Genomic DNA, 72,089 nt, shown 5'->3' with positions numbered 1-72,089 from the left:
CGGCAAATGGGGTTGCTTCATCACATTCCGATCTTCCCCTTTTTTATAGTACTTTCTAGAATAGCACACACCGAATAATACAATCCAACACGATTACATGCTCCAAAGAGCTCAGGAAGAATTCACGCTATGTAACCAGAAGATAATAACCACTTGTAAAAGTGAGACTTTAGATTCACGATAGTTTTTTTTTTTCTTACTGTACAAGGGGTTAAATTCAAGAACGGCTGTCTCAAAACAGTTTGGCTTAGCGAGAACTAAGCAATTTAAGAAAAATGTGCCGGAAGAGTGAGGTCGAAAAGAAAGTCCGTCACGGAAACTCAGCACCACGGAATTTGGGAACTTCAGTCAGTGTTGACAAGAAACTTATAATTCAAGCATTCATTTAGCTATTACAAACCTGCGAACAACAGGAGATACACAAAGTGGTCAGTTTTTAATATGACCCGAGATCGTTAGCCTGTGTACAGATCGCGTGCACAATCCATGTCATTATACCGATCTCTCGCTTTTTTGGGGCAATTTGGACTTTAAAACCAACGTTTTTGGTTCTCAGCACTTTATGTGACGAAGTAAATGCCCCCATATATGTGACTAATCACTCCTAATCTCTACACCATGCATTTTAAAGTAAGTCTGCCTTTTAAAATTTGAGATTTTACACATTCCTCGCCACTTACTTTTGTTCTAATAACGGCTTGGAAACTAAAATTTCGAGGACGTTTTTGGACTTTTTACATTTAGGGCATGAATTTTTCGTCATTTTAGGCCATGGAACCTAAAAATGAGCCTAGCTAGCTGTAAAAAGGGGCAATACGGAGGCAATACGTCCTAGCCGGCATGATCACATGCTGTTTACGGAAAATTCCCTCATTCATGTCAGGAAATTCTGTATTTTAAAGCCTCCCCTAGGGCATGACTCAGCAATTGAGGACATTTCTGCTACGTTTTCAATGTTGGTTAGCATGCAAGGATTTTTCCCATGCCTATCGTCAATGATTTGCTCACTGATAATAGAGGGGGTGGCCCCAGAGTGGTTTTGCATTGAAATTGGCATGCAACAGAATTTTGCATGCCCTGAAAGCATGATTTGAGGTTCCGTGACCTTCTCACCCAGGCCGCGAGAAGCCTAGGTTCTAGTAATAAGTAATTCATACCCAGCAAAATCTCTGGCATGCCGGGCATGCCAAATTTTCTGGCATGCCCGGCATGCCAAATTCTCTGGAATGCCCGGCGTGCCATAATCTGGGTCATGCCGGGCATGACAAAATCGGTCTCTGGCATGCTATCAACGCACAGGTTATAATTCCTTGAATCTACAGATATTTTAAGCCTGGCTAAAAAAAAAAAAAAAAACTAAACAGATCACAGTGCTTATCTTTTGATGTACGGTTACACGATGACGTCATTGCTATTCCTTTCATTTTCATAGATTTGGTTGTCCCAGCGACGTTTAAATAACAAAAGCTCTAATTTTCACAAGCAAGTAAAACCCTGAGGGATTCTGCCGTAGTAATAAAACAGCGTAATCGTGGAGATGACCTGTTGGGGGATTGTAAAAACTCCTAACCCCTTTTAATGAGTCTTTAATAGGATTCCCATTTCACATTGCCAATAAAATGGAATTGACTGAAATCAGTAAAAATAGAGACAGAGACTATTTTCATTGTATAATACAATGCATCTATGTTCCATGAAAGCTTTTAAAAATACAAGATTATAGAATATCTTTCAAAGTTCATTACAAACTGAGCTAAGCCCCAAAATCACTGTTCATTATTCAGTATTAAAATTATGATGTTTGACAATGCAATGTGCTTGAATATAACGTTGCAATTAAAATCTCTCTAACGCAATTTTCCCTACGTTAGAAAAGCTGTTTTTATCTTGTTTCACATTTTGATAAGGAGTCTGAGTTCCTCTTTCTTGTTTTGTAGGCTTGCCAGGGATTAATATTTTTTTGTCATTACCAGTGTCTGTGTTCTTTGTTTTTAACTCAAAGTAAGTCAGTAATAACTGACAGTATCAAAGAATTGCTCTCTAGAAAAGTAATTATCTCCTCTTCATGTCTGGAAGTTACCTGTAACAAAAAAGAAATGGAATGTTAACACATGCAAGGGCAATATGAAAAAAAAAAAAAAGAAATAGAACATGTAGAGCTCAGCTTCTCTTAACATATTTTCATATTGGCTTGTTGAGTCTGTTCAAGGTCGCAACTAAGGGCCTGTTTACATGGAGTGGGGGACCCCGGTCTAGTGGGGTTGGTTTCTTTTGTTTTCACGCTCTGGAGGAAACAAAACAAAAGAAACTTACCCCACTAGACCGGGGTCCCCCACTCCATGTAAACAGGGTCTAATTGTCTGAGGCTAATTTTACAAGAGTGTGCAATTGAGATAAATGCATGCTAAATAAATTGAAAGAAACGTGGTTTCACATTAGCCAATTTACATTGCGTTGTTCGACGGATGTTTACACGCTCTTCTACTGCGAAATAAACCTTTGCATTTGGATTTGCAAGTCAAGATTATACCGAGTTTGACTGACACTTAATTGAACAACAGTTTCATTTTTAAGCAGGTAAGGTGTACACCCATATAAAGCCGGAATATGTAAAGGAAACTCAGCGAAAACTTTTTCGCATCTTTTTGTGGCGATTTTCTCTCACGGCCGTCAACTGATTAGGGGTTGCGAAGAAAAAATAAATTAGGACCAGAGGTTAAAGCCTGTCCGGTTACATCATTTCGTATGTTACCTAGAGTTCTAATAAATAGGTCATAAAATAGGATTTAACGAGAGCGAATTTGTTTCTCAATCGGTGTATAAAAAAGTGAAGCTATCAAATGAGAAGTTTATAGAGTATCAAAATTATCAAATTAAAAGCTCATATAATTAGGAAAATTCCTATACGAAAACAATGCTAGTGACATTAAATTGATCAGATAAAATTCTCAGAAAATATGTCGAATAAAAGCCTCATTGTTTGTTTTTGTTTTCGCGTAATGGTAAATTTTTCGGCCCACAAAGCAAAGTTGAAAAAGCGACTAAATCTTAGTTTTTTACATTGAACATGTTTATTAGCTTAGTTTTCGTCCGTTTTAAAAGCGTTATAACCCAATCATAATTTTCGGGTTAAAATAGTACAAAATCTTTTAAAAAACCATGTTCATTTAAAGTAGAGCCGGCAAACGTGAACATTTTGTAATTCAAAAGTCGGACCCAGCCAGGTTGTTTAAGCTTAGAATTATTTGCATTTTAGCGTCCTATAAATTTACCAGAATCGCCTCTCAGAGGCTTACTGTAGCAAAGCTTTTTGTAGTACACTCGTAGACAAGCAATGTAAGCCTTAAGTCTTTGCTTGGATGAGATGTCCAAAAGAAAAATTAGTTTTGTGGACCTAAACGCACATTCACAGACTGCTTGTATTGAGTTGTTTACAACTTTGCATTGACACCTGCAGCATGTTCATTTTTTTAAAACGAAATCCAAATCTGATTTTGGCATTTGATTTACGGGTATTTTATTTTGTCTCCAAAAGTGACTGTAATATCCGTTTGATTGTCTTTCAAACAACAGTCAAACTATGCAGCAAAAATAAGTAACTTTACCAGTACAGTGAAAAAATATGACCGTAGGTGCCAAAAATAATTATACTCGAGCTATAAAATTAGATCTGACTTTTTTTAGCTTTGGTTTCGAAGTGAACGAGTTGACAACCACTTATGCCGGAGTTCTTAGGCATGCTCAACAGCAAGATAAACTGAATGCCAAAAGGCGAATTCACGGGATTTGTTCGATATTCAGGCTTTTTCTTTACCAAATTAATACTAAATTTGTACTTACAGTCTCTCGCAGAATCCATTTCTTGTCCAGCATTCACCAACATCTCAACTATACACCGCAGAAAAAAAAGACAAACAAGTGCGAAGAGACATGACGACATCGTGACGCCACAACTGCCACGCTACAACAAACTAGATTCATCGTCATCCGAAAACACTTCTGCGGAAATTCGGCCGATTTCGTGCGTGCTCGGGGTATCTTCGGATGACGCAGATGACGTTGCTCAAAGGACTATCGTCAGCAAGGAGTAAAACAGTTTGCGAGATTCGCATAGCCGACAAGAAGCGCACTGAAAAACTAAGTAAAATCTCTCTGAGAGGGCAGTCCAAATTCACCAAATCAGAACGTCTTTGCAGTATTAACGTCGTACTCTCATACTGACTTGAACGACCTGGTAAGCTTAATTTTCACCAGTCTTTTAATGCTGTTGACCGGGAAACATTCCGACGCGATAAAACTTAAGCATGGATAAGTTTATACTGAGAAGATTTGTTATCTTATTGTTTAAGACGCTTTTCCGCGATCAAATTTAAATCTGGACCCAGAAATTTCACTATCGGTTTCAAATAAAAGGATTAATCTTTGATTGCAACTTAAATATTCTATTTTATGCATGAAGAGTGTTGTTTTGTTGTGCTTTTTATTTATAAATCCAGGCTCCTGTCTTCAGTTTTGCCAGTCGATCCCGTGACACACATTGTGACAAACATGACTTTTTTTGGAATAATCTGCATTTATTGCCAGGCATGAAACCTGTAACTTCAAGCTCCCTAAGATATATTTGGCTATTATATGTGATTCTCAGAATATGATGCTGAAGCGAACATCAAAATCAGTCTCGCTGGGCATGCCAATTTCTTGCCTGGCATGCCGGGCATGCCAAACCAACTGGCTTCACCATCGGCATGCCCGGCATGCAAAAAACTGGGAATGAATTATCAACCCGGCGAGAGATCTGGGACCTAAGTTTAGCTGGGTCAATTTTGGGCTGCGAGGGCATTAACCCATTTTTTCCATGCCTATGAAATGTTATTTCTAAGTACCAATGTTCCCTTGAATTTTGTCATGCCTAAATATATAAAATTTTCCCTCTCCCATTAATCCTCAGACTGGATGCGATTTTTACGCTCGCTAGGCATGTTCAACTGAAAATCATGCCCATACCCTTATTCAAAACAAAATGCTATCAAATTTTAGTTTCCAAGCCGTTTAATGGTAGTCAGGGTGGTTATACGAATCTGAATTCCGCTATAATTGATGAAATATCGATTCTACCAGCCATTTACGTTGTCAATATTTTGTAGCGAAGTGCTTCGTACGGTCGTGTTGTCACGTGATTCAATGGCAAGCGGCCCCAGCCAGCAAAGCATTTCTAGCGGAGCCCAATCTCGTACCCAGAGTCTTCTGACGTTTTAGTCGGCACGAGATTGGCCGGAGTCCGTCTCAGCGGGGGAGGGTAAGGGGTCTCGTTTCCACGTCACGAACCAAAATTTTACGTTTCACGAACAACGAAGCAAAAATTTAGGCTGTCACGCTTCTCAAAAATAGAAGTCCTGCAAAAAGTTACAAAAATTACGAAACGGTCACGGGTTCCATTTTGTAACCAAAGCACTTCGCTTAATAGTTGATTAATTATATGAGCACTCACCTCCCACGCAGGCGGCCCGGGTTCAATTCCCCGGCGTCATTGTCATATATGGCCTGGACTGAGTTTGTTCAATGTTGGTGTTTTTCTCCCTTTTAGTTAACTAGTGATGTGCTGACCTTATAAAAACATTTGACCTTAAACAGCTGTGCCACTGCGAGTTGTACTGCCCTCATGCAAATAACTACAATTACAAAATAATCGGCCCCTGCCGAAGGTACGCTCAGTTTTCCACGACCCTCCTTCTCCCGCCTACCCACCTCAAAATGCCAAATCCTTAGTAGATATCTAAATGTGAGGTTTGTTGTAAGCGACAAAGCGTTTTTACTGTATTATGAAATGACATAAGTTATAGAATTCTTTGTCTTCTTACTTGGTTGCACGTCAACCGCTTATTATCATAATAAGCTAGTAGTACGTATATCCATGGATGATAGAAAGACTGAATAGGAAACTTATGTCACATGTCAGACGGGCTAATTTCTTATCGCTGATTGGTTGTTTCGTGCTCCGAGATGGTGCTGGATGGTTCCATCATAGTGGAAGTTTGTGACGAAACGATGTGGCGCAAACCGTCGAAATATAGGGTTTGCTTGCTTGCTACTGTAGTTTGTGGTGTATTTTTTTCCCTTTGTTTGTTCTTTTTACGGAGATGGCGACCCCTTCAAAGCCACACTTGAACCTTCGAGGAAAGCACTACTTGTTGTTGTTTTGTGTTATTTGTCCTTGTCTTTGAGAAAATTGCGTCCCAAAACTTAAGCTTACCGGATCCATAATAATAATAGTAATATACACTTATATAACGTGTTTCTCTCAGTGATCCAAAGCGCTTTACAATCAGTAAATACTTAGAAAACGAATAATTCAAATACAACATAACAGGATTTAAAACAACCAGTTGGCTATTTACAAGCGTGGCCGAGGATTTGAACTCGGGACAACCGAGGACAACTCCAGCAAGTGGTCAGAGTGGGACTCGAACCCGGGACCACCGGATTGTAAGTCCGACGCGCTGACCACTCGGCCATGCTGCCTGTCCCTGGATCCACATTTAGTAGACTTGGCGACTGTTTTGGGACGTCTTCATTAAGGAGTTTTGGATGGAATTGTAGCATAGGCATAGTACAGAGTGAATGCTGTAATTTTTCAGCCATACATTTCGATTGAAAATGGCTGAAATATAAGTACATTTGGAGCTGGTACTGAGCAATTGTACGCACATGCATGGTGTGCAATATGTCAATCGGCAGACTTGTTGTTTGATAAGTGTTCGGTGGATTGCAAAATGGATTGTTTCAAACGGAATATGTCATGGAAGTTAGGTAGAGCTGGGTTACAGGCCCGGTGGGGGGGGGGGGGGGGCACTTGGGTATTTTTTGGCTGGGTATGTGCCGCTCGGGACTCCAAATTGGCACCCCGTTCTAAAAAAAATTTCCCCTAAAATTGATACCCCGTTCTAGAATTCGCCCTAAAACTGATACCCCGTTCTAGAGATGGGCCAATTTTTTATACTCCGTTCTAAGGTGCAAAGAGTACAACAGTTTGCTTGTTAACGCATTGAACCGTATTTTAAAAGCAATCTGTCCTTGAATAATTTCAAATGGCTGCTTACAAAACTGGAGCTTTCGTGCGTTCGAAATATTATACCCCGTTCTAGAAAACGCCTCTGAAATGGATACTCCGTTCTAAATCAGGAGCTTAAAAATCACGACCCCGTTGGGCGGCACATCCCCGTATAGGTAATGTAAGGGAGTACCCCTACCCCGGGGTTATAGGTAACTGTGGAAGGGATTCGGTCAGTTGTATGTTTGGTGGCTGGTTAATTCTCTTTTAAGGCTTCATTTCGAGGTACCTGTTTTGCTCTGTCTTTTGTAGCCTCGTTTTGTAAGATAACTTCCTAATTCAGATGATCCGGTTTCGAAGAAATTATCCACGGAGCAATTGCGCCTTAAGCGAAGAGCTAGGCTGTAGGGAATAGACTTTTTAGTGTGATATGGGTGTCTTGAGGAGCGTAGAGTAAGTATTGGTGTTTATCTGTAGGTTTGCACTAAAGATCAGTTTCTATTTTACCGTCGCGGAGTTGAACGTTTACATCTACGAAAGGGATATAAGACATTGTTGAGCGTTGACTAGTGAATTTAATAGTAGTGTGTATGTTGTTGAGGTACCCTATAAACTCGTCCAGCTTTTCTTCACCATGTGTCCAAACCATTAACATGTCATCACTACCTGAGCAACATATGTTTTATATATAGTGCAGAAGCGGAGGTCGGAAAATTGTAGTTTCGTTCAACACCCCATTCATTACTATTCATTATTCACCCCACTGATACCGGATTTTGGTAGAACAAGACCTTTTTATCAATGCCTAATAATTTACAAGGTCACTGCGGTAGAGGCTTGGGTAAACGGGGCGTTTTTTTTACGCACCCTACAGTCCAGTACGAAAATGAGGCTGCAGTGTAATAAATGAGTTTGTTATCTTCCTAGACTTTCACTCAACTAAACACGGACTGCCATAGAGGTTGATTATTGGCCACATGGCCTTGAATAAAATCAAATGTATCCCGATCGTGATACAATTGAGCATACATTTAATACAGCTCGTGATCAAAGCATGGTGGAAAGTGGTGTGGGCATGACAGAAGGCGGGAAAAACACTTCCAGTTTTCTTTTTTACTGTGTGAACACAACGACACAACTGAATCCTCAAGCTAAAAAACAACGATTTCCAAAGTTATCTCAGAAAAGAAACAGCCGCTAGTGGAGGAAAACGATGCAGATAATGTAAGGAAAGTAATCACAAAAGATCGCTATCAGTCAAAATAGATTTTAAAAAGATTATGCAAATTTTTTGTCAAAAAGACAACTGCATAACTGATATTAAAGAACACATCAACAACGTGAAAGGACTGTTGTTACAAGCGATTTCGGCTAACTAACATCAGTCTCCATCAGGTTTTTAGAGTCTTTTGCACCCTTAAGTTAACTTTCCGAAGCATATGCCCACTTTTACACTACCTCGCTGTAAGAAATTCTGTAAGATATAGAGCTCCCCTGGCTTAGAATAGTCTTAAAGTAAGACTTAAACAACGCACAAGGCAGACAATTCAATGCAAGCAAGTTTTTAGATTTCAAATAATATCGATCTAATACCTACCGAAAATTGAAAGAAGGAAAATAACACCAAAAGTGACGGGTAAATAGGTATGACTAAATGCATGAATGAGTATTACTGTCGTCGATCAGTTTATACAACGTTCCCATACTACATGGTTATTCATGTAAGTAGATTAAGTGTGAAGCCATACCAATCAACGCCTCCGCTAATTCAACCTACTCGTTATTAAGTTACGAGACTCAAGTTGTACACGCTATAGTATCACTGTTAGTAGTATTAAAAATGATTTGCAGTTATCTATCTCCATCCTTTGTTACACATAACAGTACTAAACTAGTAAACACCCGCTAATAACACCTCAGCGGACCGGTTTTCAGTCTAGAGATGTTTCATGCACCAAGACACTATGTCACTTTATCCGGGCTCCGGGGTGCCACCAGCCTTGTCAGTGCTTTTAATGGAAAGCGACTATGCGACTCTGGATAAAGATGCAGGAGATGCCTAATCCTGCCTTTTAAAGACTGTGGTTTACAGTTTAAGGTCTCACCGAAAAATTTGCTTACGTTTAATCATACAGCATTGTAATTAGAACATCTTATTGTGACGGAAGTCTCTTTTGAAGGATTAAAGGAGGAATGGAAAGGCAAACTTGTTGTAAAATTTAACCAGGCCACACCTTAAAGAGAAGAGTCAAAGATTTCTTATAAAAGAAGCTAAAGTTGCGACATTTGTCATCGAGTCATCGAAGGCTTTTCTTTCAGCTAACTTGTTCTTGTTTTCCCTGTTTCCATGTTCCTCCCAATAACAAAGCTTCAACTTCGGGTATATGTTGTGCTTCAATTTTATCCTTGGTTTAAATTTTATTTTCCTTTCTTTCAAACTCATTATCATACATTACCATACCCAAAAACAAAGGAAAATAAAATTTAAGCAAAGGATAAAATTGAACCACAACATATATAAACCACAAACCACCCACTATCCCCTCCTGTATCGCTCTGACGAACAGGGTAAGCGATCGAAGCTTCTCCCTTCAAATGGCCATCTACCTCATCAACTTAGTTGGCAAAACTACATCTTGGTATTTCACTCCCCCAGCGACGTAACACCAAAGTACTAAAACTGACCCCTCAATCGCGTGTTTTATTTGGCCAAACTGAAAGTGGACAGATTGGATTGAGCGGTTTTCCAGAACAGTGGCTAACATCCGTTTTTAAAAACTGTTCCTTATTCCCCAATCACGCAACTAAATATGTTTAATTAAACTAGATTTCAAGAAAAAAATAAAATCGGTAACGGTAAAGTTAGAAAACAGGCTTTTACACACAATTCAAATAAACTTTTCTCAAGAGAGGATAGCTAGCCATTTTATCCTCTTTTGAATTACACTAAATTGGCCACCAATAAAAGTACATAGAGTAAGTAGCTTTTATAAAGATAACAAATTTAATCCGTGTTTAACTAAACAGTTTTTCAACATGTTGAAGCTTCGATGTGAATAGGGTTGAAAGGTGCCATGGTAGTATCACACATATTCAAAACCTCATTAATAATTCATAAAGAAAATAAAAACAAAATAAATTAATGTTTAATAAGTGTCTTTATATCCGAAAAAGACACGGCTAGACTTCACGTCCAAGTTTTTAGACCAAAATAACCCCAAATCTAAATAATAGTGCAAGAACGAGTTGACCTATGTCACAGAGATTTTGAAACGTTCAGCCGTTCGTGTATTAACAGGTTTTTAAAAGAGTTTTACGCTACCAATGCACTCCTGCTCGTTTTTTAAAAAGTACTTAAGGAGTGGAGCAGGAAATCCTAAGACCCTCCATTGCCGTCTAAACGAAAGATAAAACATCAATACAGTTTACATTTCAAGGAATTTTTCTTATTTTATGTAGAAGACATACCTTTGTACACGTCCTAGCCTAAAAAACAATTTCAACATCAAAATGTTATAATTATCGGCATTATAATTATCGGAAACTCTAAACTACGAAACCGACAAGTACAGAAGGGAAACGATTAGCCGGTGATGTGAAGTAGGCTACTAAAACTAGGCCAGTGTACATGTTCAGCACTATGTACCTTGTCTATCTTACTATTTTACAAAAAAGTATTAGAAAAGAATTAAGATTATAGTGTATATCGGCCTGTCTTGCATCACAGTGGGTTTCTTACTCAAACCTAAATTATTATAAAACTGTACGTTACCTTAAAAAATTTAAACCTAAGTACATTGAAACTACTTCATTATCGGAGCAATGGTAGCCTGCGTCGCAGACACACTAAACCTTTTGATAGAGCGTCTGCGAAGAGAGACCAGCTTAGCATCAGGTTTTTTTATGGAAAACCGCAAACCGCAAAATAGCAAGTGCCTACGGTCTTGCGGTCGCGTTTGCAGTTTGCAGTTCACGTTTGAACGGCAGGAAGGGCTTCCAGCGGTAAGTGATTTACGACAAGGTTTTTTGCCATTAAAAATTGCACAGCCTTGCGTTTAATGGCACGAACTAGCTTTTTATATCTGTTTGCGATGTGTTTGTTGAATTTTTGAACACGAATTAATGATTTATTCCTTTCTTTTGGGCTATAAAAGTGATGCACAGTTCACTTGGTAATAAACAACATGGCGGCACTAAGCAATGATTGCCTTGCTAAAGTTTGAAATCTCGGCAACGTGAAACTGCAAACGCGTAACTGCAAACTACAGTTTGCGGTTTCCCATGAAAAACCTGATGCTAAAGGTTTCTAATATCGTGTTCGAATCCTGCAGAGTCGCAAAGGGGCCCAAGAGCATATGCCGGCGTTTTTGATTGGCTAGTTTCTTACGCGGTTTGTGATAAGACCGATTTGAAATAAGGTGTTGACAGGCCAAACATGACTCACAGCTCTTGACGAGAAACGTGAACTTAGAGTCGTCTTAAACAACAGAGATCAGTTTCTTGCTTTAGATTATGCAATGCATGGAGCCGGAGTATTCTAAACTTTGAGTGAGCAAATCATATTTTTGCTGCCTTGAGTCCCACGTTTATTTTAGAGGTTATGAAGCTGGTTGCTTTCCTTGGTTTTCTCTGAAATGCCTGGACCTGAATAGCCACTTGTGTATACTGTGTATAGTTTTTTCTGATAACGATCGATTTCGTGTTTCCTTTTTATCGTTGGTTTTAGTTTTTTTTTGTCTGTAAATCATGATTTCCTGTGCTAAAACGGTCGGCTAGATTGCAGAATACGCGGCAGTGCGTCTGCAACGATAGTAAGACGCTGGAAAATCAGTTGGCAAAGAAGAATGCTTTCAAGTTCGAACTGCTCTTTCATTATTTACCGTAAAAGCTCCTTCCAATTTCTGTGAATTTTGACATGTCACTGCGCCCAACCGTCACGCACACGTAAGAATTGGACCAATCGTGAGGCGCGTAAGAAACCGGCCTATCAGAAACGCTCACATATATAATTGCGACCCTGCTGTATATCAGAACCAGTTTTTGTGCACTATTTTACAGACGGTCTATACAAATGGTTTGGACGATGTGTGGGGCGGCTGCAACGTAGGCTAAACAATGAGGGCATAAAACACAGGTTAATTTAAATTCCCAACCCTAATAAATGCCTCTCTATAAATATCGACTCGCTGATCAAATGCACTGAAGAATGTTTCGAAGCAAAATGTTAACAAAACATAATTTATCATAATCTACAGTAAGTCAGCTGATCCTAGAAGTCCGCTCTTTACCAGTGTGTCGTAAAGTTCTCCGACGCTCAAATAGCGGTGATTTGCTATAAGATCAAGGACAAAGTCACAAGGATTGAAGGTTCGCTTGTCCAGCATGCGGATCTCGATTTGAGACATACCAAAGGTCTCCGCAAGCTGTTTCCATTCATCGCCAGCTTGTAAACAAAAGCAAGTTAAAAGTATGAGATTCTGTTTTATCGGAAAGTAAAAAACAATTTGAAGTGAGCCCTCTCGGTGAGTTTTTTTATTTGTTTTTCACTCTTAGGGCAAACTTCGTCAATACAATAAGTTACAATAAAAACAACAAAAGAAGAAACAGTTGCGCTTATAATTTAAATTTTCCACGTTTTCAGTTTTGATAAACCATTGATGCTGAAGCTTACAAAAAGATTAAAACCATTTGATTTGCCATGTTTGAATACATGCACTGTATTAAAAGATCTTACTTTTGCGCATCTACTGTTTACGGCTTCATGTTCAAACATGAATTCACCCGTCAATCAAACTAATCGTATTTTTTTAAAAAATAGTTTCTTTTCTCAGTTCATATTGTTTAATAATACACGGAGAAACATTTTGCAATCCAGAATGGGGAGCTTAAGCAACCACGAAGACGATGGCAGTGTCGAAATGTCACCAAAAATGACTTGTGTTCTTTCGAACTCCATTGCGTTTATTTAGCCTTCTTTTAATTTGTCTACTTTAAACAAAGTTTTCTGGACTTGAATTCATCAGGTCTCTATAACAGTTCAAAACGATCAAGGGAAGTCGGTTGTCGTTGTTTATTGTCTTCCTCCGAAAAATGTCGCATTAGAAGTTTCAATTGATAGTCGCATTTCATTCAGTAGCTTTAATAGATTGTTCACATATCCATTGTTGCTTTTGTGTTTGAATATTTGACATGTATATCAAGCACAAATATGTAACTATCACACATCGGCAAGTTTTTACTTAACACTTTTTCTCACATTTAGTAATTGTTCTTTCTAAAAAAACTAATTGATTTCTCGCGCGCTGATTGGCGAGAGCTTTGATCCCCATCGATAATTATAGACCATGGAATTGATTCTCTTTCTTACACAAGCGATTTTCCTATAAATTTTAACAAAATTTTGTAGTGTTCCACTAGAGTTTGAAAACTTCGAAGTCATTTCTAAGAGTACGCTAGAGATCGAAGGTAAATGTTGTCGCGGATTTGTTAGATATCTTCTTTGTCTTGAATTTTACTTTGACAATGCCATGTATATAGATGAACATACCCAAATTAAGTTGGTTAATTTTGGCGAAATACGTGAAATCTTTGCTGGAAACAATAAAATAACACTTACCAGAAAGTTGAAATGTTAGGTCCTTTCTCACTTTAAAGGGAATACAACGCACATCAAGGTTCTCTTTCAACAAGGGACCTGTTTACCAAACAACATAGTGTAAATAAATATATCTTGTTGGACAGTGTAGTCTGTAGTAGTATCGTGGGATATTTTTTTGAGACGAGTAAAGATATCCCACGACCATACACACTAAACCGTCCAATAAGATATATTTATTATTCAACTTCACTCAGTAGAGTACAAATAACGCCCAAAACGAGTACAAATATCTCACTGTATTTGAAAGTGAAGTCGGTTAAGTTCAACATGAACATATTTTGAAGATCTAAAGGCGGCAAATTGAAAATGAGGTGGTTACTGTCAAAAACAGAAAAAAAACGTACCGCGTCTTGCTTGAAAGATGACGCAAAAACCTCTCATCTACTACTTGCGGGAAGTGTCTCTCTAGACAGTGGTGGTAATAACACATTATACTAAATGTAAGAGACTACTTGTGTAATAAAGATTGAGGAAGGTGAGTCGCAGAACTTTCGAGTAAGCTTTACTACTTATTAAAGATAGTACTATAGGTACAGGTAAATCATTCAAAACATCTTCGAACACCTGTTTAAATTAATGTGGAATCTCAGTGAGCAGCACTGAATCCGGGCGAATAGTCACGAACAAAATCATTGCCATAGTCATCAATGTAGGCACACAACATGCACTTGAATGCCTTGAACAAGAGAGGAGGAAGCTTCTTTATCGTCTTCATCATCCTTTAATTTTCAACGTGGGTTTTAAAATAAGACACAAGTCCTGACAAAACAACTAATTAATCTTCGCCGTCCGTCTTCACAAGCTTGGTCTACGCGACCAGTAGGTAGCAGGCCAAAACTTTCAAATAGAGCGAAACTTTCCTTTCTCTTTAACATAGTGTGTTATTGTTATGGACGTACCTGTAGTACCGGCAGGTGCTATCGTCCTTAGATACTCAATTACGTCGATTCTGTTTTGAGATTTAGCTTTATTAGCGAGACACCGAATCCTTCTTTTCGTCTCAGGCACTGGATTTTCCAGATCTGCTGGATTTAACTTCAGACATTCTTGAAAGCGAGCTACAATTTCCTTGGGGTCGCTCTGCTGAGACTGAATGCACTGAAGAACATCACGGGGAAGAGCAAGAGAGTTCTCTAGAAATTAAAGAAACATGTTACATTAGAAAACTCCGAGTGTCTGCTATTAAAAATTGATTTCAAAAAAATAAAATATACAAGACAACGAACAGAATTGGAAATTTACAACTGACTTGTGTAAAATGATTTAACCGTGTTCTCACCTTCTTGGTAAGTTTCAGAAATTCTTTCTCCCACATCACTGCATCCAGATGCACTTTTCTGATAAAAAATGATACACAATAAAATAATTCTGAATAAGCATTTTGAAAACCCTAACTTTTGCTTTTGCTGTTGCTGTTGTTTTCCGCTATGGTAAACTCAGGTCATGGAGACAAGATATATGCCTTCTACTCAGCCTGAAATACCTTATGCTTTCATTGCGTATATCCAAGATTTTAAAGAGATTGTTTCAGTAGTTGTAGTGGTATTCTAGGACTATAAACTAACTGTGCACAGATATACAAAGTGTTTGGCGAAAGACAGAAATTCACCTGATTAACTAGAGTCCTGCTCTCGTTAGGGTCTGAAAATGTAAACCAAGGTGCAAACATTTTGATGCGAATTCTGCAATCTCCACGAAGACCAGGTCGAGTGCAATACTTGCATTTTAGCAGCTCTGATTCTGACAACAAGTGAAGACACTCACAGCCGCGCACGTCATGAGAACGACATTTTACAGAACCTTTCTGCGAACACACTGGACAGCAGATGCACATTTCGTATCTCATGTACTTCAGCCAGCTAAACTCTCTGCGCATGCGCTCGAGAATCAGTCTCAGTTGAAAATGCATTTTACGACTTGTTGTCAGACCAGGATTACAACCAGCATTTGCTTCCGAAATATCGCTTCCATCGTGAACAACGATTTCGATAGAGGACGAATGGGCCATGATAATGACAGACGTTCCTTCATCGGGAAGGATGTGGAACCGAGCAAAATTCCTGAACAGCTGGGGTTGTATCTGGCTCTTCCACTCTTCGTGACAACATTGGTAAAACTGTAGTACTAGTCGCGTGAACAGGCCTGGAGGCACTCGACCTACTTCAAACCTCACAAAAAGTGAAGGCGTTCTCACAGAAGCAAGGAGCTCCAGGAGGTCATTTGTAGGGGGTGACATCAACATGGATGGCACAAGGTATTGTATGTTTTCTCCGTCAGATGGCCAGGGACAGAGCAAGCTGAATCTTTCCATTATCGCGATGAGGCTCTTAACTGTTTCTTTACTGTATTTATCAATCAACTGTTTCCACTCGTGATCAAGGAGTCTTTCATCCAAGATTCCAGTCTCCTGCAGCTTGCGCCAAAACCGTTCAACGTTGTCTTCTGTATGCTTGTAACGCCTAATAGTGATTACTTTCTTGAACATATCAATGAGCCACTGGGGGTCCAAAATTACCAAGTTGTTAAGTTCTTTTGTTTCCGTAAAATGAATTATAACCTTCTGATCATGCAAAAAGTCAAGCATAGTCCTGAATTGTTGATCGTCGTCAATCCCGCATTTATCAGTGGCAATCTGCCTTGCTTCACTAATGGCCATCAATTTGTAGTGATCGTCGCGTAAAAGCCGGAGAATATGTTCAAACCTTAACCACTTTAATGGAACGGCCTCCTTCATCTGAGGAAGACCTTGGGCAACAGAAAGTAATTCTTCTCTAAGGCGCACTACCTCTTGGCACTCGTTTATGTTCCCTGACTTCGTGTTGTCGACAACAAAGACGTCCTTGAACAAATGGTGTTCATAAGGCTTGGTTCGGAGAAATCCATAGATATCGAGCGCCAAATCGCTAGGATCGGTGGTTTTACTGTAAGGTTCATCTGCATGAGTACACACCAAAAAAACTGGAGGCAATCTTGCAGATGAGGTGTGGGACTCAGAGGAGTCCTGACCAAGAGCTTCTGGACTGACCAAAGAATAAACTGATGACAGCCAAAAGTCAAGATAGTCTATGTTTGTGTTGTTGCAGCAAGTGTCTTCTTTGTTCCTATAGAGTCCTTTTCTGACTAGAGTGTCTGCTTTATCGTAGGGATTACGACTTAGGTCGCAAGCTAAAATATAGATGGCTTTCTCTGTTAGAAAGATTGGATGGGTGGCATAGTAAACGGACTGTCCACCAAAATCCCATAGAATGGAAAATATTTCTTCCTCTTCTTCAACATTTTCATTATTTTGTAGAAGTCTTTCCACCCTTGTTGCTATACTTTCTGGTATTTCTTCTTTAACGTGTCTCTGGCTCGATTTTGAGTCCGTAATTGATGTCTCAGAGCTATCATTGCTTGGTTCCTTTAAGGGGGGACTCTGAGCCATTTTGACATTTTTTAATGCACCAAATATCGACTGTGCGATACTGTGCTCGAAAAAATCCTCTGACCCAGGATCAGTTTTATTGTTGTTATTCTCGCCTGCTCTCCAAATTTCCGTCGAAACTTTGAAGTATGAAGGATCAGTCTCTATTCCTTCTGTGCTTTGTTCCTTTGGATCGAACTTTTCTCCCTTTAGAGATTTCTTTAGACTAGTTTTCCCGGTTCGACCCTTCCCGATTATCATGATTGGTACTCTTTTAATATATGCTTTCCCGTCCATGAGAGCGTTGTTGTAGGCTTCAGTTGCCTCAGAACCTCGCGCCTGAATATCCGAGGGAACTATAAACACAAAATAAAATATCAGTATAATATTAATAATTATAAATGTTACTGATGATAATAATAGCAACAACAATGTGAATGCATTTTTTACATATTAGACAAACTGTCTTTGTGACCTTTTTATTTAGTAATGAAAAGAATTTAGTCCAGAGTGTTAGTATAGGGCGTAGTCCGAATTAACCACTTTTGAGGGGCAATCCCATTAATTTCTGGTGGAAGACATTAACGTCGAAGATGTCATAACCTTTTGTCTTTATCTCATTAATGAATGCAGAGAAATATTATTACTTGCTGAGGAATACAGCAAGGCCAATGAAGTCGTAGGGTTTTGTCTTCATCTTTTGAATAAAGTGCAGTGGAATCTCAGTTAGATACGATGATGTGCTATTTTTAGTTGGTTTTAACTCGTTGGACAAGCTTTTTTAGTTGTTTCTAGGTCAAGAAATGTCTTGCTTTTTCATTGGTTGACTAAAAAATAAAAAAAAGATTCATTGGTTGATTCATTTTGTCAAAGAAACAAGCGCTAACTCGCCTGTGACTTAAAATCATATAGTCAAAACGCAATTATAAAAGTTTTATTTCCCGGAGCTGTGCATATCAATGAGGGTGCAGGTAGAAAAGCTCTTTCTAACACAAAAGTCCAATATTTGCTTACCCCACTACCGACTCCTGCTCACCCACAATTAAGTTATTTCCCTCCAAAAATTTTTTATTCTCCATCCACCAGGAAATTTAAATCGTTTACCCTCTTCCTCCTACACATTATCTACCTCACATCGACCCTGCTTCTGTAAGACGTTGAAGTCCAGGGCTGACACCAAAGAGCATGATGGGTTATGGAAAATCCCGGTGTTGTGTAGAGAAGTAAATAGTTACTGTACGGATTCTATTCGATCGGCAAATAAAGTTAAAGAAAAGTAACGACAGCGTAACACATCGACCTTATATCGACCCCACATCGACCCTACACCAATCCCACGCATTGATTAAAAGACAAAAAGAAAGGTATGACGTCATTGGCGTTAATGTATTCCTCCGTAGGTTAATGAATTCCTCTGTGTTTTATACATGAGACAAAGAGAAAAGGCTATAACTTTATCAGCGTTCATTTATTCCCCAGAATTAATGAAATTCCCCCTCAAAAAAGTTAATTCGCTAAGCCCTATACTACTAGTTTCGCCGGTGAAAGGCGAAGTCCTTTTAAGGATGAACTAGCTAGTGCTCGTGAAGAAGACGTTAAAAATGAATAGTTTGTACTTTATATTTTTTTTGGAACAATAAAGACAATAGAATACCACTCTTTTGTTTTTGGAAGCATTCCTATGATAACGGACAGTTTTTTGGTTTAGAATCCTCTTGATTAATAATAAATAGAGGAATTGGTAGGAAATTTCTTGACAAATTGATTTGCTATCTATCTTTCCAAAAAGAGAGTGTATCTTTTAAACATTATAAGGCACCATGGACCTTATGTAAAAATATTTATAAAACAACTTACTACCCTTTGAGAGACAAGCTATAAATAATGCCCCATAGAGTTTTAGTAACAAATAACAAACTTAGGACTCTAAGAAATTACAAAATTTATGTTACAAATAACAAAGCCCCGACTAGCTGGAGCATTAATCCTCTTTCAAGTTACACGACTGCTATCTGTCGGTGCAATATGATTGCGGTGGTTAGAGATAATCAGGTTGATCCAGGGAGGGTGGATTGGGTGGCCAGCCATTTAGAAGTATTTGAACTTACTTGGGAGGAAAAAGGGCTAAGTGGCAAAACAATGAAATACCTGCATCAAGAGCTTGATGATGATATAGACTTTCAGGGTCAAATCTTGTGCTGTCTAGAAAGAAAAGAGTATCTATCACAATCCCAGTAAAGAACTGGATAAATTTTGACCGCTTTCAGTCTGTAAAAAAGAAAATACTGCTCTTATAACACATCAACACCAATTATCAGACAAGGAAATAATGAACTTACGATACTTTGGACAAATTAAATTAAGAAAAGGCAAGCTAACATACGATTAATTACCTATATAAGTCGACATGGGGCGAAACTGACGTTTAGAAGGAGCTCTTCTTTTACCTGCAAGGTGACAAATATTACAATCTCTCTCAAAACAAATCATTTTATGCGTAATGTTTCCCTCAAACGAATTAGGGTGTCCGTTAGAGACAGGAACAGAAAACGAATGCGTTTTTGACAACACTTAAGATCGAAATTCACAAACTATGATCGACGAGTGAGGTTTTAAAATGCACCGATGTCTAGAAACAAAACTAAAGTTCTGTTTGAATGTACAGGAGAACATTTCCTTTGGGACACCTCTATTCAAGGGAGACCTCCGTCCAGGGATCAGAAAATGTGGTCACGGAAAAATGTCCCCATAATCTTTGTGTTGAAGAGCCCCGTTTATTCAGGGGAAAGGGACACTTTTTCTGTGTCCTAAAACAGGGATTTAACCTCCGTTCGGGGGACATATTAGCACTCAAAAACTGACTCACCACTAAAATCTTTGATAAGTTAAGGTGTACACTAGTCACAGTGGAGACAACTTTCACAACATGAACAATCTCACTTAAATCTTTGTACTGCACTTGTAGGATTCAACACACACCATTTCAGAGATAAGTTAATCATGATTTTTTATACATTATCTAGCTGCTTGAAATAATGTCTGCAGCAGATTCCGAGGCAGAATGAAAGAAATAAACATTTTATTTGTTGGTTGATTGTTAACAAACCCCGGCCCAACCTCCATTTAGGGGACACTTGCCTTGGTCCCGTGGGTATCCCCTAAATAGAGGTTCCACTATATTATACAAACTACAATACATTGGTATACCAAAATTTATCCCATGCCATAATTATATAAACAATACAGCTAATCGGAAAGCAAGTAACCATTGCATATATAGAGAATACTTAATGGAAAGTGCTGGCGTACGGTATTTACGCACGAGTTGTTGACGTATCAGAAATCGAACGAGTGAGCGCAGCGAACGAGTAAGATTTCTGATACAAAAACAACGAGTGCGTAAATACCGTACAAAGCACTTTCCATGTGGTATTGTATTTATTATATACATGCTGAGACATTCATCATTTTGGCAGCCTTTTTATTTTAAATCTTGAAAAATGCTAAAAATTGCCGCTACACACTTACCGCAAAATGACAACGAAAACGAAGTATCAACTTTTTAGTAAAAACGTTTGTGAAAAACATAAATGACGGTAAGGATATGATGTAATCCAAGAATAATAAGTAATCTTAACTGTTTGTTCTCAATGCACAATTGAAAATGAGTGAATTTAAGTAAAATGGCCGGTTTCAATATAAGCTTAAGCTTAAATGCAAAGCAAAGTAGCTCCGACAAAAAGCACAAAAAAAGCTTACGTCTCGTTCTGTTTTTCCCTTTCCGCTGTTGTTTCGCCGGCTCTCTACCGTTTTCTTTATCGACAGTGAAACAAACGAAACTATTCCACTCCATTTCGGAAATGTTTTTCACATTTTTACCGAGAAAAACTCTTTGAGTAAAATTTTTCTCGTTGAATGTGTGCGAAGCGGCGCTGCAAGCTGCAATAAAAGGCGGGAATTCTGGCGCGAAATTCACACACCCCTGTGGCTTCTGATTGGACGTATCATTTTTCTCACACGTGAAAAAACATCGTTCGCGATTCTGATTGGACGTATCACTTTTTTTTTTAACGTGTGAAAACCATCGTTCGCTCCTCTGATTGGCTAGAACTAATTTTTTTACTAAATTTACGACATAGCTTTTTGGTGAGTTTTTCTCAGTATGTATATAATAATCCTTGGTATGCAACGGGTAGTATCACACTCGGCAAATGTAGGGCTTGGTTACCTTCACAACATCTTGGAAGCAATGAGGATTTTTCCATACTTGTCTACGAGGCTGTATTAATGTCGGCAAAAAGTAATTTAACTTAATGTCAAAATGTTCAATATTTTGAATTTAAACTACTCGCCAGTGGCTCATGGTCTCACTTGAGTTTTGAACATATTAACATTGTTTTTTAAGGTCTGCATACTTGTTGTCTGCTTCCGATTGCTTCACAGTGAAATATTCCACGATTGACTTAAATTGATTTGTCTCAATATGTTAACCTTAAGGTGTGACTAACCATACATATAAAGAAAAATCAAGTCAATTGTGGAATATTCAGGGTATACCACGAGAAGGCAATGCATAACTCATTCATGCCAATTATCTTGACGACGCAAAATTTATAAATCTTGACATCGCAGGTAAAACTCGAAAAAAACCACTTTCCATCCTTAATGCAAGCTTAGTCTGTAAACACCAATGTCCAAATAATCGAAGGCCAATTCACCTGCATGCTGAAGAAAATGGAAAGGTGAATGCGAATGAATGCGTTTGGGGGGAATTCAGTTAGATAGGTTTGTTGCCTCCATGATTGGTCTTCGAAACACCAGTTAAGTGAATTTGGTTTTGTTTTTCTTGCTCTCTGCTGATAAAATCCTAACAGATTTTATAAGCCGACGACTTACCTCTCAGAGGGTCACTGCTCCATCTTCTGTCGGACTTACCAACTGCTATCATTGACAAAGAGAAAGGAGAGAGAAAGTGGAAGAGGAAATTTTAAATTTTGAACTCAGAGCAACAAAAAGTGGAAGCTATTCCAATTTTAAAGAAGATATGATCGTCGCAGTTGTAATGATATTTTTAGCAACTGCATATTAACCCGAAAAAAAAGCAGGGCTTTATCGGGATTCGAACCCATAGTCTTCGTTAGCGCTGCAATGCTTTACCAACTGAGTTATGAAAACGTATGCATCTCTTCCCCCATCCCCATAAAAATGCTTGGGATACCACTATCCATACCCACTAGTTTATTACGTGTTCGAAGAAACGTACACTGATGTCACGACAAAAATTTGTCCTATCGCTAGTTTGCGATAAGGTAAGCCTAAAGGCGGAGCACTGGTTAAAACTACATCCCTTATTTGAAACAAAAAGTAATGCTTTAACCAAAGAAAACATTTTCAAGAATCCGCCCAGCCTTAAATTTATGATACTTCCATCACATTATTTCAGTACGATGCTTGTTTTTCGAATCAAAAATCAGTTTATCCATTGGAATTTAACATAAAGGAAAATTTAGTAATCAGTACTGTGCAAATAACGTAACTTAACGGTCGGAACACAAAATTCGAATTAGACACCATATTGGCAAGATAACTAATTGGAATAAGCGACATTGTTATTCGGGTCTAATGAGCTAAAAAAAAATGTTTTGCTTTTAAAATTGCTGTAGTAAGCATGGAAATAAAATTTCTCTGCCACATTAAACTTTATAAGAAAGGGAAAAAAACAAGAAAACATCTGGGCAAAATTGTTGAAAGTTTTGTTTTCAACTAACCTGAATTGCTGTCTACACCACTGCTCATTTTTTTTTAAATTCCAGTAGATAATCTTTCAACACTCTGAAAAGAGAAACCAGAAAAAGAATAATTGAGAATACAACGATTTAAAAACTGGGGCAAATGAAACTTCCGTCCTCTGTATAAGTATGCGTGGGCATCCAGGCGGGCTAGTACTGTCGTGACGTTTGGCAACCTCGGAAATCAAAATCACAGCCCGGGAGGTACTCCAGGGATTCTTGGATTCTTGGTCACAAAACCCAACATACATATTTACATGGACAAACATTGTGTCAATATTGCTGAGATTAGAACGCCAACAGAAAGATTTCTTGAAACCAATTTCGAATTCGCATATTACACTTTCTTTCTTATTCATTTGGAATTGAAAGGACGAACGCATTCATACTCTATGGTAACCGTAGTTCCCTCGTAAACCATGCCCAATTACAGACTAAACTGAGCAAAATCTATACCCGTTTTCAGACCAAAACGGCACAAAACTTTTTCCTTTGGGGTGGCACATACCATTTTTAGCACAGGTTTTCATTTTCATTTCATACTTCAGTCTGACCAGGTCCCGTGACCAAAGACTTTGCAATTCACTGGACTTTTCTCAAGATGGCGTTCCAAGTAGTGCATACCTCTTGCAAAGCTCTGACTCATTTGGCCCTTAACGTTTTTCGGTATCACTCCCATAGCTCCCACAACGACAGATGGTACTTTTGTCGGCGTTTCCCAAAGTTCACTTTTAGTTTAAACTGGTTCTTGTCAATAGGTACTAAGTAATGTTTATGATGCGGACCCAGTTGTTGTTTTAGATCAGGCCTACAGGCACTAGCTCATGATGGGTTTGACCCCATCCATTTCAAGTTCATAACACCTGCTACAACAAGGAAGACTGATCATTAGCTTTACAAAGCTTCCAATTAACCACCCGAGCCAATGTGTCGTGCCTTTCTCATTTTGTAATCTCTCGGAGCAAGCTTACTACAGTTACATACTATATTCGTTCTATATTATATTTCCCCTGACAATTTTAAGACCTTTAAGCTCTTCCATAATGTCTCCAAGTTGCAGCCAGCTCCAGGATTCACTACCAGCCAATTCCTCTGTATGTATGGTACATGGGGCTCTCACTGACCAGTCTTTCCCTCTTGGTGCAGTTGGCTTACCGTTTTCTGTTGGGTGGAAAGCAGCATGACAGTCTTGAAATTGACTAGCTATTCTTTCATGCATGAGATTTATATGTTCAGCCAGAATCCTTGTACATTGTATCAGGTCTGGGGGCATTCCTCTTCGGTAAGTTTTCAACGGCCTCTTCTTCTTAAGCTTTTTTCGGAATCCTTTAATCACGATTCTTCCTCATTTTGTTCAATTGGGTAAGCTCAAAGTTCACTTCAACTTACTTGCTCTATCTGCAGTACGCATGTATGCCAGCTGGTTTGCTTGTTAAGCTGCTCCTTGCCAGTCTCAAACAATCTGTTTTGTAGCAGGAAATTCAGTCTAAGTCTTTCGTCATAGCTCTTCACCTTCCTAGCTACCTCATCTGTCATTCATTGTTTATAAGTTCTTCAGTAACAACAGCTAAACCCTCACTCTTGATCTTATAATTTACTTTTTATGAATGCAATACCATGTGTACCGAGTGTTAAGAATACCTGAAAGAACCTTAAGTGGTGATTTATATGTGGAACAGCAGTCCACGTAACTTGCGTACTTCCAATATCATGACTTACTTTAAAAAATATTGATTGTCTAAAAGAAATAGCACTAATCACGGAGTTGAGAATTCTCTCCTAGCAGAGGTCCCCCGCGGCAAGAGAAAAAAACTAGGAAATAGAGAGACCTCTGTCGGCCTCCAACGCGTCCTTTTATGAAGTCGTAATATTACGCGTTTTCAAATTACAAGCTACAGGGTTTTTTTAAAATGCAGTCTAGCCTATTTGTAATAAATTCCGTGTTCCATATCGCCAGTTAAAACCTGAACAAGCATTTTATACTGCCATACTTCATCAACTCGCTTCCGCCTACCGCAAGGCCTTCGCTCTTCCCCGCCCGCCGCCAAAAAACCTTCTAAGTATCAGACCCCGTACAACTTAACCCCTTATTTTAAAAACTAAAACACCGACTGCGTATTGCCCGATAAAGTTGGTTATGTTTATTTATTATCGTTAACCAAGTTGGAAATGACAGCCCCCTGTGGTTCTCATATTATAACAGTTTTTTTGTTCGAAAAGTCAATAGTCTGATATTAGTTCCCTGGTGTTCACAGGGTAGCGTTGTTGGCCTTGCTGGCGGTGCTGACTACCTTGTCATAAAATCTCTGGTAATTGCAACCCCTACACTCTACAAAAAAGTTCTTATAAACTCCCAAAACAATAATTTAAAGGGTCAGGTCATCGCTCGAAATTTGCATATAGTACAGTTGTCACACAGGTGAACATGAACACCAAGAATTAGTTTGAAAGTAATTTCACGGCTTTTAAAGAGGAAATAAACATATAAAAGGAAAATTTCTAACGGCAATCCTGAATCCCGGTACAGTTCAGTAAAAAGCTCTAACGTTGACGTGTTTCTAGTCAAAAGCAAGCAAGTGAGCCATGAAAGAGCGGAATAATCAGTCTCCTGATCTAGAAGGCTGCTAGCACGACATTGTAGATTACTATCCCTATCTAGATGCTGTTCTGGGACATGGGAACGACCTTTTACCAGGGTCTCAGCTACTCGACCATTCCAACACTTGCTACTACTCTGGATGTTGAAGTCTTTTGAATAAACGCTTCCACTTGACTCGATTCTTTGCGTGGTAGAATTCACGCCAATATTTCTCAGACACTTACCTTTGTTCAAAAGGTTAAGCTTCTTGTATTCCGATTTCCGTTCTTTTCGTCCTCAATTCAAGAGGGCCTTTGCACAAACCATGCTTTAACCTAGCGCGTACCGGTTGTGTAGACTTTCTTTCGATGACTCATGTTTCATTCGTTTCACGTGATACATGTGGTTCCGCCTCCCCGGGAAACTTTTTTTCGGCTACAAGGTTTTGACGGAGAGCCACTGGAGACGAAACTCCTTGGAAGATATGGGCCTGTGCCGGTGACACAAATCGAGAGGACCATCTTTTCCTGCCTTCTTTTGGCTGGGAAATAATTTTATAGACCTAAAAATTTCATTCTTTATTGGAGCAACAATCTAAAACATATTACGAATGTTAACAAGTTGAGAAATTATTACTAGACTGCATTTGGATGTCTTAGTTATTATCGAGATAAACTCACTTATAGCGAAAGAATTGAAAGAAAATTTTACTATATCTCTACTGATTCAAGTAAATGGTTAGTATTTGGGCAACTTATTTGGTGCTTGATTTTCTCGAATTTTCGGATTGAACAAAAACAATCATTGTTGGCAACAGAAACAATCATGGATCTGCCTGAACACGCCTCTTTGTTTAATGCTAGCCTTCATCACTGATTGATTTCTACAATGGACCTGAATAAAAAGATGCACTGGAAAGAAATGATAAATTACGTCAAACCGTTTGATTGGGTTTGCAAGCTATTGCAATGAAACCCGGCCAAGCATTTCTATCTTTAATCGTTCTTTGATTCAATGTTAAATCCCGTGAAATGAATAATCCAATATCCCAATCGCGTCCTTATGAATTTATGCCATAGAAATGTAGGAAGGGTCGTTAAGGTCATTACTGTAATCAATATTCGATAGTTGAATAGAGGATGAATATTGATTATTCATTTCACCAATTTATTATTGAATCAATGAACGAGTCGATTTGTTGTTAATGAAATCATCAGTCCGTTAACGACAGGAACGCTAAGACGGCTTTGAATGTGAACTGATATAATGGAACAATGTTATGGTTTCGAGGCCCGCTCCAGGATTATCGTGTACCGCCTTCAAAGTCTAGGAAAAACTGCTTTGGAAAACGAAATGCAATAAAGCTTTTTCATCAGTTCAGTTGTAAAGTTCTAGAGACCTATAACTTACTTAACCATGTCGGGGTAATTGAATCAACGCTTGATGGGTTACACCTTGGTACATTGTTATAAATTATAAATAGAGTCTAAATAAGCTTTTAATTTAGCAAATAAGAATTAAAGGCTTAGTTTTCGCTTAAAAAAGAACATTCTGATGCGTTAAGAAACTTGCTTAACGGAACCGTGCAATATTAGTCGAGGAGTAGATGTTAAAAAAAGTCCTAGAAAATTGAATGACGTAATACCGACCTCACAAATAGTTTGACCACAGATTCTGATAGCCAGATGTGTACACACAGACTTTCTGATTGGACCATAATATATTCGAAGCGTAGGATCAGTGACTTAGTCCGCTAAAATGTTTGAGTTGGGGGATTTGGTGCCTAACCCACCAAATTTCAACAGTTTTTTAAACCAGAGAAACTTTTTACAACTCAATAGCGTAAATAGAAAACACTGGATCAAAAAATGGATTTACACAAATTTGCTCCTTGCAAATATATCTAAAAAGTAGAAATCTAAGGAATAAATATGTGGCAAAGATAGTAAATGCCATATTTGCCAAGTTATTGTGGCATTTATCATCTCTGCCCCATATTTACCTCAGTTTTTACATTTTTGCGATACATTTGCATGGAGCAAATTTGTGCAAATCCATTTTTTCGTCCTGTGAAAGTTGCCAGACTGTGAACCCAGTTATAAAAGCTCCACGGGTAGTTTTTTCCACTTTTTACGTTAGCTTCAGTTATCTCTTCTTAAACCAGATAATAGTTCATTCGGGGCAGTTAATCATAAACTGAAACGTGAGAGTTCTTTTAAAGTTCTTTTGGGCAATTCTCCAAATAGCCGCCACGTCAAACCTGAACTTGGTGTTTGGTCAGACAAAACCTCCAGAGCATCCCCGCCTGCTTGACAAGCCCTTACAGCCGGTTTTTTTTCCAAGTTACTACTCGTTTTTGCCAATATAACATGTTTCCTTCGTTGCCTGTCATTGTATCGTGGTTGTTTGTCACTTTATGAACGTAGATAAGTTACCAACTACGGCTGAACCAATCGGAGATGTACGGATATCAGCAGCCGCAGAAATGAACAATGAGGGGTTCTTATAGCAGGCGCCCCTTTTCTCCTCTCCCGACCCAGAGCAAGGATTTCGGAGGGTCTCAATGGGGTTAACCGATAGGTGTAAATCGGCCAAAAATTTAGTCGACAGCCGTAAAAAATTGAAAAATTCTAACCGTTAGCCGTAACTAGGGTAAAAAAGAGTTAACCGTAAAAGAAATTGTTCCCTAGATTTGTTAATTTTAAGGAAGGTGCTAAGCTCACTTATGGTTGCGTTTTTTTATTTCCCGGCTACTTTGACTCCGTACGCACGTTAAGCTAAGCGTCTTTTAGGTGTTGACAAAGACCTAGGCTCCATTTCCGCCGCTCTCTCGAAGAACCAAGTTTTTTCCATGGCGAAAATCTGGCTCCTTGCTGGGGATTAATATTTTTGATTTTTAGGAGGTCGTGTCCTCGAAATACTAGTGAAACAACAAGCAGAGATGTCACTGTTTGTAAAACACATTGTCGATAAACAAAAATTCCAAGACCTTTTTTTTGCTTTAAAGATATAAAAAAACAGGTTTATTAATATTTAACTCTTTGAAACAAAAGAAATTAATTTTCAACTTTTTTTGTTAACCGTAACTGAAAAAAAATTAACCGATAACCGTAAAAGAGCCAAAATCTTAGCCGACAACCGTAAAAGCCACCACCCCACTGAGACCCTCATTTCGGGGCTGAATCGACGGTGGCGCAGGCTAACTGAGACCTATGCCTGCCCATAGAATTTTTCTTCTTTTTTTCACAACTCAACGAAAAGGGAGGTCAACAATATACCCCGCGGTTTTGTAATTCTCATACGCACGCTCGAAGATCTCTGAAAAGAAAATAGAGGGTCTGTGAACAGGCGAACTCCCGGACCAGGTTCTTCGGTACTTGGAGGAAATAGAGCCGGTTTTCAAAACATAGTTCAATTTAATATATCTGTGCAAAACGACAAAACAAGAATTGAAACAAAATTATTCTAAAAGTTTACCCCCTTTCCCCCATTCAACTGCATTTGAAAACGAACCCCCATTTCCACTGCGTTGAAAATCCCCCCTTTGTAAACATACCCCCCCCCCCCTAGCCATAAATAACGTACAGTCCCTGAAGCGTTAAATTCGTAAAACAAAAAAAAAGAAAAAAAAAACACTTTGATCTCCTACATTTGTTAGGACTAGAATTAAAACTTAAGTTATTCGGTTTAATACTGTTGCAGTGCACTAATATGTTTATGGCAAGTTAATACTTTAAGTAGCCTTGCGTATAAAGACCATCTCTAAATGGGGGCAGTACCAAATAAACAAATTAAATTCATAACCAATGCTTTATGACTACATCAAAATACTGCAGTAAGGCTGGGCTCTAAGAAAAATAATAGAAGGCCTAAAGGCCCCAAGCAATGAAATCTGGGGTAGTACCCCACTCTTATTGGTACACTGTATTTATCTTTTTGCTTTCTTTATGACATTACCTGCTTAAAATAACAAATAATAACAAAGAGCTTATCATAATTTATAGTAAGTCAGCTGATCCTGGAAGTCCGCTCATGACGAGTCGGTCATAAAGTTCCCCAACCATCAAACAGCGGTGATTCGCAATAAGATCAAGAACAATGTCGCACGGGTTGGTGGTTCTCTTATCAAGAAAGCGGATTTCGTTGTAAGACATACCAAAGCTCTCTGCAAGCTGTTTCCATTCTTCTCCACCTGGCAAACAAAAGCGATTTAAATGTTTCACATTATGTTTTATTGGAAAGTTTATAGAAACAGTTTTGCTTGTGAGGAAAGACCCACTGTTTAGAACACGGAATACATTTTTGTGTGACGTCAGATGCATCCTTGAAAACAACTGGCCTTTTCTTTCAAGTTTGAGCCATGATTTTAATTTAAAACTTGTTGATCACTAAAATTAAAATAATTTTGTATGACTATGACAAAATGTTGATACAAGAGATGCTGTTCTTGCATAAAGGAGTGCTTAAGTAACCACGACTTCGATGGCAGGGAAAGTGTGACTTAGGGTGGCTCGATAGGGTTTTTCAAGATCAAACGCTCCCAAGTTTGAGCATAAACTACCGTAAATGCCCGAATTAGTTCCCAGCTTCAAATAAGCGCCCGTATTGAATTAGCGCCCCTCCTAAGGCTAAAAATTTGGAATAAGCGCTCCCTTCTAATAAGCTCCCCCCCCCCCTCCCCCGAAAAAAAACGAGGTTCAGTACTCGGTACGATATACGAGACGTATACGGTACTTTTAATGAATGTGACATTCGTAATACCGTAAAATTCCGAAAATAAGCTTCTCCAAATATAAGCCCCCCAAAACTCGCAACGCAAAAAGACTTCTTTAAATGGCCCCTCCAAATATAAGCCCCTGGAGGCTTGTACTTGGAAATTGCCCTCAAATTCAAAATAAAGCAAAGCAAAAACTGTAAAGAAACACGTAAATTTTTGCATTTGCCAAAGAACTATTACGTGTGCCAAATGATTGCAGTCAAAAAGTTTCACAGCATATTGCTGCAGCTGTTTGCGTAGTTCACTTATGGCTTGGATTTCCTCCTTCCATATGCATGCATATGCTAAGATGTACGTCCTCAAGGCGAGTTTCAGTAAAAACTTTCTGCAAATTAGTGGCATAAATTTCCTTGCAACTATAAGCTAGTCCAGTCGATTTTGAGACGTAAAGTTCCCTCCCAGTATAAGCCTAGCCGGTTTTGAAAAGGAAATTTCCCTCCTTATATAAGCCCCTCAAAAAGGCCCTTTGAAAAATAAGCCTCGGGGCTTATTTTCGGAATTTTACGGTAGTACAAAATTAATGTTCTTCAAAGTCATACGGGTTTGCGTCTCATTTTCCTGGCATTTTTGACGGGCGACTCGAAAACGTATTGAGAACGTTTCAAGATTCACAAAAAGTAATTTTCTACAACGTTTTTTGAATTTATATATGTAACCTTTTTGGTTAACTATCGAAATAAAGATAGTGCCATTTTGAGGCCAAAAATTGATACACGAAATAAGCGCCTCCCGTCTCGCCTTAGAAAATTTAATAAGCGCCCCGGGCGCTAACTCGAGCATTTACGGTAAGTCGCCATTACCTGACAGATTTGGAAAATTAACATCACAGCTGTATTTAAGGGCCTGTTTTCAAGAAAAGAGGGTTACCCTAGCAAGCCGGTTAAAGTTAGCTCTGGTTTACAAGCAAATTTCACAGGTAGGGTTACCGTATCATCCGGGTCAACTTTACAAGCTTTGCTGACGTGTTTCGTCATGCGTGAAATTCACGAAAAAAGGGAAAATATTATCATCGTAGACAGAACATAAACCTGAAGACACATGTGAGAAGCTTGCAGGACATAACAAAATAACACTTACCACAAAGACCAAATGTTAGTTCCTTTCTCATCTTAAAAGGAATACAACGCACATCAAGGTTTTCGTTCAGTAAGGGACCTGGTTACCAAACAACATGGTGTGAATAAAACAAACTAACATAACTGTACAAGCAAATCTGTGTATATACTTCTACATCCACAAAAGATGCAGAAAAACTGCACTTACTACTTGGAAGTATCTCTCCTCGCAGTAATAAAAGAAACAACGAATTTTTACATGGACTTTGTTGTGGACGTACCCGTAGTACCGGCTGGTGCTATAGTCCTCAAGTGCTCAATTACGTCAATTCTCTTTTGAGATTTAGCTACATGAGCTAGACACCGAATCCATCTTTGCGTGTTGGGTGCTGGATTTTCCAGATCTGCTAGAGTTAACTGCAGACACTCTTGAAATTGAACTACAATTTCCTTGGTTTCTTTCGACTGAGTCTGAATGCATTGAAGAACATCATGGGGAAGAGCAAGAGACTTCTCTAGAAATTATTGCAAAGACACATGTTACAACAGAAGACTTCAAGTGACTACTATTATAAATTGGATTAAAAGAAAGAATAGATAGGAAAAACACAGGGTTTAAAAAGTACAAGTGATGTAAGTGTTCTTGCCTTCTTGGTAAGTTACACAGCTTCTCAGTTCTCCCACATTACATCCAGATGCACCTTGCTGCTTGAGAAAAAATACACAATCAACGAATTGAGAATATACAGTTTGAAAACCCTGAAATTTGTGGTTGTTTTTTTATAGTATAATTTTCATATATTTTTTCATTACCATTAAGTTGTATTATGACTCTAAATAATGATATCTTTGGCATGGAGGTCAAAGTGACAAGATATGATTTTTTGTACTCTTTCCTCCCTGAAATAACTTATGTTTTAATTTTGTATATTGAACTTTTGAAAAAACTGCAGTGGTTTTAGTAGTATTCGAGAACACACTCGTGAATTGTATTTTGTACATAACGTTTACAAAAGACCGATACCTACCTGATTCACTGGAGTCCTGCTTTCAGGGCCTGTTAGTGAAAACCAGGGTGCAAACATTTTGATTTTAATTCTGTAGTCGCCACGAAAACCAGGTCGGCTACAGTACTGAAATTTCTGAAGTTCGGATTCAGACAACAAGTGAAGACACTCACAGCCACGGACACCATGAGAACGACATCTGAGAGGATCTTTCTGCGAACACACTGGACAGCAAACGCACATTTCGTACCTCATGTGTTTTAGCCAGCTAAACTCTCTGCTCATGCACTCGAGAATGAGTCTGAGTTGCCAATGAATTGCACGACTGGTGGCTAGATTAGAATAATCATCAATTAAATCTTCCACCATTGCTCCACGAAAGTCGCTTCCATCGTGAAAGGCGATCTCAATAGAAGAGGAATGGCACATAATGATGATAGACACCCCTTGATCAGGAAGGATGTGAAACCGAGCAAAATTACTAAACAACTGGGGTTGTATATGGCTCTTCCACTCCTGGTTGCACCACTGGTAAAACTGGAGAACTAGACGTGTGAACAGGCCCGGAGGCACTCGGCCTAAATCAAACCTCACAAAAAGTGAAGGGATTCTCACAGAGGAAAGGAGCTCAACTAGGTCGTCTGAAGGGGGCGACATCAACATGGACGGCACGAGGTACTGTTTGTGTTCTCCGTCAGATGGCCAAGGACAAAGCAAACTGAATCTCTCCATTAACGCGATAAGGCTGCCACAGGTTTCTTTACTGTACATATCAATCAAAGAGTTCCACTCGTGAACCAGGAGCCTTTCATCTAAGATTCCAGTCTCATGCAGCTTGAGCCAAAATTGTTCAAGGATATATTCTGTCGGCTCATAACGTTTAACAGTGATTACTTTCTTGAAGATATCAATGAGCCATTGGGGGTCTAAGATCACCATGTTGTTCAATTCTGGTGTTTCATTAAAATGAATTAGAACCTTTTGATCATGCAAAAAATCAAGCATAGTCCGAAATTGCTCATCGTCGTTGATCGCACACTCGTCTGTTGCAATTTGCTTTGCTTCATTAATGGGCAACCATTTGCACTGCTTTTCAAGTAAAGACCGCAGAATATGTTCAAACCTTAACCACTTCAATGGAACGGCCTCCTGCATCTGTGGAAGACTTTGGGCAACAGAAATTAATTCTTCCCTGAGGCGCACTACCTCTGGACACTCGTCAGTTTCGCTTCCTGACTTCGTATTGTCGACGACAAAAACGTCCTTAAACAAATGGTTTCTATAAGGCTTCTTTTTGAGAAATCCATAGATGTCGAGCGCCAACTCTCTGGGATCCCTGTTCCTACAGTAGGGTTCATCGGCATGAGTACACACCAAAAACACTGGAGGTAATATTGTGGGTGAGGCAAGCGGAACAGATATGTTCTGACCATCAGCATGTGGACCAACCAAAGAATAAACTGATGAAAGCCAAAAGTCAAGATTGTCTAGGTTTGTCTTGTTGCAGTAATTGTCTTCTTTGTTTTTGTACAGCCCTTTTCTCACAACGCTGTTAGCTTTCTGGTATGGATCACGACTTAGATCACAAGTTAAAATATATATGGCTCTCTCTGTCAGGAAGACTGGATGGGTAGCATAGTAAACGGACTGTCCACCAAAGTCCCAAATAATGGAGAATAACTCGTCCTTTTCTTCATTCGTTTTCACATTTAGCAGAAGCTCTTTCACTAGCTTTGCTACACGTTCTGGGACTTCGTTTGAAAACGGAAGAGTGCATCTTTCTGTTCTTACCTCTGAGTACTTAAGTGACGCCTCAGGCTTACTTTTGCTTGGTTCCTTTAAAAGTTGTCTCTGAGATGTTTCTTCTTTCGCATGTTGCTTCTCGAGATCCTTTAATGCTCCAAATACCGACCGTGCCACATGGTGCTCAAAGTAAGCCTCTGAAAAAGGTTCACTTTCTTTGTCGTTGTCACCTGTTCTCCAAATTTCCGTCGAAACCTTAAAGTATTCAGGATCAGTCGCTATTCCTTCAGTGCTCTGTTCCTTTGGATCGAACTTTTCTCCCTTCAGAGACTTCTTTAGGCTGGTCTTCCCTGTCCGATCCTGCCCAATTATCATAACTGGTACTCTTTTGATGAATGCTTTCCCATCCAAAAGAGCTTTGTTGTAGGCTTCAACGGCCGCGGGACCTCGCGCCTGAATATCCAAGGGGGCTATGAAAAAGAAAGAGGCATCAGCTTTTTTCTTCAAAGCCAATACCATTGCAATTTTAAAATCCAGCTTTAAAGCTGTGTTAAAAAGTGCCAAAAAGAAGCACGCACAAGCTGTTTTGGTTTTCTTTTCCCTGGCTGAATGATGCTGATCCAGTAGTCGAACCACGAATTCCTTAAATCGTAAGTTAATCTTGCAGCTGTTCGCATGAAGAATCTTGCCGATCAAGAAGTATTTTAATCGGGTCTTGAAGCTCACCACAACTAACAGGCCTAGGATTGGGTTGAAAACTAAACTAACTAGAGATAAATTGCAGCCCAGCCCTGAAACAACAGAGCTGCGTGTCATAACGATGCTAGTTTTTGGCAAGTAGGCCTCTTGGATGTTGTTCTTTCAGAATATCCTGACAAATCCCATAATTTCACAAATTTAATTTTCTTATGACGGCACATTTTAGAACTCTATTTCTCTTAACTTAACTTCTCTTAACTCTAAATCTTTTGGGTACATAGATCTTAAATATATAATTAAGACAATAAAACGGAAATTTAAACATACCCCAACTGGAAAGCCTGAAAAATAGGAAGCCACAGCAGTAGCCACCCTTCATAATTGATACCCACCAGCAATAAATTGAATTTACATTACCTTCCGGTAGTCTTTTTGCAAATTCTGCAGAAAACAAACGATATAACATCAGTGCGAAATATTTTTCACTACCTCTACTCATCACGTTCGTGCTTTTGAACCGGGTACTTTAGGGAAAAGCCTACTTCTAATTCTACACACTAGAACCATAAAAAATATATATATATATAAAAGATATGTTTCATGAAAGTCACAGTCGCAGAGCCGGTTCACCATTGTAGAAAACAATAGATGCCTTACTTAACACAAAGCTCGCAAAAAGTCAACTTCAAAATGAACAAATCTAGATCTTTAGTCTTGTCTAAACAAGTGAGTATATTCTTTTTTATTTTAACCTTAATATAGACATTCGTTACTAAAATATGCTTTATTTCCCATTCTGGAAGCTCTTTCTGCTTACTCTTGAAAACTACAAAGTGATCATGATACTGCGAAAAGGTACCGAGTTCCTTTAGGAGTTTTCTTTCTGTTAATGAGACTCTTTTTACATTATAAAGTGTAATAGATTAATTCCTTAATCACACCTAGTTCCTTTCATGCCTTTTATAACTTAGTTTGGATCTCTCTCACAACTAGACATGCAAATACGTGCTCTGCTGATCAGCTTTGTCCATTTACATTTCGCAGGAAAAAGAAAACAACTCAGCTATGGAGAGCAGACAAGGTCATCAAAAAAATCCACGTTCCTCTCCTTAAAAATGCAAGGAATCTTTCCTATCCTGAGTTCCTAACAGTATTTCTGATAAAGCAGAGAAAGCAAAGAATCCTTTACCAACTTAAAACTGAAAGACGTGGATACCCCTCCCCCTTCCTTCCCACGAGATTCGAACTCCACTCTCGCTTATTTAGAATGTTCTAAAAAAAAATATCGGTTTTGCGTTTCCCCCAGTAAAATGCGTCACAAAACCCAGACTGAAACGCAAGTTATACGCATAGGTTATATTCTGTACTAAATGAAGTACTTATCGCGGCCTTGGACCAGACCCTGCAATGTGGGAAAAGGCAAAAAACGGGATCAAATAGGGAAAAATATCGGCGAGCGAAGGGAGCCAAGCGGTTGTCTCGAAAGGGGCAAAGGGCGGCGGCTGCACGTTTACCATTTCTTAAATGGTATATAAAAAAATGAGTGCTCTGTTATGACCTTGGATCTATAATCACGATTTCGGCGTGTAACTAGTTCAACTCTACAAGGTTTGTTTAGAGTATGCCGGAAATGCTTCTCACATTCTGTTTCACGCACGTGTCTTGTGACATGCAAATCAGACAAGAAATGGTATCTAATGCGCATGTGCATCAGCTTACTGTGTCCCTTTTAATACACAGAGAATGCCGGGTTATTGAGCGTTGATGTCAACACGCTACGCGGGGGTACATGAAAGAAAACTGAATGTCAATCTGACTTCCAAAGGCAATTCTCACCCCAATGCTCCTTCCAGGTCATTTCAAGATTCCTAGTTAAATCTTTCTAACACTTTGAGCGGGGGAAATATTGCATCAGTTTAAACAATTTTAATTGTAATACGGTCAAAATAAGATAATAAGCGCGTTAAAAGACAAAAAACCAAATTTATTTCATGTATGAGATAAATCGTTCGATTGTCGCAGTAGTAAGCTGATTTAATTTCAAATTAATTTGGTTACATAGATCTTTACTGATTAAGACAGCAAAACGGAAGATTAAACTTACTCCAACAGGAGAGGTTAAAAAACAGGGAAACCCAAACAGCAGCCACCCTTCATAATACAGTCGACTCTCTCTTAACGGACACCTCTATAAGACGGACATCTTTTTTTAAAACGGACACCTAGAGTTGGTTCCTGCCTTTCTTTACTGCCTTTCTTTACTCCTTTCTTTACTGTTACAAATATCTATAAACTACAGCTTCTTAACTTCACTCATCAGTGGCATTCTAAAAAATTACCAAATATCTTTAATCAGCATTTTCGCTATGCAAGTGAAGTCCATACATATAATACGAGATATGCTTCAAAAAGTAACTTCTACAAACCACGTTCCAGGACCAATATAGGAAAGCAAACAACAGCGGCTATGGCGACCGAATTGTGGCAACAGCTCCCTACCCATATAAAAGACCTTTCAACTTATAACTTTCGTAAAACATTAAAAAAATACTTGTTGGCCGAACAATTAACTTACTGAAATTATTTTATTTTAATCATATCGTCATGTTCTATGATGACTGTTTTCTCTTCTTTTTTTTGCCATCTATGTGCTTTCTTCTTTTTTTTATGGTGTGTGTCTTAAGATGTTTTGTATGTCTAGTTATTGTGATGTCCTGTACATTCGACACTACTTTCAAAGAACTAGTTGCAAGCTCGAAAACCTTACGGTTATCTAGCCGCTAGGCATTTCCTTCTATGTAATAATATTTAGTTTAAATTGTAATTGAATATTCTGCGTGTTAAGTTACTAATTATTCAATAAGTTTGACAAACCCTGTAATGGAAATGTGAATAAAGTGTTGTTGTTGTTGTTGTTGTTGTTTTATTTGACTCTTTATAAGACGGACATCTATCTAAGATGGACAGTTAGTACCGGTCCCAAAGGTGTCCGTCTTAGAAAGAGTTGACTGTATACCCATCAACAATAAATTGAATTTACATTACCTTTCAGTCCTCTTTTAGTTGGCTCTGCAGAAAACAAACAATATAAGATCAGTGCAAATTAACAATAAGTTCATGCGTCAGCGTGCGTAAGTTTAAAACACTGTAATTGTAATACCAAAAGAAGATAATAAGCGCGCTGAAAGACATCAAAATTAAAATCAAAGTTATTTCATGTATGAGATGAACCGTTCACTTGTCGCAGTAGTAAGCTGATACAATTTCAAGTTAATTTGGTTACATAGATCTCAAGTGATTAAGAAAACAAAGTGGCGGAAGATTAAACTTACTCCAACAGGAAAGATTGAAAAACAGGGAACCCAAGAAGTAGCCACCCTTCATAATATACCTATCAAAAATAAGTTGAATGTACGTTACCTGGTACTCGTCTTGCACCAAATTCTGCAGAAAACAAACGGATATAACATCAGTGCAAAATATTTTTAACTACCTCTAAACAACCCATCCATGCGTTTGACCCAGGTATTTCAGGGAGAAAATACTTCTACTTCTATACACTAGAACCATGAAGAAGGCTGACAGGAGTTTGTGCATTGGTTCACTTTAGATATCGGCGGGGAGCAGCTTGCCTCTATTACAGAAAAATGGAGTCGAAATCACGACTTCTTATGTACAAACAGAAGTCCTGTCCGGTATGGTTTTCATGCCGGTCCAAAAGCTATCCGATAAAAAGAGAATACTTCATGGAAAGTGCTGACGTGCGGTATTTACACACGAGTTGTTTTTGTATCAGAAATCGAATGAGTGAGCGCAGCGAACGAGTGAGATTTCTGATACAAAAACAACGAGTGGGTAAATACCCTACGAAGCACTTTACATGTGGTATTGTGTTTATTATATACATACTGAGACATTCATTATTTTGGTGGCCTTTTCATTTTAAATCTTTCTAGAACGCTTAAATTTTCCATTACACACCACGAAATAACAATGAAAACCAAGTATCAGCTTTTTAGTAGAAACGTTTCTTAAAAACATAAAAACGACGGTAAGAATATGAGGTAATCCAGGAACTACAAGTAATCTTAACTGTTTGTTCTGAATGTACAATTGAAAATGAGTGAATTTCAGTAAAATGGCCGGTTTCAATATAAGCTTAAGGTTATAAATGGAAGACAAAGTAGCTCCGACAAAAAACACAACATAAGCTTACGTCCTGTTCCGTTTTTCCCCTTCCGCTGTTGTTTCGCCGGCTCTCCACAGTTTTCTTTATCGACAGTGAAACAAACGAAACTATTCCACTCCATTTCTGAAATGTTTTTCACTTTTTTAATGAGAAAAAGCTCTTTGAGAAAAACATTTCTCCTCGAATGGGTGCGAAGCGGCGCTCAGCAAGCTGCAAGAAAAGGCGGGAATTTTGGCGCGAAACTCACACACCTCTGTGGCTTCTGATTGGACGTATCATTTTTTTCACGTGCGAAAACCATAGTTTACTTTACTCCTCTGATTGGCTAGAACTCATCTGCGTATCAAACTTTACAACACAACTTTTTGGTGAGTATTTCTCAGTATGTATATAATATAATGTGAACAGAGCCTCACATTCTTTAATCTGTAAAATTCATTCATTGAAAAGTATTTTCTAAGGAGGCAAAAATTCTAGTTTGGATTTTTCTCTCAACTGGACATCCAAATAGGTGCTCTGCTGATCAGCTTTTCTTATTTACATTTCGCAGGCGGAAAAGAAAACACAAATTCTAGAAATCTTTCATATCGACGTCCGTACTGGTATTTCCAATAACTATGTTCTTTATGCTTAACAATCGTGAAACATAGAAGGCAATGATTCATTTACCCAGGCCGAAAAATTCAAAAAATGAGAAAATCCTAGCCGTGCACGAGATTCGCATATTGCAATTCTCGCTTATACTGATAGATGTCCACCACATATCGATTTGCTACACCTTTTTGTTTCCACCTCAAAATTCATGCTATGCATTACGTCGAATGCAAGACTGAAGAGAAGATCAGAGAACGTTATTCGCGCTCCACAGGAAAGGTTGAAAAAACAGGGAAACTAAGCAGTAACCAGCTACCCCTAATAATATAACAATCAACAATACATTAATTTTACTTCTATAGAGTTCTGCAGAAAACAAAGATAAAAAAATAGTGCAGAGGATTTTTCTCTACCTAGTAGATTAGCTAGATTAAAGGGACACAGGCACCTATGTGACCGCGCTGACCTGGACACTACTTTTGCCAGTTTGAAAAACGTTTACCTCAACCCCATCCTCGGAGACTAAGGGGCGGTCGGTGGGGCCGGGAGAAAAGGCGCGACAAAAGGTTTTCAAGCGCAGTCGGAAAAGCCCCTGGGTACCGACTCTCACCGGACCATTTCCAAACGGTCAAGCGAATGCTGGCTCCTGATTGGGCACAAAAAAAGCGTTGTATCATTGTGCCCAATCGGCGAACAGCATCTCCTGAGTTCTTTTCGTGAGTTCGTACACGACGACTATTGACTGGATCACGGCTTGTCTGGCTCATGCACCAAAGAAATGAACGCAGTCAGGAATCTTTCAGTTTGACATAAACGCTTCATATCAAAATACGGGTAGTCTTTACACTAGAGCCTAAATAAGCTAAGAAATATTTCAAGACAAGTAAATTTTAAATTCTTCAAGTAAAAGAAAGCTTCACACAATCTATCTTTTTTACTTAAGGTTTTCCCACGCAAAATAATTGACATGCTTCGCCTTTCTCAAAGCTTTGGAAACCGCAAGTTCGCTAAGTCGGTTTTAAGGATGGTTTTCAGGTCACTTGAAACTTTCTTGAATCGTTTCAACTTTAAAGTTACTTGAGGTTTTGCTTAGGCCTTCACACACGCATTTTTGGTTAAGTAAAACTTAGCAGCTCTCAAGTCTTACTTAACAGCCTAGTGTAAAGACAACCAAAACACGAAAACAAAAGGCGCTTTTCCAAAAATTACAAGCTTGAGCTTACAACAGGTATTCACGCTTAGGGAGTTTAATATGCCACGACAGCTGACCACCACGAAAACGCCGCATGAAGAGTGAACTCAAATTTTTTCACTCTCTATCGTGATTATTCCAACTCACTTACTTTGTCAAATGCAAGCGAACTCTTCTGGAGATGAATTTCTATCAACCATATCCAAGTTCATAAAGAGAAAGAAAATTTTGTCATTGCTTGTTTACGTCCTTCACAAAACGTGAAATTAAGCATTTTCACATGGTAATCGTGCAGTGACGGCAAAGAAATATACAAAAAAGCGTCATGCACGTGCAAAGTTGTTGTTTTGCCTAGTCAAGTTATTGCTTTTTGTACTTTCTCGTCGCCGCTTCATCTTAAACTTCTTATTATTTACGATACATTGTGGTCCGTTTAGAAACAGAATTTTCTCAGTGCAAATTGAATTGCTCCTGCTGATAGCATCCGAAACGTTTTTCGACTCATCGGTAGTTCCTTCGTTTCTGGTTAGGAAAGCTTGGTGAACGAACTGGGCAACTGTGGCGTGTTAATAGCAGTCGTGTACGAACTCACGAAAAGAACTCTGGAGAAACTGTTCGCCGACTGGGCACAATAATACAAAGCATTTTTGGTGCCCAATCAGGAGCCAGCATTCTCTTGACCGTTTGGAAATGGTCCGGTGAGAGTCGGTACCCAGGGGCTCTTCCGCCCATGCTTGAAAACTTTCGTCACGCCTTTTAACCCAGCCCGACTGACTGCCCCTGGGTCTCCGAGGATGCCTCAACCCGAGATTAAAAGTACTCGTCGGGTGTACCAAGAAATCCGCTTCAATCTTGCCTAGTGTTTCATTCGATCCTCGACCTTTTACTGAAAACCTCTTTTTGAGCAAACTTTCACAGCTCAATGCAGCAGATAAATATACGCTATGGGTCCTTTGAAATTGCTTAGACACCTGGTAGTTATTTTATTATTTCATGTTTCTACCGTAAAGGTAAAGCAAAAATATTTTTTCTCCGGCAACACTTTACAATTTATAAAAAAGCTTGAACATGAGCTAAATGAACTTTATTACTGTCTGCATTCAGTCTTTTCATTGAGGACTGGTGCAATTTTGATATCAAAACTTTGAAGCCGTCTTTGACCGAGCAAGGTTTTTTTTCTTTTTTCTTTTCAATGGTTGCTGTGCTTGATCTGAATAAGATAATGAAATTTTTAAAATTAGGAAAATACTATATTTAAAAGAAGAGAACTTTGATTCAAGTATTAGTTGGAAAAAATACTGATTATATTTTTTTAGTACATAAAGGTTAAAAAAGTGATACATATTGTCTAAAGTGCTACAGGGGAGTAAACACCCAGATCTTTCCATTAATAAATTTTATTGACACTGCCAGGGACATATGCTTTCCTTCAGTACCCATTTGTTCGTCAAAAAAATCTTGTTTGTGAGGCTGCACTTTGTTTGATTCAGGATCAATCAATCTTTTCTGAAGAGAAATGAAAAGTAAAGTATGTTAGCACGTCAGATACTTCAACACTGCCTTAGCCAACAACTTAAAAGAAACTGAACTTCATATCAAAAAACAAATGAAAACTACTTCACAGTGAAACAACAACCCCTTTAAATATATATCACATTAAATTCATGCCAAATGGAGACTCGCTTATTTCCGCCTTATGTAAACCTGCACGAAATGTCACTTGTGCCCAATACTTCACCTCATTTATTGAACATTTGGCGAAAATGGCAGAAATGGCACTTAATCGCCAAAATCCCCAAACTGTAAACAAAAATTCAAATGAGATGGCAAAGGGGCCCTTTGCAAAGTGGCGATTTCGGCGAAAATGGCGTATTTGGCGAAAATGGCAGAAATGGCAATTAATTGCCAAAATCGCCAAACTATAAACAACAATTAAAATGAGATGGCAAAGGGGGCCTTTGCAAAGTGGCGAAAATGGCAGAAATGGCGTTAATCGCCAAAATCGCCAAAATATAAACAAAAATTTAAATGAGATGGCAAAGGGGCCCTTTGCAAAGTGGCGATTTCGGCGAAAATGGCGTATTTGGCGAAAATGGCAGAAATGGCAATTAATCGCCAAAATCGCCAAAACTGTCAACAAAAATTCAAATGAGATGACAAAGGGGCCCTTTGGAAAGTGGCGATTTCGGCGAAAATGGCATATTTGGCGAAAATGGCAGAAATGGCGATTAATCACCAAACACGCCAAACTGTAAACAAAAATTCAAATGAGATGGCAAAGGGGCCCTTTGGAAAATGGCGATATTGGCGAAAATGGCGGAAATGGCGATTAATCTCCGAAATCGCCAAACTGTAAACAAAAATTCAAATCAGATGGCAAAGGGAGCCTTTGGAAAGTGGCGATTTCAACGAAAATGGCGTATTTGGCGAAAATGGCAGAAATGGTAATTAATCGCCAAAATCGCCAAACTGTAAACAAAAATTCAAATGAGATGGCAAAGGGGCCCTTTGCAAAGTGGCGATTTCAACGAAAATGGCGTATTTGGCGAAAATGGCAGAAATGGTAATTAATGGCCAAAATCGCCAAACTACAAACAAAGAGTCAATTGAGATGGCAAAGGGGCCCTTTGCAAAGTGGCGATTTCGGCGAAAATGGCATATTTGGCGAAAATGGCAGAAATGGCAATTAATCGCCAAAATCGCCAAACTATAAACAAAAATTCAAATGAGATGGCAAAGGGGCCCTTTGGAAAGTGGCGATTTCGGCGAAAATGGCATATTTGGCGAAAATGGCAGAAATGGCGATTAATCACCAAACACGCCAAACTGTAAACAAAAATTCAAATGAGATGGCAAAGGGGCCCTTTGGAAAATGGCGATATTGGCGAAAATGGCGGAAATGGCGATTAACCTCCGAAATCGCCAAACTGTAAACAAAAATTCAAATCAGATGGCAAAGGGAGCCTTCGGAAAATGGCGAAATTGGCGAAAATGGCGTATTTGGCGAAAATGGCGGAAATGGCGATTAATCGCCGAAATCGCCAAATTATAAACAAAAATGCAAATGAGATGGCAAAGGGAGCCTTCGGAAAATGGCGATATTGGCGAAAATGGCGTATTTGGCGAAAATGGCGGAAATGGCGATTAATCGCCGAAATCGCCAAATTATAAACAAAAATGCAAATCAGATGGCAAAGGGAGCCTTCGGAAAATGGCGATATTGGCGGAAATGGCGTATTTGGCGAAAATGGCGGAAATGGCGATTAATCGCCGAAATCGCCAAATTATAAACAAAAATGCAAATGAGATGGCAAAGGGGCCCTTCGGAAAATGGCGATATTGGCGAAAATGGCGTATTTGGCGAAAATGGCGATTAATCGCCGAAATCGCCAAATTATAAACAAAAATGCAAATGAGATGGCAAAGGGGCCCTCTGGAAAGTGGCGATTTCGGCGAAAATGGCGTATTTGGCGAAAATGGCAGAAATGGCAATTAATCGCCAAAATCGCCAAACTGTAAACAAAAATTTAAATGAGATGGCAAAGGGGCCCTTTGCAAAGTGGCGATTTCAACGAAAATGGCGTATTTGGCGAAAATGGGAGAAATGGTAATTAATCGCCAAAATCGCCAAACTGTAAACAAAAATTCAAATGAGATGGCAAAGGGGCCCTTTGCAAAGTGGCGATTTCAACGAAAATGGCGTATTTGGCGAAAATGGCAGAAATGGTAATTAATGGCCAAAATCGCCAAACTACAAACAAAGAGTCAATTGAGATGGCAAAGGGGCCCTTTGCAAAGTGGCGATTTCGGCGAAAATGGCATATTTGGCGAAAATGGCAGAAATGGCAATTAATCGCCAAAATCGCCAAACTATAAACAAAAATTCAAATGAGATGGCAAAGGGGACCTTTGGAAAGTGGCAATATTCGCGAAAATGGCATATTTGACGAAAATGGCAGAAATGGCGCTTAATCGCCAAAATCGCCAAACTGTCAACAAAAATTCAAATGAGATGACAAAGGGGCCCTTTGGAAAGTGGCGATTTCGGCGAAAATGGCATATTTGGCGAAAATGGCAGAAATGGCGATTAATCACCAAACACGCCAAACTGTAAACAAAAATTCAAATGAGATGGCAAAGGGGCCCTTTGGAAAATGGCGATATTGGCGAAAATGGCGTATTTGGCGAAAATGGCGGAAATGGCGATTAATCTCCGAAATCGCCAAATTATAAACAAAAATGCAAATGAGATGGCAAAGGGGCCCTTCGGAAAATGGCGATATTGGCGAAAATGGCGTATTTGGCGAAAATGGCGGAAATGGCGATTAATCGCCGAAATCGCCAAATTATAAACAAAAATGCAAATCAGATGGCAAAGGGAGCCTTCGGAAAATGGCGATATTGGCGAAAATGGCGTATTTGGCGAAAATGGCGGAAATGGCGATTAATCGCCGAAATCGCCAAATTATAAACAAAAATGCAAATGAGATGGCAAAGGGGCCCTTCGGAAAATGGCGATATTGGCGAAAATGGCGTATTTGGCGAAAATGGCTTAAATGGCGATTAATCGCCGAAATCGCCAAATTATAAACAAAAATGCAAATGAGATGGCAAAGGGGCCCTCTGGAAAGTGGCGATTTCGGCGAAAATGGGGTATTTGGCGAAAATGGCAGAAATGGCAATTAATCGCCAAAATCGCCAAACTGTAAACAAAAATTCAAATGAGATGGCAAAGGGGCCCTTTGCAAAGTGGCGATTTCAACGAAAATGGCGTATTTGGCGAAAATGGGAGAAATGGTAATTAATCGCCAAAATCGCCAAACTGTAAACAAAAATTCAAATGAGATGGCAAAGGGGCCCTTTGCAAAGTGGCGATTTCAACGAAAATGGCGTATTTGGCGAAAATGGCAGAAATGGTAATTAATGGCCAAAATCGCCAAACTACAAACAAAGAGTCAATTGAGATGGCAAAGGGGCCCTTTGCAAAGTGGCGATTTCGGCGAAAATGGCATATTTGGCGAAAATGGCAGAAATGGCAATTAATCGCCAAAATCGCCAAACTATAAACAAAAATTCAAATGAGATGGCAAAGGGGACCTTTGGAAAGTGGCAATATTAGCGAAAATGGCGTATTTGACGAAAATGGCAGAAATGGCGCTTAATCGCCAAAATCGCCAAACTGTCAACAAAAATTCAAATGAGATGACAAAGGGGCCCTTTGGAAAGTGGCGATTTCGGCGAAAATGGCATATTTGGCGAAAATGGCAGAAATGGCGATTAATCACCAAACACGCCAAACTGTAAACAAAAATTCAAATGAGATGGCAAAGGGGCCCTTTGGAAAATGGCGATATTGGCGAAAATGGCGTATTTGGCGAAAATGGCGGAAATGGCGATTAATCTCCGAAATCGCCAAACTGTAAACAAAAATTCAAATCAGATGGCAAAGGGAGCCTTCGGAAAATGGCGATATTGGCGAAAATGGCGTATTTGGCGAAAATGGCGGAAATGGCGATTAATCGCCGAAATCGCCAAATTATAAACAAAAATGCAAATGAGATGGCAAAGGGAGCCTTCGGAAAATGGCGATATTGGCGAAAATGGCGTATTTGGCGAAAATGGCGGAAATGGCGATTAATCGCCGAAATCGCCAAATTATAAACAAAAATGCAAATGAGATGGCAAAGGGAGCCTTCGGAAAATGGCGATATTGGCGAAAATGGGGTATTTGGCGAAAATGGCGGAAATGGCGATTAATCGCCGAAATCGCCAAATTATAAACAAAAATGCAAATCAGATGGCAAAGGGGCCCTTTGGAAAGTGGCGATTTCGGCGAAAATGGCGTATTTGGCGAAAATGGCAGAAATGGCAATTAATCGCCAAAATCGCCAAACTGTAAACAAAAATTCAAATGAGATGGCAAAGGGGCCCTTTGCAAAGTGGCGATTTCAACGAAAATGGCGTATTTGGCGAAAATGGCAGAAATGGTAATTAATCGCCAAAATCGCCAAACTGTAAACAAAAATTCAAATGAGATGGCAAAGGGGCCCTTTGCAAAGTGGCGATTTCAACGAAAATGGCGTATTTGGCGAAAATGGCAGAAATGGTAATTAATGGCCAAAATCGCCAAACTACAAACAAAGAGTCAATTGAGATGGCAAAGGGGCCCTTTGCAAAGTGGCGATTTTGGGCGAAAATGGCATATTTGGCGAAAATGGCAGAAATGGCAATTAATCGCCAAAATCGCCAAACTATAAACAAAAATTCAAATGAGATGGCAAAGGGGACCTTTGGAAAGTGGCAATATTAGCGAAAATGGCGTATTTGACGAAAATGGCAGAAATGGCGCTTAATCGCCAAAATCGCCAAACTGTCAACAAAAATTCAAATGAGATGACAAAGGGGCCCTTTGGAAAGTGGCGATTTCGGCGAAAATGGCATATTTGGCGAAAATGGCAGAAATGGCGATTAATCACCAAACACGCCAAACTGTAAACAAAAATTCAAATGAGATGGCAAAGGGGCCCTTTGGAAAATGGCGATATTGGCGAAAATGGCGGAAATGGCGATTAATCTCCGAAATCGCCAAACTGTAAACAAAAATTCAAATCAGATGGCAAAGGGAGCCTTCGGAAAATGGCGATATTGGCGAAAATGGCGTATTTGGCGAAAATGGCGGAAATGGCGATTAATCGCCGAAATCGCCAAATTATAAACAAAAATGCAAATGAGATGGCAAAGGGGCCCTTTGGAAAGTGACGATTTTGTCGAAAATGGCGCGCACTAATTCTGTATCTTTTCATCAACCACAAATAAAAAAAAATATATAGAGAGTGCATGTTGGCCTTGTTCTTAAAACGTGTTTTGGCAGAAATGGCAATTACTCGATGAAATACCTAATTTGTCAAGACAAATTGAAATCACATAGCAAAGGGTCCCTTTTGAAATGGCTATTAATTGCCAAATAGTTAACCACATATTAATATAAAAATGTTTCCAGTAGTATAATTGTATACTAATAATGACAACGCTACTGTAACTTAAGTGTCATTAATCTGTTTTTAATCCTTTTACCTTTAATTGATAACCTCTTGTGATTTGAAATTCGTCCCAGACAAGAGTGTTTGGTCGTGAATTACCACTTATAACTAATTTCTTGCTCAATTCAAATCGAATAGCCAACGAGTTGTATTCGATTATCAGTAAATGGTAATCTTCGTAATGTTCATGGCAACTTTCTTACCAAAAAATCCAAGATAGATATCCTTAATTTTCCAGGCTTGTAGGCATTTTTTGAATAGCGACAGTTCAACATTATATGTTATGAGGAATCCAGGTTGGTTCTTGGCTACGCATTCAGATAATTAGATGGTCCGTATTGCCTTGTATATCCATCCTGTTTGTTATAATGGCGTTCAATCGTACAAGTATATATAAACGAGGTGGTTCATTGCAGTTTCACAGAACATGAACGTGTAAGGTTTAGTATTTGTTATATAGACGCGCGGCCATGTTGAAATAGTCGATTTTGGATAACTACTTTATGTAAGTAGAAACGATTAGTGTCATTCCCAGCCGACTTTGGTGGTCACTCTATGTAAGCAAAACGATTAATGTCGTTCACAGGGACTCTCAGGGAATTGTTAAAATAGAAGGTAAAAAGGCCGGGTGACGTGTTTCGACGAGCATTAGCATTAGCAATTTAATGGAACACATATTGTACTGAGAATTGGTTTGGTGGTCTCAGCGCAAAAAAACAATACATTTTCTAAATTTCTGGCCCCATCTCATAAAGCAATAATGGGACACATGTTTTAAGAACGAGACAAACATGTACACTCTCTTTTTATATATCTAGTTGATGAAAAGATACCGAATTAGTTTGAATGGGATATGTTTTATGAAAGAGACAAACAAGTTATTACTTTGATCCAATGTTTATGTTCAATAAATGCGGTGAAGTATTGGGCACAAGTGACATTTCGTGCACGTTTACATAAATTGGAATTAAGCGAATTCACACATTTCAAAATGGCGCATACAAGCTGCTGGACTTTTCGGCTTTCGTTACTTTTAGGGGACCGTTTCTCTAAAGAGCAAAACAAGTAAGTGCGAGAAGAAAGTGAAGAGTTTAAAACGACGGAAGAAGATAATGTGTATAGTGGAGAACCAAAAAAGAATGAAGGGCACACAATGGTTATTGTGAAAGCATCTTTTAGCCAGGAACCATGCGTTTCGCAATCGCTTTTCATTTAAGGCTGCCTCACAATTTAATGGAACCAATGTAAAGAGAATTGTAACCAGTGAGGATTGTTAAGGTCTACATCGAACCTCAAAAGTTAGAGTGTCCATGGCAAGGAATTATTAAGATTTAAAGGACTTGGTAGTTCTCTCCTCGAGTAATTAGTGGACTTGTAAGTCTTTGAAAGGAATGAACCATACAAAAGCAAATGAAGCTAGTGTGATATCTTCACATCACTTTTGGTAAGTCAAGCGACATCGAAAGTAAGGAAATGTTTACTTAACCTGTGAAGTACATGGCACAAATACATATTAGCTTAACTGAAACGACTTCCATTTGTTGTTTTCAGATATATTTGATTCAGTTGTATTTGATAAAATAATGTTGTTTGACAGTTAGGTAAAGCTGTTTTGTCATATATTTGATTCAGTTGTATTTGATAAATGTTGCCTCACAGTTATTGGGGCCTCTTATTAGGCAAGTAATTTGAACTTTTTTTTAGTACTGTTGCCTCACAGTTATAAGGACCTCTCTAGTTATCTACTTTGAAGGGGCCACTTTTGGCATCCAGTTTGAATATTTTGCCACATATCGCCAGCCCTCTGGCGATTTTTGCCAAAATCGTCAATTTCGCCAAAATCGCCAGCCTCCAAGGGGCCACTTTTGGCATCCAATTCAAATCACCAGAGGCTGGTGATTTTTCGCCAGTTTCGCCATTGCATGCATGGCGATTTTTGCCAAAATCGCTAATTTCGCCGAAATCGCCATTTTCGCCAAAATCGCCAGCCTCCAAGGGGCCACTTTTGGCATCCAATTCAAATCGCCAGAGGCTGGCGATTTTTCGCCAGTTTCGCCATTTTCGCCATTGCATGCATTTCTGGACATCCAATTTGAATATTTTGCCACATATCGCCAGCCCTCTGGCGATTTTTGCCAAAATCGCCAATTTCGCCAAAATCGCCATTTTCGCCAAAATCGCAAGCCTCCAAGGGGCCACTTTTGGCATCCAATTCAAATCGCCAGAGGCTGGTGATTTTTCGCCAGTTTCGCCATTGCATGCATTTCTGGACATAAGTGCAACAATGAAATGTGCATCGATCGACAACATCACGTTTCGAACTACGCACTTTAGAAAACTGCCGCAACCCGGCCGCTTTCGATCCACTCTCGGCCACAAGACAATTTACACAGCAAGAAAATGGCTAAGGATATTTCTTTACCTTCTTTATAATTTCCTTTTGTACCGAGTGACCCGAGATTAAGTTGAAGCAAGCGTAAGCTTATCTTTCTGCCATAAACGGTTTAAACACACGGAGATTTAACATCTAAATATAGTTTTTCCACCAACAAAGTACAAGCTAAGTCATATTAACAAAACAAAGCCCAAAAATGTCTGTCCCTCTACCTTTTTTGGTTGAATCCGTGATAAGAAACCTGAACTAAACAACAAAAACAAATTGGATAGCGTTGTAATACGCTCTTCGATCAACAGTCGAATGCTGTCGAATGTTAGATTCACAAAGTCGAATTTTGACACAAAAACGGGATACACAGTTAACAAAACTATCGCTTCCGTGCAACTCGGTACAAGCTAATTTATATACCAAAACAATGCCCAATAATTTTTCGTCCACTACTTTATAATTTCTTTTTGTACCGAGTTGCAAGGAACATGCAGTAAACAAAGAGAGTAAAAATTACCCACCTTTTCGGCATGTCTTCCACATGCAAACCAGCGATCTCAACGTCAACAACACTGAATCAGACCATCCCACTGCGATTTTTCGCCAGTTCCAGGACGCTTCCGTCAAAACTTCGACAAAAATAATTTTTGATCTCTTACAGTGGCAAGAAATTGCAACGCTGTCACTGCCAAAAAAAGCTGCCATCGCTTCTTTCATCTCAACAACATTTCGCGGGTATTTTTGCCTTGGAGCCAATGACATTGCCCGAAATAGATCACGTGTCATTTTTAGTAGAGCATGCGCAGACATTTTTCGCCGGTGAAAGTGGAACCCCATATCATTCCTCTCAAAGTTCGCTTAGCTTTAGCGTTGAAAGAGGAAGCTAAATGACAGGTATTTGTGAGAGACTGTGAGCATTGAATCTTGTTGTTTTACGGCATTTTAATACTGTATTGGGCCTACACCTGTAATTCTGTAATTCTGTAAAGCCAATAAAATGTTTCGTTTAATTATTTTGGGGGGGCAAAGCCAGTAGAGATTTTAGGGTAATGATATTGATGATTAAGACGATTTTTAACTTTCGCCAGTCGGTCACTGGTGGGTGTTGGGTGTAAATTAGTACAGTTTATGGTGTACTGTGTGTTATTTGTCATGATGTCAACTAACATTGAAAAAACTTCAGCTGTTTCAGAGGAGGGACAGGTCGTGACAGCTTATGGCTTTTATCTGGTCGTAAGCTTGGCCAGTATGCAGATCAAGAGCTTTTGAAATCCTTTTGCCAAAATAAAACACCGGACTTAAGCTTCAGTAAAATATGTATTGATCCAAGTGCATGACCAGCAGGGTCAGCAGTACCAATAAAGAAAAAAAGGCCAAAAGGAAAAATGTGTTAAAAAAAGAGACCAAACAGAAAAAAAAAAACGGTTCAAAGAAACAGTAAGCAGCGTCGCCGGGAGCCGAACCCAGTTTATCTGCTCGTGCCAGCAACTCCTTGAGCACTGCACCACAGTGACACACATGATTTGAAAAATTAGTTTTGTCTTATCAAAACTATTTTTCTCTGCCATAGACGCTGTTTGAAGCTGGTGGAGCTGTATTTATCATAAATTCAAATATACATTTGAGGAAAATTAGCTCAAGCGCGTATTTTTCCGGTTCAACGGGCCGACTTGATGTAGATAATCGATCGAACTAGCTTTACTGAATTTGGTGGTCAGGGGAATTAGGAGATCAACAGAGGCCCATACTCGAAGGGAATGATATGAAGTTAGGCTCATTTAATTAGCTAAAGAATAGATGAAATATAAACATGGGTGATCTGTGAATGGAACCTCCTATTTTGGAGACTAGACCCTGCCAATTTTAGAGAGAAAAAAGATTCAAGTTTTGATGACCTTGCCGGTCCCGTGAAATAGATGGCGACACAAAATATCAAAACGGTTTACACAAGCTGATTACATGTATAGCAGCACCAAAGATCACACTCATTTGATCAAATTAGCGATATATAGTGATATTTGCTAGCTTCTTAGCTTTTCCTCAACCTCTCTCGTCCAAATAACAGTCGTATCCCTTGCTAATTTGCACAAGCGACCCGAGACTCTTGCCCGTTACTATGTGACGTCATACTGGCGGGCGGAGTGGGTCAAGAAACTTAGGTGGAAAACAATAGAGTTACCTTCCCCCACCTGACTCATCCTATTACATTATTCTATCATATTAATTTGGTTGAAAACAGTATCCACAGGAACATGAACAGAAGACTAAGGTGAGAAACGCGTAGGCCCAGAGCGGAAGAAATCGCCTTCGTTTACCAAACTAACAACAGAAATGGATCAGCAACATTGGCGAGCAAATAATCGATATATTTAATTGGAGAAGTTACATATATTTGGAAAATCAAGCTTTCAGGACCATAAACCGTCGGCAATGATTCAGAGTTCTTGACGTTTTTATCTCTACTGATTCGGAAGTATTCGTCGATTTTTGGCTTTCCCTGGAAAAATCCATTGGCGAATTCTTATTATAACATAACAAAAGTAAATCGCGCACTCTGATTGGTCGGTTAGCCACTACCATTTGCCCGTGGGTCCACGCCAAGAAACTGAGCTAGCGCGGTAAAATTAGGCAAATTCAACAAATCTCCTCTCCTGACGATAAAATACACCTTTGAAACGCACATATGATAAGTGGAAGTTGAAGAAAATACTAAGCTGTCGTTTTGAAGGAAAAAAAGACAAAAGATCAAGCGACAAATTTGTTTTTCTCGCGGCTAGAATCGGCTGAAGGAAAATCGAGCGTGCGAAGATTTAAGGTACATTTTGTGTGTTTCTTAAAGAAGAAAAAGTCTGTTTGAAATGTAAATTTATCAATTAGCATTGTGTTATTGACTTTTTGGTCAGGCTGTGCTAAATTCAAGCAAATATTTTAGGAAACATGTTCAAATTCGAGACAGCTTTGTTGCGAAGTTTTCATCGCATCGATTAAAAATTTTAGTTGAGTTTAAACCGGCACATTACGCTGGAATAAGCGAATTTCATTTGAGTACAAATACATGCGAATTTCATTTGAGTACAAATACAAGTACTTGGGAGGTTTGCTAAGCACTCAAGAAGCTAGAATCGCACTCGGCTATCGCCTCGTGCGACTCTTACGCTTTTTTCGTGCTTAGCAACCTCCAGCGTGCATCCATAACTCCATGGTTGCACGCTGCACGTTTACCATTTCTTAAATGGTATATAAAAAAATGAGTGCTCTGTTATGACCTTGGTCTATAATCACGATTTCGGCTTGTAACTAGTTCAACTCTACAAGGTTTGTTTAGAGTATGCCGGAAACGCTTCTCACATTCTGTTTCACGCACGTGTCTTGTGACATGCAAATCAGACAAGAAATGGTATCTAATGCGCATGTGCATCAGCTGACTGTGTCCCTTTTAATACACGGAGAATGCCGGGTTATTGAGCGTTGATGTCAACACGCTACGCGAGGGTACATGAAAGAAAACTGAATGTCAATCTGACTTCCAAAGGCAATTCTCACCCCAATGCTCCTTCCAGGTCATTTCAAGATTCCTAGTTAAATCTTTCTAACACTTTGAGCGGGGGAAATATTGCATCAGTTTAAACAATTTTAATTGTAATACGGTCAAAATAAGATAATAAGCGCGTTAAAAGACGAAAAACCAAATTTATGCATGAGATTAATCGTTCGCTGGTCGCAATAGTAAGCTGATTTAATTTCAAGTTAATTTGGTTACATTGATCTAAAGTGATTAAGACAATAAAACGGAAGATTAAACTTACTCCAAAAGGAAAGGTTGAAAAACAGGGAACCGCCCAGCAGTACCCACCCTTCATAATATACCCATCAACAATAACTTGAATTTACATTAACTTTCGATCCTCTTTTAGTGTATACCGCAGAAAACAAACGATATATCATCACTACCTCTACACACCGCGTCAATGCGTTTGACCAAAGTTTTTAGGGGGGAAATACTTTTACCCTGATACACTAGAACCATGAAGACGGCAGGTAGGAGTTAAGTTTTTTATAATAACATTTATTTATACCGCGCAAATTCAACTAAACAGTTTTCAAATGCGCCTTACAATTAAAAATTACACGAATGAATAATTTTTTGCATTATCCACTCTAGAGATCGGCGCAGGGCAGCTAGAACCGTTACAGAAATGGCGCCGATCGCTCTCCTTCCCGTAAACAACGCTTGCTAGCAGCTTGCAGAATGTACACTACACATGTGTTTGTTTTTATTTTATCGGAAGTGAAGGGACCCTCCGGTGCAATAGTTCTTCGGTTTCGATTGGTCGGCTACTCGTTTTCGAAAGAACGATCAAGCGCGACTAATTAGGGGGTGTTTCTCATTTCAGAGTGTTTACGGGCAAGCGTTTCCTCTTCTCTCTCTTCCCCCCCGCCTCCCCTGCTCTCTTTGACTTGCCCCATTTCCTCCTCTCTCTTAGAGTTTGAACATGCTGCGTTCGCGAGCAGAAACATTTGGGCGCCCGAAGAAAACGCCTGCACTGCATAGTAGGTGATTAAGCGTTGATATCAACAAGCTACGCGAGGGTACATGAAAGAAAACTGAATGTCAATCTGACTTCCCAAAGCAATTCTCACCCCAATACTCCTTCCAGATTATTGGTAGGAGTGCGAGTTGGATCTTTCTAAAAGTTTGAGCGGGGATATACTTGTCTCAGAAAAATGCAAAAAAATGCAATCGTATTACCAGAAGAAGATAATAAGCGCGCTGAAAGACACTCAAAAATCAAAGTTATTTCATGCAAGAGATTAATCGTTCGCTTGTCGCAGTAGTAAGCTGATATAATTTCAAGTTAATTTAGTTACATAGATCTTCAGTGATTAAGGTAACAAAAGGGACGATTAAACTTATTACTCCAACAGGGAAGGTTGAAAAACAGTGGACCCAAGCAGTAGCCACCCTCTGTAATATACCCATCAACAATAAATTGAATTAACATTACCTGGTACTCGTCTTGCACCAAATTCTGTGGAAAACAAACGACATAACATTGAAAAGTATGCTATAATAAGGCAAAAAAACTGTAGTTTAGATCTCTCCCACGAATAGTTTATCAAAATAGGGGTTCTACTGATCAGCTTTGGTTGTTTACATTTCGCAGGAAAAAGAAAACAACTAAGCCATTGCGAGCAGACAAGGTCATCAAAAAATCTTTTAAAAAAATCTCGTCTTGCACCAAATTCTGTGGAAAACAAACGACATAACATTGAAAAGTATACTATAATAAGGCAAAAAACTCTAGCTTAGATCTCTCCTACGAATAGTTTATCAAAATAGGGGTTCTAGTGATCAGCTTTGGTTGTTTACATTGCGCAGGAAAAAGAAAACAACTCAGCCATTGCGAGCAGACAAGGTCATCAAAAAATCTTTTAAAAAAATCAAGGAATCTTTCCTATCCTGCGTTTATGATAGTATTTCTAACAAAACATATAAAGCAAAGAATCCTTTACCCACCGAAAACTGAAAAACGAGAATACGCCCCCCGTTCCCCACAAGTTTCGAACTCCATCCACGCGACCCCTTGTTACGCCGCAAAATATAACAATTGACGCAAAATGTAACATTAACGCGAAATGTAACAACTTTTGACTCGAAATGTTACATTAACCCGAAATGCAACAACTTTTGACGCAAAATATAACAAATATTTAACGCAAAATGTAACAACTTTTTGACGCAAAATGAAACAATATTTTTAACGGGAAATGTAACAAGCAAAATGTTACAGCCTTGAAATAACTGAGAGACTTGGACATGAGCCTTGTAGATGAAGTGTAAATTGTCTGGTGGTTACAAAAACAGTTTATTCATAGAGTTTTCTTATAATGTCAAATAAACTTACAAAACGTTTTTCGATAATAGTAACTAAATCCTGAAACAGTCGAACGAATTGTTGTTTAGTATATCTTTCTGTACATGTGTGACGCTTAAAAGAAAGTTGGAGTTACATAATCCAGGACGTATTAGATGGGTTAGGATGGTACATTTTTAGCATACTCCCTCTAGGGAGTTGAGCCCGTATCGAGGCGAATATCATTCTTTTCACACTTTCATCGAGTGAAGACGCTTTCTGTTTTTATCCGATGCGGTCTGTTTTTACTCACCTCCTCCCCTTTTCCCTAAAAGGAAAGTGTAGCGGAGCAGTCATCAGACTGCGTGAGATAATCAACAGTGTTAAATGGGCGTTGGCATGGTTAAGTTTTAAGACAGCAGGACTGGGTTGTTATGAAATTTCTCACATTTACTGGAAGTCAGGTAAGAAACGAGAAATTTCATATTTATCTCATTGACTACGTTCAAAATGTTTTTGGAAAGATTACCTTTCTTAACTTTTACTTTTAACTTGCATTTTAAGATCGACTCCGCGTAAATATCAACTAGACGTGGAAATAGTTAAAAAATGACCTGGTCTCAAACTTAGCCAGAATAAAGCCCTATGGGCCCTAGTTACAAAATCGTTGGTTTAAGTACGATCGAGTGAATAATGTTTTTTTAACGAATTTTTTTCTTCCCGAGGCCTAAAATGGGCAAAAATCATGCGAAATTAGAGTCATATTCAGTAACTCGTAAATTTTAAAATAAAGTTGGCAACTAAAATATAATGACACTTCGTATTTTTACTATCTTTCCTCTATAATTTTAACTGATTAGTTCGCGATTTGGTCAACAAGAGATTTTTAAAGAAATTTTCAAAGTTGTTGACTCAAAATCGCTTAATCAACCGTCAAAATTTAGCACTTTTTCACGAGCTAAAAAAGCGGATTGGTACATGGCTTTGAACACCAAGGCTTGTTTAGTCTGAAAGTGCATTATTTTTCTCTTCAAATTAGTGAAATAAAATTTTTGGGTAAATGAAATCACGAGCGCTGACAAAGCCAAGCAAATGTAAATATTACACTAAAAAGGGGCGAAAAAACGTGACCTCTGACCGAAGCACAACCAAATGCGAATTATGGTAGGCGCCAAACCTTTAATTATTCGGTAACTTTTTGAGACGATATTGGTCCGAAATGTGTATAGATTTTTTAAATAAAGCTGAGTTAAAGTATTAAGTGTCAAAAAGTCCACAAAGCGGTAAAAAATACAACAAAAGTCACGAGTAATCTGTTCCGTGTTCTGAATTTTACGCAGCGATTTATGCGATTTAACGAATTAACAATTTTTAATCCAACGATACCCACCTGAGACTGTGTTAGTTTAAGAGTCCATAGAACTTCTCAGACGATTCCTCGGAAAGACCTCCAGAAGGAAATGAATGAAAAATTTGAACTTATAACAGTTATAACTGTAACAACTTCACTTGCCGCAACGGCAAAACGAAAACAACTGTCGAACTGCCACAGGCAAACCAGCTTTCAGTGGAGTTATGCAAAGGATGTCACGTCACGTAATTCTGCCCCGCGCATTTGGGAAGGAGGGAAGAAATTCTTCAATGCTGTGCGCTTAAACATTTATGAAATAAAACAAGCTTTGGAATGTATCTTTTTCAACTAGTTAAAGAAAAGAATAATTTTTTCCCCCGTTTTTGCTCGAGGGGCGCTGTGCACTTCTTTTATTTTTTCTGCTGTTTACAATGATTGTGTTTCAAGTTCAGAACGTGCATCTATAGCTAGCAATTGGTGTGTTCGAATTTATACCGAATGCTTTAGAAAGGATATCAAAGGGCACCAAAGCAGTGGCGGATCCAGGGGGAGGGTCCGGGAGGTCCGGACCCCCCATCAGACCCAATACTTGTTTGAGACTAAAATCCTTACAACGATAGGATTGTATGTCACTGTTTTAACTGGCTGAATTTTTTAATGAAACGCGTGTTGTAATTTTCCACTAAACTAAATTCCAGGGATAACAAAAAATGTGATTATAATTGGGTACCCTCCAATGAGCTGTTCGCCTCTGCTCGCAAAGCAGTATTTCCCGTGCCAGTGGCGACTGGCTTTCACTGATTGAGAAACACGCAGTCGTCTCTGCCTTATCAGTGACTAGTGGGAGGGGGTGTGGGAGAAAAGTAATTTGCTCCAAAAAAGTTCAACAGTCCTTTCTGAACCAAAATTTGGACCTTCTCCCCCCCCCGCCCCCCCCCCCCCCAATTAAAAATTCCTGGATCTCCCCTGGCAAAGATATGTTATTCTAAGTTCGGAGCCAATCAAGGCTTATGCTGGCGCGTGCAAGTAATAAATCAATTTTTTTCGAGTTAAGAGGCTCACTTGTAGGACGAAACAAAAGTATAATTTTATTTATGTAATATCAAAATTGTGCCTGATCATGTGTATCCTAGAGGAACAAGAGACATATTTGTTGCGAGCCTTTCTAATCATTCGGTTTCCTGTTGTTCGGTGGTTCCTTGCGTTGAAACATCCCGACTAAAAGCCAACAACAGGGAATGAGCTCTTCGGAAGCCAATGAAGTAGTGGCCACATTCGGATCTCAAAAAAAGATTTGGACAAGTTGAAAGGACAAAATCGAAGGAACTGATCGGCAAAAAGAGAATAGAAAGCCAGCACAAACAAACGAAAACACATGATATCATTTTTTCCGATATTAGTCCGTTTGGAACACGAACCTTCGTGGGCTGATACTGGGGGGTCGTTACAAAAATTGAATTTAACACTAAAGTACATAATTATAAACATAATCGGTGATTACAAAGGTAGTCTAATAAACCTGAACTGACGCAAGTAAGGAACCAAAAATAACGACCTGGCCCTGGTTGATCAAACAACCGATCATTTTTCTAACGGATACCGTGTGGAACGTCAGTGTTTTTCTGAAAAAAAGAGACCAGTTGTGATTGAACAGACACGATTTTTTGGTACTGTATTCTTGTGTAGTGAGTTTAAGTTAGAGCATACAGTATTTCCTCTGGAGTAAGTTTTTGCGGGAAAAATTTGTGCGGTAATTTTTATTTGCGGGAACTTATTTTTGCAAAGTACTGACAGTCATGAAATCCTATCAATAAAATTCAGCCGTGAGTGAAATAGTGAAAATGACAAGAAGACAGAGGGGAAAAAATAATAACAGATCAGTCCACTGGGTTTAAAATTGTTTAGCCTGGCCCTTTTGTGTAAGCGAACGGGAATGACATTTAATTTCGTCTGCGCGCAGGCTATTTGTTCTGGAGCGATGAATTTTTTTTAAAAGCACGGTTCATAGCAAAAATTTACCAAAACTTTAACTGAGAGCCATTGCTAGATTCTATGGCATTTTTTCTCGTTCCTTTTTTTCTAGTTCTGTTTGGTCACATGAACCGTGATGTCAGCTTTTTAAGTTAAGATAACCATGTTTAGGCTGTTGTGGACATGTCTCATATTATCTCAGTCGTGACAGATGAAACCTTTATTACACTTGGGTTCAAATGTTATTACGGATAGACCTTTACTACACTTGGGTCCAGTTATTACATTTCTACGTATTTCTGCCTTCCACAAGTTCCACTGACAAGAAATCCGGATCCCTGAAGTGAATTTTGCCTAAGAGGCAACCAAACATTTAGCCTCCTGGATGGCATTTTCAGGGGAGTCATATTTTCCCATTTATACCAGTCTGTAAATAAAGCGACGGTCAAATGAAAAAATTGAGGCTCGGTTGTTGTGATCAAAGATGAAAAAAAAAATCCCACTTTTCGTTTGTGGGGATGCTCATCAAGTCCAAAATTATATCGGCGGAAGAGAGAGGCACCTTTGCCCTCAAGGGAGGGCAAAGATGAAACAGTCCAAAGCTAGTTTTATTTCATAAATGTTTTAGGGGACAGAATTACGTGACGTGAGATGCTTTGCATGACTCCAATGAAAGCTGGTTTGCCTGTGGCAGTTCGACAGTTGTTTTCGTTCATTGCCGTGGCGGCAACTGAAATTGTTACAGTTATAAGTTCAAATTTTCTTCATTCATTTCCTTCTGGAGGTCTTTCCGAGGAATCGTCTGAGAAGTTCTATGGACTCTTAAACTAACACAGTCTCAGGTGGGTATCCTTGGATTAAAAATTGTTAATTCGTCAAATCGCATAAATCACATAAATCGCTGCGTAAAATTCAGAAAACGGAACAGATTACTCGTGACTTTTGTTGTATTTTTTACCGCTTTGTGGACTTTTTGACACTTAATACTTTAACTCAGCTTTATTTAAAAAATCTATACACATTTCGGACCAATATTGTCTCCAGAATTTTCCGAATAATTAAAGGTTTGGAGCCTACCGTAATTCGCATTTGGTTGTGCTTCGGTCAGACGTCACGTTTTTTCGCCCGTTTTTAGTGTAATATTTACATTTGCTTGGCTTTGTCAGCGCTCGTGATTTCATTTACCCAAAAATTTTATTTCACTAATTTGAAGAAAAAAGAATGCTCTTTCAGACTAAACAAGCCTTGGTGTTCAAAGCCATGTACCAATCCGCTTTTTTAGCTCGTGAAAAAGTGCTAAATTTTGACGGTTGATTAAGCGATTTTGAGTCAACAACTTTGAAAATTTCTTTAAAAATCTCTTGTTGACCAAATCGCGAACTAATCAGTTAAAATTATAGAGGAAAGATAGTAAAAATACGAAGTGTCATTATATTTTAGTTGCCAACTTTATTTTAAAATTTACGAGTTACTGAACATGACTCTAATTTCGTATGATTTTTGCCCATTTTAGGCCTCGGGAAGAAAAAAATTCGTTAAAAAAACATTATTCACTCGATCGTTCTTAAACCAACGATTTTGCAACTAGGGCCCATAGGGCTTTATTCTGGCTAAGTTTGAGGCCAGGTCATTTTTTGACTATTTCCACGTCTAGTTGATACTTACGCGGAGTCGCTCTTAATTGCTGATTGGTTCGTGTTTCCTACGGTGTTATTGTTCACATTCCTAGTCATATTCTTTTCGCATAGCTTGGAAGAAAGAAAACTTTATGAATAACAGTGTAAGGGGAAAAACCGAACGAGTCGTAAGCTTCTACTTGTACCGGTTTTTATTGGAGCTATTTTGCTTTATATTTGAGCTCCTATTCAAACCGGTTATTTTACTCAAAACTATTCATTTTAAATTGCATATTCAGAACAAAAAGTTAACATTACTTGTAATTCTTGGATGACTTCATATCCTTACCATTATTAAAATTTTTACCTCGCGTTTTTACTTATTATACATAGTTTTTTTTTGCCATTTCGCAGAAGATTTGAAATATATATGAAAAGCTGGCAAAAGGATGAATGTATGACTATGAATATAATAAACACAATACCACATGGAAAGTGCTTTGTACGGTATTTACGCTCTCGTCGTTTTTGTATCAGAAATGACCTCACTCGTTCGATTTCTGATACGTCAACAACTCGTGCGTAAATATCGTAGGCGCGCACTTTCCATGAAGTGTTGCCACTCACCACAAATACTAAGCATCGAAGAGCAATAAGGTCAAAGAGATCACCCAAGAGGTAAAAATAATAACTAAAAGTTAACTAATCTTGACTTTGACCTTAGTTTTTACATGTGTAAAGCCCAATCTAAAACGTTCCAAACACTCAAGTTTGTTCACTTACATGACAAAAATAGGAACAAAGGCACCTCGCAGATAAAACTACTCTTTCCTTGAGAATCAGTTTAAAAATAGTTCAGCTTTAAACAATTCGTATCCGCATGCTTCACACAAAAAATCCAGGAAATTTTTCTTTTCGAATTCCGTAGTGGTATTTCCTATAACCATGTTCTATATATGCTTAATAATCGTGAAACGTAGAGAGCAATGAATCATTTACCCACATGAAAAAATTCAAAAAATGAGAAAATGTTAGCCGTGCACGAGATTCGCAAATTTCAATTCTTGCTTTTTCCGATAGATATCCACCATATATCGATTTGCGAGACGTTTTTGTTTCCTCCTCAAAATTAATTCATGTTGTGCGTTACGAACACAAGACTGAGAAGAAGATCAGAGAAAACGCGCTCACAGGAAAGGTTGAAAAAACAGGGTACGCAAGCAGTGGCCACCCTCATAACATAACAATCAATAATAAATTAAATTTACATTACCTGCCATACGTTTATGATGTTCTGCAAAAAAACAGACGATAAAATTTAGGGCAAAATACTTTTCTCTACCTAGTGTATTAGCTGGATTAATACACGGAGAATGCCAAGTGACTGAGCGTTGATGTAAACAAGCTACGCGAGGGTATCAAAGAAAACTGAATGTCAATCTGACTTCCAAAGGCAATTCTCACCCAAATACTCCTTCTAGGTCACAGAGCTTCATTATGAGGCGGGGGTCGGGGATTTCCGCAGGTTACTACAGTGTATGAATGTGTCCCCGGCTACTTTCATAAGAAACCAGAAGAAACATAGCACTAAAGGAAATCACTAGCTGTTTTATTTCCCTCCTAGCTACTTGTTGTCTTTACGCGGCAACTTGAAATCTTAGTGACGTGACATCCTGAAGTCATTTGTGTGAGTTCAAGTTAGATCGTTCTAAAAGTCTGAGCGGGAAATAGTTTGCATCATTTTAAAAAAGCGCGCTGAAAGACATCAAAATCAAAGTTATTTCATGTATGAGATGAATCGTTTGCTTGTCGCAGTGGTAAGCTGATATAATTTCAAGTTAATTTGGTTACCTAGATCTTTAGTGAGTAAGACAATCACAGGGAAAAATGACAGATTCCCATTTTTGGATATTTTTGGGTATTTAAAGAATACCCATAAAAATCCCAAATTTGGAAGAGAGAGACAAGTCCCAACCAGGGAACTTGGTTGGGAATTCCCTGGTTGGGACTTGTCTCACTTTGCCAAATTAAATTTGGGATTTTTATGGGCATTCTTTAAATACCCTTAAATATCCAAAAAATGGGAATCTGTTATTTTTTCCTGTGAATAAAACGGAAGATTAAACTTACTCCAACAGCAAAGGTTGAAAAACAGGGAACCCAAGCAGTAGCCACCCTTTATAATATACCCATCAACAATAAAATGAATTTACGTTACCTTTCAGTAGTCTTTTAACAAATTCTGCAGAAAAACGACATGACATCAGTGCAAAATATTTTTGACTGCCTCTTCACACCACGCCCATGCGTTTGACACAGGTACTTTAGGAAAAAAATGCTTCTACCTCTATAGATTAGAACCATGGAGAAGCCAGAAAGGAGTTTGTTCATTGTCCACTTTAGAGATGGGCGCGGCGCAGTTTGCTCTGTTACAGAAATGGCACCGAAATCATTGTTCTTATGTGTGAACAGAAGCCCTATCCGGTATGGTTTTTGTGCCGGCGTAAAAGATATCCGGTATAGTGTGAACACTTATCCAATATGTGACGGCTCCAGTTTAGAGATAACGCGGGGCAGCTTCGTTCCGTTACAGAAATCGCGCCGAAATCACCGTTGTTATGTGTGAACAGAAGCCCTATCTGGTATGGTTTTCGCGCCGGCGTAAAAGCTATCCCGTGTAGTGTGAACATTGTATCACTTTTTTTAATCTGTAAAATTCATTCTTTCAAAAGTATTCTAGCCTCCAAGGAAGCAAGGTCATCGCCCAAAGAGTTAAAACTGATAACTATAAGTTAACTAATCTTGCCTTTGACCTTAGTTTTCAAAGCCTAATCTAAAACTTTCATAACACTCACGTTTAATCACTTACGTGACAAAAATAGAAACAAAGTTACCTAGCATATAAAACCACTCTTTCCTCGATCGTATCAGTTGAGAACCAATTTAAAAATATTTCAATTTTGATCAATTCCTATCTGCATGCTTCACTCAAATAAACCCAAGAAATCTTTCTTATCGACTCCCGCAGTGGTATTTCCAATAACCATATGTTCTTTTTAGCGGAGCTCCACAGCTAAGGAGATGCAGTAATCCACTCATCCGAGAAAATTTGGTAATCACGTGACCGTACACCGAGTGAGCGAGCGAGCGACCGTGTGTCAGCCCATGCACCACAGGCATACCAATGTAAAATAACTCAATCAACAGGTACGGCAACCTAAATGCAACTTAAGGTTTTATTTGGAAGGAAATCACATGGCCGCCTGGACTTTTAGAAAGAAAAAACAACAACAAAGTCGTGCCTTTTTCGGCTTTATTTTTTATGTTTACACTAACGTAAATAACAGAGAAAGAGCTAGAGCGAGTTATTGAAAACAAAGGAGACGAATTTCGTAGGAAGAAAAACGTGGAAATTCAAAGAAATTGAGAAAATGCTAGCGACCAGCAAGGTGAAAATGAGCGGCAGTGAAAAATAAAAGTGAACACGAACACAGGAAACAAAATATTGAGTAAGCACATACGACAATTCTTCCCTAAAAATAATGTGTAACTAGGAAGTTTGACGTTTTAGTCGTACAAAACAGCTTTGTAGTCGTGCACTGAAAACAACGGCGAGGGAAAGACAAAAAAGCGTGCTGCACGTGTAAATTTGTTTTTTGCAAATTAGAAGGAAAAGTGTGCTGCACGTGCAATTTGTTTTTTTGCTAATTAGATGTATTAGTCTTGTATTACTTCTTATTAAGCCATTTTCATTGTCGTCATCAACAATAAAGTGAATTTACATTACCTGCTACAAGTCTATCATGTTCTGCAGAAAAAAAGAAACAATAAAATTTAATGTAAAATATTTTTCTCTTCCTCTAAATAGCACGGAGGGAGGAGAAGATTAGCTGGATTAATACATGGAGAATGCCGGGTTATTGATCGTTGATGTCAACACATAGATCTTTAGTGATTAAGACAACAAAACGGAAGATTAAACTTACTCCATTAACAGGAAAGGTTGAAAAACAGGTAACCACAGCGGTAGCCACCCTTCATAACTATACCCATCAACAATAAATTGAATTTACATTACCTTCCCGTCGTCTTTCATCATGTTCTGCAGAAAACAAACGATAAAATTTACGATAAAAATATTTTTCTCTACCTCTTAATACCACGGAGGGCAGAGTAGTTTAGCTGGATTTATCTACGGAGAATGCAGGGTGATTGATCGTTGCTGTCACCACGCTACGCGAGGGTACGACTTCCTTCTGACTTCCCAAGTCAATTTTAAACCCAATACTCCTTCTACTTCATATCCGGAACTTTCTAAAACTTTGAGCGGGGAACATTGTAATTGAAATTCCAAAAGAAGATAATAAGGGCGCTGAAAGAATGGGGTTAAGGGTTGCTAACCACTGTCGCGCATTTTTTCCGTGCGAACGCACGTAAAATTTACGCGCGTAAATGAAAAAGAGGCCATGAATGAAAGGCCACGCACAAACGTGAGAGTTGAGCGAGGTTCAACTTTTACGTTTACGCGTCACCTTCCATACATTGTCTCTACTTTATTTACGCGCGTAAAATTTACGTGCGTGTGCACGTACAAAATAACGCAACAGTGGAAATCCACCTTAAGACAATAAAACGGAAGATTAATATTGCTCCAACGGGGAAGGTTGAAAAACAGGGCACCCAAGCAGTAGCCACCCTTCATAATATACCCATCAACAATAAATTTCATTTACATTACCTCCCCATCGTCTTTCATCAAGTTCTGCTGAAAACAAACGATATAACATCAGTGCAAAATATTTTGTACTACCTATACACGTGAAGTAGTCCATGCGTTGAGAAAGGTGTTTTAGGGGAAAAAAATACTTATACCTCTATACACTAAAACCATAAAGGATTTTTCGCATTAGTTTCGTACGCCAGGGTTTTAAAAAAAAAAAAAGACAACAACTTTCCGATTCATTTAAGGTGGCTCGACTGGATTTTTTGGGGTTGATACCTCCCAACTTTGAGCATTAACTACATCCGCATGAGTAAAGATATGGAAAAATTGTTACCATAACTGTATTATATAAAGATGAAAATTTCTTATGATCTGGGTTTTATTGCAATCGGAGTCGCCATGGCAACGTAATGACGCCATTACGTTTTTCATTTATCTTTGTGTTTCTCTGTTCCAGGAGTTTTTTGAAGAAATCGCTTTAGGAAGTATGTACCTGCTATAATTGCCTCCATTATGGCGTAGTTTGAACAAATTCTATGAGAGCGTTTTCGAAATATTTTGAAATGTCGTTTTAAGAATAATAAAAACAGTGAAATAGCATGCTACCTACACAATTCGCTAATATTTTAAGAAAATGATAAGCTTTGGAAACGAGGCTTCATCTCGTAGTGGTTTGATTCCATTGAAAACTGCATACAAAAAAGAGGGGAATTACTCTGGGCGATCGCGAGTAAGAAGAATTTTATTAACTTGCATTCAGCTGCTTTTGATACAGTTTTTGGACGTAATTTGGTCCATGCCTAAAAATTTCGCATTTTTCCAAAAACCGCTCGATACATTTTTTTATAAATTCGACAATCCCGAGATCAATTGTCAAGAAATATTCCCTGCAAGTTTCAAGAACATTGAAAATAGGGAAGGCTGTTAAATAGGGTCTCAAATATAACCAATATTCCTCCCAGATCTTGTGTTTACAAGTGAGCGCCCTCATTATTCACTGGCATTGTTTTCAAGTTTCATATGCACGTGCACAACTAGCAAAAGTTATAAATTTGCATCAAAAAGAACTCTGGATTACTTTCCGAAGAAATATCTGGAGTATGCTAATAATTGGCTTGTCGTCACAGACAGCAGTGAGAGCCGAAACGGTGAACGTCACGTCTCATCGCGTAGGATGGAATACTTAATTATCTTACTCGGGTTATAACATCACAGAAACTCTCACAAAGAGTTGCTCTAATGTTATAATATATGATTAATCTCTTTACCCGGTAATTAGCATATCCCGGAGATTTAACCGAGGGTCCTTTTTGATGCAAATTCTATCTTTTTGCTAAATGTGCAGGTGTATATGAAACTTGAAAACAATGCCAGTGAATAATGAGGACGCTCACTTGAAAACACAAAATCTGGGGAAAAAATTGGTTATATTTGAGGCCCTATTTAAAAGCCGTCCCTGTTTTCAATGTTCTTGAAACTTGCAGAGAATATTCCTTGACAATTGATCTCGGAATTGTCGAATTTATAGAAATATTTATCGAGCGGTTTTTGGAAAAATGCGAAATTCTTAGGCATGGACCAAATTACGTCCAAAACCTGTATCAAAAGCAGCTGAATGCAAGTTAATAAAATTCTTCTTACTCGCGATCGCCCAGAGCAATTCCCCTATTTTTTCGTATGCAGTTTTCAATGGAATCAAACCGCTATGAGATGAAGCCTCGTTTCCAAAGCTTATCATTTTCTTAAAATATTAGCGAATTGTGTAGGTAGCATGCTATTTCACCGTTTTTATTATTCTTAAAACTATATTTCAAAATATTTCGAAAACGCTCTCATAGAATTTGTTCAAACTACGCCATAATGGAGGCAATTGTAGCAGGTACATACGCCGTAAAGCGATTTCTTCAAAAAAACTCCTGGAACAGAGAAACACAAAGATAAATGAAAAACGTAATGGCGTCATTACGTTGCCATGGCGACTCCGATTGCAATAAAACCCAGATCATAAGAAATTTTCATCTTTATATAATACAGTTGTGGTGACATTTTTTCCATATCTTTACTCATGCCGACGTAGTTAATGCTCAAAGTTGGGAGGTATCAACCCCAAAAAATCCAGTCGAGCCACCTTAAATGAGCAAGTTTTTTCTATTTTAAACGGGGAAATGATTAAGCAGCCATTTAAAGAATAGAAATTGCAATAACAAAAAACAATTAAATAAACACGCGAGAAGTCATCGAAGAAATCAATAAGATGAATTGTTAATATACACTGTAATCAGTGTAACCGCACTGGTCACCGTTTATTACACCCCTTTTACTAAGAAACGAAAATTTTCATTTGCAATTACTTCGTTCATTTCTTGTAACCAAAGAGAACATACGATTTATTTTACTACTAATGTTATATATACTTCTCTGTATACTATATACGCACGACGTGCACGCGCAGGTGCATGCATCAGTCTTTTTTTTGTACATTTCTTTGCCGTCAAACAAGACTACGACGTGAAAGTGCCTATTTCCACGTTTTAAGGTAGACGTTGGCATTACAAAGCTATTTTCCGAACCTTAATTCACCACCAGGAAAACTCGCCAACCGGACAAACTAAACGAGGTATAGTCATTAAGCTCAAAACATTGGGAAACACAACATTGCCGTTTTAGCTACCGTTGCTGTGGTGAAAGCCCTCGTTTATTCGACAGCTTTGCCTTTGTCTTGAAAGCATGTTTCGCTCTAAGATTTGGCAATCAGGCATGTCAGCAAAAAAAACCCGTGGTCTTCTAGCTTAACCAAAAAGGTTGCCTTCAGCAGCTGCTTTGCTCAATATGCGACTTCCTGGAAGCTTTAAGAGAGGTCTTGACCTCCCAGTAACTTACCGGGCAAGTTAGCGGAAAAAAACACCGAGATCCAAAATAAAGAAGGTTTCGAGAAACACCCTAAAAGTTTAAGGGGACTTACCAGGTGACTTATCGGGCCTGTGAAGTTATAGGGACTTCTGTGAAACGGGCCCTAGAGAAGCCCTTCCGACGAACCAGTGAAGGATTTAAGCCACTCCCAGATTCACGATAACAACGAATTCAAGATGATGGTTGGCAATTTACAAAGTTACAATTAGACACAAGTAATATTTTAAAAATTTGGACATCTGCGGGATCTAGTTACTTTTTAAAACGTTTTACCACCACGACAAATGATCGTTGAATCTCGTTTCACTCACCTTCTCGAAGTGCGCTGAATGGATTGCCCATTTTTGTAATTTACTTTTAGTGAATAATCTTGTAACGGTCTGAAAAATAATATATAACCATTGGAAAAATAAATCAAGGTAAACTCCTGATAAGGGGTTAATGGAATGGGACTTACCGGGTGACTTATCGAGTGACTTATCGGGCCTGTGAAGTTATAGGGACTTCTGAGAAACGGGCCCTAGAAAAGCCTTTCCGACGAACCAGTGAAGGATTTAAGCTACTCCCAGATTCACGATAACAACGAATTCAAGATGATGGTTGGCAATTTACAAAGAATAATCTTGTAACGGTCTGAAAAATAATATATAACCACTGGAAAAATAAATCAAGGTAAACTCCTGATAAGGGGTTAATGGAATAAATGTAAAGAAGGTCACCGCTGTTAACCCCTTCACTGCCAGAGTGTTTGAGGGGTTGTGTAAGATGACTCTAACTTTTGAGTCTATGGACGAAATCCTATGATGTGACCATTCAGACAAAAGCTCCCCGCCTGTATTTTCACATGATGCCGTTTGTGTCTCAAAATTTAAGAAAATGAAATTTGGAACTTTGGTCGAAATTTGCCTTTGGCCACATTTGGCAGTGACAGGGTCATAGACACAGCTTACGCAATTCCGAAAAGAAAGCCTGAAAAAGAAATTCAGGCAGACGGGGATTCGAACCCTGGCCTCTGCGATACCTGGGCAGCGCTCTAACTAATGACGCTTCAATTTTTGACAAAATAAATAGAAAATTTAGACTCCCTCCCCTCACCCTGGCTATAATCTAGTTGATGTACATCTGTAAGATGATTGGACAGTTTTACGAGATATTTCGCTCCACAATTCGAGATTGGGCGATCGCGGCAGACACGCTTAACCATGCCAACGGCACACGCGTGGGTGTTGCGCGTCGGTAGTCATTCAACAGCTCTCAACATTCCAGTGTAACCACAAATTCGCCATAAAAGGTTGTGAAACTAATATATACACTATCCAAGATGGTACCACGACCTCAAAACTGATCCAGTGCATAAAAAGGTTACCTTACGACGCTTTGTGAAAGATGATGAATGGAACATTGAGAGCTGTTGCGTGACTACCGACGCGCAACACCCACAAGTTTGTATGAGAAACCAAAGATGACGAGCGCGGGTTATAACTTACACCTGCAACAAGGTACTGGAAATTATAAAGACAGCGAAGAAAGCGACCTCTTGCAACAAAGTGAAGTGTTTCTCAAAATAACCAAGAAACGTATTCTTCTCAAGAAGAGAGAGCTCTCTTAAATCCTTGGTCACGTATTCTTGACGAGACAGAACAATGTCACGAGGCCCACCTCAACGCATTGATCAATGAGTACAAGCATGGGAACGGAGATTCAGAAAATGTGGCCCGCGTGAAAGCCGAGAACGCTCTCGTTCCTGTTTACAGGAATGAACTAAGAAAAGTTCTGTTAGAGAATCTGCAGTGGATGCGAGCAATAAAAACATGACTGGCACAATTGTGCTTAGTAGTTATAGACAGGGGGTTCTACGCAGTGGTGGAGGTGGTGGAGTGACGTCACAATAGCTCAGGGTATTAAAATAATGAGATCATCATCTAAAAATAGAAAGGTATTCTGTATAACAATCTAGGGAGTTTACGTCATCAAAAAAACGATGAGATCATCATCAAAATAATCATTTAATATGGTAACTGGTGAGATGACATCATCAGCTTAAATTAGACAGGGTTTTTAACATGATCAGCTATTTTCTATAGTCTATTACGTATTATTTATTTTTATCTTTTTAAGACCATATTAATGAAGGTTATTATAATTATTAATTATTATTGTCATCCCAAACGAAAATGGATATTATTCAGTCTTTCATAAGAATAAAGCTTAATTATTATCGTATAATCGCGAGGGTCATAGTTCCCCCTCAAAAGAAATAATGTCTCTCAAGAAAACCTTTTGCGGTCTTCCAGGGTCAACAATTTCCAAGCTGAAAGAACTCCATTCTGAAGTATTTCTAAAAGTTAATTTGGGCAGACTCTTAGTGTTCTTGAAATTTGCAGAGGATCTGGAACTGACGCAGGAAGAATGGGGACAATTATATGCTGTTATTTATCCCACTTTGTCTCAGCGCTTGATGAGCTTATGGTCTTGTCAATTCAAGCGCCGTTAGTCAGTTAGTTATGCGAGACTTTAATACAAATTAGTTCATCTACAACTAGACCCAAGGGAGCACCTTGACGTATTATTATAAAACTAGTAATAGTTGACACTACAGCTGCCCCCGCTCTGTATATAGTATTCTTACTCCTTGTGTAGCTCTTTGAAATATACCGATTCATAATGAAGATGTTCACACATATTCCATATAATAGGTGAGATAAATACAGGAAATAAACACAAGGTTCCATGCACAGTTTCGGTTCGATTTACACAGCTTTGATCAAAACATAATCACTCTCAGTTTCAAGAATAGTTTATTCTATACCATAAGAAAAGATTTAATTAGAAGTTTAATTTTTTGCTATTTCTATTTCACTTTTTACATTTAGTTCATTTCATTTGCCGGAAAGTATTAAAGCTTTAGAAATTAAAAGGACGTTTGATCAATTCACGCTCGCGCATTCTAGTCTTATTTTAAACTTTATAGCGGAAGGACATCTGTGAGCAGGGAATAAGTCAGCACAGAATTTGATGGTCGGCGAATTTCTGTAATCGTCCATCGTTCTGCTAGTGATAAGCTAGCCGTTGAATCATTCACTCGTCTTGCTTGTCTTGGGCCGAGTCTTATCCCCTGCTTATTCCGGTCAAAGAGAGAGAAAGAGTGTCTGGCAAGGTTCAGCTGAAGGTTTCCAATCAAAGATTTGTGAACTCCTGTCTGGCAAACTCACTAAGTGTTAAAATATACACTTTTCTACGCACCTTATAACTTCATCTGCTCTTAACGAGTGCCTTTTGGTCCATAACTTTCATTACAACTACTCCACAGAATGTCACTGATAACACGTAACGCAAAAGAGTATCCACAAGACGAAATAATGTGTTTCCGTATTTTGTAAGCTCGACGGAAAAGGGGAAGTTACTCATATCCGTCACGTCGTTTCCGCCTTGCGGAAACATGGTGATCTAGTTTTCCATGGACGGGACGCGTTTCCGTCACGTTTCCGCGTCGGAAACGAACGAT

At 38.8% G+C, this 72,089-nt stretch overlaps 2 protein-coding genes and 1 long non-coding RNA gene across 3 annotated transcripts; all 3 read right to left on the bottom strand.

The window, feature by feature from the left end:
- Positions 1 to 12,297: 12,297 nt before the first annotated feature.
- On the bottom strand, positions 12,298 to 19,306 carry LOC140932355 (uncharacterized). Its single transcript, XM_073381971.1, has 6 exons — positions 19,258 to 19,306; positions 15,316 to 17,465; positions 14,986 to 15,043; positions 14,606 to 14,839; positions 13,665 to 13,742; positions 12,298 to 12,491 (listed from the first exon to the last, which is right to left on the bottom strand). The coding sequence occupies exons 2-6, from the start codon at positions 17,404 to 17,406 to the stop codon at positions 12,298 to 12,300; spliced, it is 2,655 nt and encodes an 884-aa protein (XP_073238072.1). The 5' UTR covers positions 17,407 to 17,465; positions 19,258 to 19,306.
- A 9,796-nt stretch (positions 19,307 to 29,102) lies between these two features.
- LOC140932354 (uncharacterized) lies at positions 29,103 to 34,592 on the bottom strand. The gene is made up of 5 exons (XM_073381970.1): positions 32,337 to 34,592; positions 31,956 to 32,016; positions 31,590 to 31,823; positions 31,331 to 31,408; positions 29,103 to 29,668 (listed from the first exon to the last, which is right to left on the bottom strand). Exons 1-5 carry the CDS (start codon positions 34,575 to 34,577, stop codon positions 29,475 to 29,477), a joined length of 2,808 nt encoding a protein of 935 aa, XP_073238071.1. The 5' UTR covers positions 34,578 to 34,592; the 3' UTR covers positions 29,103 to 29,474.
- Positions 34,593 to 63,059: 28,467 nt separating this feature from the next.
- LOC140931190 (uncharacterized) lies at positions 63,060 to 65,776 on the bottom strand. The gene is made up of 4 exons (XR_012164934.1): positions 65,690 to 65,776; positions 65,030 to 65,053; positions 64,739 to 64,759; positions 63,060 to 63,193 (listed from the first exon to the last, which is right to left on the bottom strand). It is a non-coding gene; the product is annotated as an uncharacterized lncRNA (long non-coding RNA).
- Positions 65,777 to 72,089: the final 6,313 nt, after the last annotated feature.

Source organism: Porites lutea, chromosome 3 (genome assembly GCF_958299795.1).
Source record: "Porites lutea chromosome 3, jaPorLute2.1, whole genome shotgun sequence".
Classification (NCBI taxonomy): Eukaryota; Metazoa; Cnidaria; class Anthozoa; order Scleractinia; family Poritidae; genus Porites; species Porites lutea.
Note: the sequence above shows the minus strand (reverse complement) of the source record. Positions and strands in the feature narration are given on the sequence as shown.

What these genes read in the sequence shown, in the direction of transcription:
- LOC140932355 (XM_073381971.1), bottom strand. Translation starts at nt 17,406, where the DNA reads ATGGACGGGAAAGCATATATTAAAAGAGTACCAATCATGATAATCGGG. An exon ending in TTCTGAAACTTACCAAGAAG is followed by an intron (nt 14,840 to 14,985) that starts GTGAGAACACGG and finishes TTTAATTTCTAG; the next exon opens with AGAACTCTCTTGCTCTTCCC. An exon ending in AGCACCTGCCGGTACTACAG is followed by an intron (nt 13,743 to 14,605) that starts GTACGTCCATAA and finishes TTTGGTAAACAG; the next exon opens with GTCCCTTGTTGAAAGAGAAC.
- LOC140932354 (XM_073381970.1), bottom strand. Translation starts at nt 34,577, where the DNA reads ATGGTATTGGCTTTGAAGAAAAAAGCTGATGCCTCTTTCTTTTTCATA. An exon ending in CTGTGTAACTTACCAAGAAG is followed by an intron (nt 31,824 to 31,955) that starts GCAAGAACACTT and finishes AATAATTTCTAG; the next exon opens with AGAAGTCTCTTGCTCTTCCC. An exon ending in ACTAACATTTGGTCTTTGTG is followed by an intron (nt 29,669 to 31,330) that starts GTAAGTGTTATT and finishes TTTGTTTGCCAG; the next exon opens with GTGGAGAAGAATGGAAACAG.